Source organism: Sesamum indicum, linkage group LG8, assembly GCF_000512975.1.
Source record: "Sesamum indicum cultivar Zhongzhi No. 13 linkage group LG8, S_indicum_v1.0, whole genome shotgun sequence".
In the NCBI taxonomy this organism is placed as follows: Eukaryota; Viridiplantae; Streptophyta; class Magnoliopsida; order Lamiales; family Pedaliaceae; genus Sesamum; species Sesamum indicum.
Window position 1 is genome coordinate 7,624,539 of NC_026152.1, and position 72,089 is coordinate 7,696,627.

General features: G+C 35.1%; 7 protein-coding genes and 1 non-coding gene across 9 annotated transcripts; 4 read left to right on the forward strand and 4 right to left on the reverse strand.

Moving 5' to 3' along the window:
• On the reverse strand, positions 1,440 to 8,640 carry LOC105167833. Of its 2 annotated transcripts, XM_011087663.2 has the most exons (5): positions 8,409 to 8,640; positions 7,134 to 7,292; positions 6,827 to 7,045; positions 4,160 to 4,364; positions 1,440 to 1,922 (listed from the first exon to the last, which is right to left on the reverse strand). In XM_011087663.2, the coding sequence occupies exons 1-5, from the start codon at positions 8,568 to 8,570 to the stop codon at positions 1,825 to 1,827; spliced, it is 843 nt and encodes a 280-aa protein (XP_011085965.1). In that variant the 5' UTR covers positions 8,571 to 8,640; the 3' UTR covers positions 1,440 to 1,824. The 2 variants fall into 2 exon arrangements, with proteins under 2 accessions (XP_011085965.1, XP_011085964.1); XM_011087662.2 differs by lacking the exon at positions 1,440 to 1,922 and having other exon boundaries at positions 3,885 to 4,364.
• LOC105168572 lies at positions 14,434 to 22,650 on the forward strand. The gene is given in 6 exon segments (XM_011088706.2): positions 14,434 to 15,397; positions 15,756 to 16,288; positions 16,590 to 17,187; positions 19,690 to 20,364; positions 20,917 to 21,452; positions 21,618 to 22,650. Coding segments are annotated over 6 exon segments (3,699 nt in total). The 5' UTR covers positions 14,434 to 14,649; the 3' UTR covers positions 22,227 to 22,650.
• On the reverse strand, positions 25,133 to 26,066 carry LOC105167834 (histone H4). The gene is made up of 2 exons (XM_020696263.1): positions 25,696 to 26,066; positions 25,133 to 25,370 (listed from the first exon to the last, which is right to left on the reverse strand). Exon 1 carries the CDS (start codon positions 26,006 to 26,008, stop codon positions 25,697 to 25,699), a length of 312 nt encoding a protein of 103 aa, XP_020551922.1. The 5' UTR covers positions 26,009 to 26,066; the 3' UTR covers positions 25,133 to 25,370; position 25,696.
• On the reverse strand, positions 25,196 to 25,689 carry LOC105168573 (histone H4-like; the record flags this gene model as incomplete). The annotated part of the gene is made up of 1 exon (XM_011088707.2): positions 25,196 to 25,689. A coding segment is annotated over one exon (318 nt), but the record flags the coding sequence as incomplete, so codon positions are not given.
• LOC105167835 (putative ribosomal-protein-alanine acetyltransferase) lies at positions 34,289 to 36,873 on the forward strand. The gene is made up of 2 exons (XM_011087665.2): positions 34,289 to 34,707; positions 35,991 to 36,873. The coding sequence occupies exons 1-2, from the start codon at positions 34,458 to 34,460 to the stop codon at positions 36,218 to 36,220; spliced, it is 480 nt and encodes a 159-aa protein (XP_011085967.1). The 5' UTR covers positions 34,289 to 34,457; the 3' UTR covers positions 36,221 to 36,873.
• Positions 38,132 to 38,204, reverse strand: TRNAV-UAC. The gene has a single exon. It is a non-coding gene; the product is annotated as a tRNA-Val (tRNA).
• On the forward strand, positions 38,290 to 43,532 carry LOC105167837 (tetraspanin-19). The gene is made up of 6 exons (XM_011087666.2): positions 38,290 to 38,646; positions 38,859 to 38,958; positions 40,457 to 40,537; positions 40,626 to 40,730; positions 41,710 to 41,904; positions 43,048 to 43,532. Exons 1-6 carry the CDS (start codon positions 38,495 to 38,497, stop codon positions 43,057 to 43,059), a joined length of 645 nt encoding a protein of 214 aa, XP_011085968.1. The 5' UTR covers positions 38,290 to 38,494; the 3' UTR covers positions 43,060 to 43,532.
• LOC105167838 (expansin-B3-like) lies at positions 54,335 to 58,878 on the forward strand. The gene is made up of 3 exons (XM_011087667.2): positions 54,335 to 54,987; positions 57,157 to 57,286; positions 58,229 to 58,878. Exons 1-3 carry the CDS (start codon positions 54,542 to 54,544, stop codon positions 58,427 to 58,429), a joined length of 777 nt encoding a protein of 258 aa, XP_011085969.1. The 5' UTR covers positions 54,335 to 54,541; the 3' UTR covers positions 58,430 to 58,878.

Sequence of the window (72,089 nt, forward strand, 5' to 3'; positions counted from 1 at the left end):
CTCCACCTCCACTATGTGCTGGTAGACGCCAACTAATAGAGTATTTGGCTTCACCTTTTTAGAAATATTTTATACGTTAACACATTTTATAAAATTATATTTTATTTTAAAGTGTTTAAATGAAATAAAATTATAGTAACAATTTATAGTTATTAGATGAATTTGAGGAGTTTGTTAAAATTTTAAAAAGTTAGTTGAAAACTTCTTTTACTAAGCTAATTATTCTTACCACCTCCTATTTGCTCATTTACAAATTCACTGACTTAACATCGGAAGCTTATAATTTACGCCTTCCCAATGTTGTCTTTACATATTCTTTTCTTAAAGAGCATCACATAATCGGATTACAAAGCTTGCTATGTATTTTGGAGCTTTTTGGAAATAGATTTTAGTATCTAAACACTTTTTTAAATTCGAGCATACAACAGGTAGATTTTGAGTATTTTTTCTAATGAAAATCTTAGATCTATCTCAAATCAATCAAAATTCCTGTTACAGTATGTCTGAAATCATTTCTAACCAGTTTTAAAGACTTGCTAATCGAACAATTTTTGTCCTGAAATGTTGCCACCTTCTGGAATAACTTTTGACACATAAATTGTGTCATAAAGAGACATGGGGTATGGTTTGCTAGGGCTAAGGACATGATGGTCCTTCATTGCGTGGGGTTACTACAGCTGGGCTGGGGAAGAATAACACAGAGCCTTTTGTTTAGTTTTACCAGCCAAGCATGATGATGCTTCTTCCATCACACGGCGGCCCCATTACATGGGAGAGAGTGCTAAAACATGCAATCCAGCTTCTTGGAATAAAGTGATTTTGAGCATGCTCACTAAAGTGTTCTGTACAAGAACAAAGTATAATCTTTCTGATTAATTACATCAAGCTTTCCTGGAATTTTAGAAAATTATAAATATTGAAAAAATTTATTGATACCATAATTATACAACCCTAGGACGGTAAGATGGAAACGTGTCAGCTTTACCCTTCAAAGATTTTTTGTTCCCTTTTTTTAGAATTTTTGAAGAAATGGTTAAAAAAACTAATGCTGTGCAATGTCCCATTTGCCCCTCTATGTTTATGCCTTTTATATTGTTTAAAAAGGCATTTTAGTCTATAAAAGAATGTTTTCGACAATTCAGTCCAAAATCTTCAGTGTAACCCCAATTGAAGCTAACAAAATGCCCACTGTTGGACGGACAGTTTTAGGGGGTTATTTTTAAATTTTTCAAACACGGGTATTTACAATTGTATCAAATTTCAAGGGAGTTCAATGTAATTTTACCTAATCTTTTCTCCAACCTGTCATTGTTGAAGGTACAGAAGGAGCCTTTTTTTTCTTCCCTCACATTTCCTGCATTTTGTGCAGTTGGAAACTTCCAGGGGTTCTTCTTATGAAACAAGTAGGGCATAGGAAACAACATAAGAAATATTCCAAGAGGAAAGGGCTGTTGAAATTTGAAGCCACCAAGAGTATGTGTATTACATGCAAGCAACATGGGTGGCACACAATGCAGTGGAACTTAGTACTTTATTCTGCTTCTACAAGACCGGCCGTTAGCAGGAGCCAGGATGTACATTTGGTGTCAATAAGAAACAGAAAAAACTGTTTGAATCCGATATTACAGAATAGCATAATACAAGATGACAGCGGAATTTGGGCTTTACATGGTCATGTTTCACTAGTTTATACCAAGTTCGCGACCGATGAGAGACCTCAAAACATGACCAACATCAATAATCTGCTTCCTATTGCGTTCCCACTTCTTAGACCTTCCTAGTCTATCCAACGTTTTGCAGATACAATCAAATGTGACTGCAACACTATGTTGCTGGAAACCATCTTGTACCGGCATGGTGCATTAGTTCAGAGTCATTTTCAGTTAATAGCAATGTCGATGATGTAGAGGATGCCAAGAGTGCTAGAGAAACACCATCAACATTCAATTCAATAATTATGATATAAAGAATCTACCTATTTATTTGTAGGCATATAAAATAAGAAACCTAATCTATTTCTCAACGTTATTCATCGTGCCAGATTCAAATCAGGCTCCAAAAGATAATTCAACTACAAAACAAGTCAACCAAACAAAAGGATCTAATTAAAAGAAATTCCTGACTCGTCTAAATAACTAATGTAAATATCCTGTCTAAATATATATTATTTGATATTATTCTTTATATGCAATTATTTTCGATCCCAATTATTTCTTCCCCCTGTGGAAAAGACTTTCCCTAGAAAGCGAGTATGAAGATAATATTGATAAACATCCAAAAAGATGATATAGCGCAGTTGAGAGGTCTGCAAATCAAAATCATCTTTAGCATGAAATGAACTGCAATAAAGGATGTGGTATTCAAGATTGGCAACCAGAATTTTTTCAACAAAAGGCTCCATCGAGGGAACAAGTCCAACTATATTATCAGAGGCAAAATGTAAAAGAAACAGCAAAAGGTCTTACAAATCATTAATCCTCTATATGAAAATTGATTGAACATTCAACTCCAATGGTATGTCCATGCTCAAGGATGGATATGCTTTCCTTGGATATGGAATCAAAATAGAGATTGAAAAAAGAGTTGGTGGATTATCGCCAGGATGGATATACTCAAATTATAGAGCAGAACAATTAGCATCAAGCACTAGAACACTATTCCGCAACCAAACACACATCGCTGAAAGTGACATGTGATTCAACCAAATAGCTAAAACTCAACTTCAACAGAAGCATGTCAACGTCACAAACGGAAATGGCTCAAGTAGAACAAATGAAGAGAACGAGGGCTAGCATGGGTAGCCAATGACAGCCAAGTGAGGGTCATCAATTTGGAAGGCATGCAGATGTATTAGTAGAGAGTTCAAGTTGGTTTTCAATAGGGGGGGAATGTCAAGGGAGCAAGTGTGGTAATTAGTCTCAAATGGGATGGTTTTTGCAACACATGACTCATGCTTGCTCAAGTTTCCCCTTTCTCACCTTGATACACAAATTCCACCATAGACAAGAATATATGACTTATTTGTCTCAGTAAAAGGAAAATTGGAGGATTCATCAATTCTTTTCTCTAATAAGACGTTCACATCACTTTCTATCTGTCCTAAGAAGACATCATTCAACGTCCAAACAAGCTTGATAAAATTTCATCCAAAGAAGTAAAATAAACTTCAGGAAGGGCATAAAAGATATTCCGAGTTGACCTATAAAGATAATCAACATTGCACTCTGAGTATCCGCAAATGAGCCATAAAATGCAACAAGAGTTGCTCATTGAGCATAATACTTGGAAAAAAGTTGCGTCAAGTTGGTATATATTTGGTTGTAGAACACAATTGATCCATGTATTCTAGAGTAACATATTTACTTCAAAAGTTACTTATTTGGGATCAAGTAGGTGTGTAGTGATTCTCCATAACCACTAATATTAACTAAATGTATTAGTAATACGTATATCAAATAAACAAAAAAGTTAAGCCATATGAAAAATATATCTATTTGATATAATATATGTCTATATATGAATATCTATTACATATTCAATATAAATATAACTAAACTTACAATAATATACAATATTACATGCGCTAAACATATATATACACAAAATACCTACATATACATATAGATCTTATATATAGTGTATGTGTTATATGTATACTCTTTTGTGTATATTTAATGAATTTCATAATAATATTCTATTTGTGTGACAAATATAATAAATTTAAGATATAAAGAAAGGTTGTATTAGTATTTTAAAAAGTGGTTGTTTTAGTAAAATAAAAAATTTGGTTCAATGGGGGAGGGCGGAATTGCTAATCCCTACTTTTGGGACTTAGGAATCCGTATAAGCTATGCCAGACATATGAACGGGAATGAATCTATGAATGACAAATCTATTTGCAATTCATACTTAAACCATCCCAAAGGGTTTAAATTAATATGCTGTAAGCCTTATAACAAATGTTCTAAATAAACCACCCAACACTTGCAGAAAATCAAAATGGGTAAGAGCTCAAAAGGCACTTATGATATAAATGTAAAGAACAGGATCAGGGCATTGTACAACGAATGTATTGCTACTGAAGATCTTAGGTTTCCTGTCCAACAATAAGAGCATCCAAGTACAAGTCCAACAATGAGAAGTTGTAAGAAATTCTCACCAGAGAAGTGAGCTGCGCTGAAAACAATTGAACTGACTGTAACTGCTTGCTGCCATTTCATTTTGGAGGCAAGAGATGTTAGAAAAAAGCCTCGGTACACAACTTCTTCCAGCAATGGTGTGATAATGCAATAGACGAGAATGCAGGCTGTTATAGAGCTTGAGCCACTAGAAAGAATTTCTTTGAGAAAGGGATTGTTCACATCCTGCAATGTTAAGTAAATTGATGAAAAAATCAGACAGTGATGCTAGGCTTGGAAGACATCAATGACTCAAACCTTCATTAAAGATGTTTGCCCCACTTGCTCTAGATGAATGGAAGCAAATAAAAAAATTGACAAACAAACTTCAGAGGAAACAAATTTGAATTATATATACATCTTGGTCCGACAAAAAATTTGAAGAGAACATGGAAGATAATAGAAAAGCAATCAACAAAGAAAGCAGTAGTACAAATCAAAACTGTTATATTTTGCATAGTTGGAAAATTCTGATTGCTTTATCCTCCAATGTTAGTTAGGACCCTGCTTGGGTAGTCTATTCATTGTGCTGTCACTGCAGAACCATATTCTCTACCAGAAAACAGAGAGAAGAAATGTGTTCTGAACACTAGCTAGAGTCATACAAGAACCTAGCAAGTTGTGCCATTTGCACAGTGCAATAATTTCATACAATAAAAGAGAGAACAAGATTAGAATACATTCTGATTCAAGATAACATATGCATAATCATACAATAGAATAAAACCAGTTGTTGAGGTATGTACCTAAGCATAATTCGGACGGAAAAAATCATTTCAGCCACTTGCATAATTTAGATAATGTCCTGGCTTTAGACGTACATGAAGTACAAGAAGACAGGCATAGATGGTCACGTGTATTAGTAACTTTAGAACTTAAAAAAATGATCATAATATGCAAATCTTAGATTTATTGGGTTCTTCTTCAAAAAGATCCTCCTAGCACTTAACATCATGGGAGGCCCATGGTACATGGTACTCTAGGTTTGTTTTTGCACCATGTTAATTTAATAGTGAAGGTTAGGTTGATCTTCCTATTAGTAGAGAATACTCTAGAACTCCAAGTTTCTATCTTAGGTCAAGCTTGAAAATCAACTTGGGCTTCTGGGTGTTTTTTACAAATGTAGTGCGTTGATTTTACTTTATGTTGTTACAGTACGTTTTCCAATGGGTTTATCAATTTTTATAGAATTTTTAGAATAATTCTCTTTATGCTTATATTTCCAAATAAACTACACTTTCTAACTAATCCTGAAATATTTTAGTTACGGGGATATTTTACTAATCAGAAGATGGTTTGTTAAGATGAAAAGTTTATTACAAAATCTCATGTGTACTTAATCTTATACAATTTTTGTAAGCTTAATTGTCCAACTAAAATATTTATTTGATAGCTTTTAATTATGTATTGACGATTTTGCGCATAAGTTTCATTAAAAATTGACTTGAAGAACTAAAGTGAATTATAATTAAAATGTTAGGGACTATAAGGCAACGAATTAAACATTAGAGACTAAAGTGATACAAAACATAATTTTAGGGGCTACTAGTGATTTTGCTCGGTTGGGATTCTCAAGCTTCCATGTTAATGTACCTAAAGAGAAGTTTCATTAGCTAAATATTGTTGACATGATCTCCTACCACTTGAGTTATATGTTGTTTAGCCTATTGCATAAACATCTTCATTTTCTTATTCCTGAGATGATCAAAATTATTCGCAAGGCAAGATGCGAGGGATAGGATAAATGCATGCCCCTTTAAGACAGGAACTTCTGGTTATATAATCTTTATGGACTGTGAGGTTCTTAGTTATATTGGTTTTTACAGATGAAATTATTAAATGAAGAGGATGATAAAAGCAAATTGTTGGTGGTTAAACACAAAAAAATAAAAACCCACGTCCTTCGGCAACATCTTTTCTGTTAGTTTAAGTTAAATGATGATGGTAAGTTTTATATGAATGAAGTTATTTTTCTATCCTTACACTTTTCACCAAAGTTCACTATCTCAAGATGGGCCAATCCAAATAGGGAAATTGCATAAGGCTTTTAGAGCTCCAAAAGATTTATCTTGATTTTATTTTAACCAAAAAGATAACACCTTCAGTAGAGAGATGAGATGTACAGGACACTAAACAATCATATTGGCCTAAAGTATCATCATTACATTTACAAGATGCACCTAAAATCAACTATGCTCTGGATGTACTTCATAGAATGTATCAATCCTTGGATTACGCCTGCCTTTTGCCTGTTGGAGGATATTGTGTATGTTTTGTTTTTGAGAGTGCGGTGAATATATTTTTTCCTTATCAAAAGAGGGGATGGACTGGGAGCAAGCAAGAGAAAAGGTAAGAGCTGTCAATCTTCACTTGTCTCATCCCCAACCTCTAGGAAAAATTCATTATGTATCCGGTTTTAGTGAACATTGCAAAGCTAATGCGATATCTCACCTTGACTGATGTTTCGGACAGCCACATTAGGTTTGTCCAAGATATTCATCAAGAAAGACAGAAGCTAAAAACCATAAACAGAGATATCATGATGTCACAAGAAAACTAATTGTGGAATTTCAGTTGACCTCTTCTCCAAGTTCAATTCTTAATGCCCTGGTCCATTTTATCAATCAATAAAACATGACTAAGCTTACCTTGTGTCCCATCAGTCCGTCTGCAATATATGAAGTAATGAAAATCAACGAAAGAAGGAATCCGAAACCAAGGACTGACGCCAGCAACCAGCTCCTCTGGTTTCGCATTTCGTCATCCCGAAAGAAATCTTGGAGATCATATTGAGGCTTCCCAGGATACTGAAGAAGTAGCAGAACGATGCCAAGCTCCAAGGATTGAATCCCAAGTATTAAGAATGCCTGCGCTGGGGAAAAAAATAAAAAAGATGAGAACAGGTTGGTGCAATTTCATTCATTAAGTTTCACATAGAAAACAGGAAGAATTTACCTCCATCTGTGGATTAAGAACAGGTTGATGCAATATCCTGGCAGCTGCAGACAGGCCACCATAACTCAAAGGAATGTGGAGGCTAAACATGTAAAAACCCATAGAGCTCCATACACTTCCAGTATCAGCATGAATATCTTTTCTGAGAACTGAGAAACCCTGTTAAGAGAAGCAACAAATTACATGTTTTAAATGATAAGCTACACAAATAGAAGACCTGAAGAGAAACACAATTCTACATGCAACCTATTTTCAACGGATGGACGGCCATGTAAATTTAATTGTAAACCTAGTTAATACGATATAAAGTTGCATTCATGGAATTCCAGAACCATTAATTAGATTTTTGCTCCAATTTCTTCGTTTCGTTTCAATTTCCATTCGCCAGATTGCAGCTACTTCAAGGTTCTACTCGACAACTAGCATTAAGACAAATTCAAGGGCCAATTACAATTGAGTAACTGCACCTATACATTAAGAATAATGTGTCAACACATATTGACACTTCCACTGTATACGAGTATTAGTTTCTGTCTAAAGCACGATCATTATCTGATTGTTAACATAATGATTAGTTTGTTGGGTATTTACTTCTAGAAATAAGTAACTTTTCTTCAGCCAAATAATATAACCTCAACTTTTTCACCCAAGACATGGACGCAAAACAATTTATCAGTACAAAGTGGGAGTATCCCTACAGAAAAATCAAGAATACTAGCTTACAATTCAAACTTCTGATTAGTTTACAATCCAACTTGAATCACGCACACTCAGATACATGCATAAAAAGGTTTGCAGAGAATTCCTCTGGAAAATCAACTCTCTAACTTATAGAAACACAATTCTATTCACACGTTGGTCAATTGCACTAGGGCCATCATCCACAAAATGATAAAGGACGAGACACGTGGAAACACCACAACCCAAAAATCTAGGGTATACTCAAACTCTGGCCAGCACCAGATTCTGGAAGAAACCAGATGATTTCTCATAAGGTTTACAATACAATTTTCCTTTTGAGACTTCTACACATCACCTGATTCCAGCACTCAAATATTAACAGCACGAATCATAAACTACATGTCGCCAATTGCTCTAAATGAACAGTGCCCTCAGATTGGATAACTACATAACCGGGTAAGAATTTTCGTAGACATGTGCTTGTTATGACAAGCAAGCTTGAAACAATTCAAATAGCAAAAATTTATAAACCCAAATAGTAGCAATAACAACAGCAGCAACAACAATAATACAAAAGCGTAAAACCGAAATTACCTCTTGGGATTCTGAGGTGTTTTCATTTTTTATACAACGACACCTGAAAGAAGAAGCAGCACTGCTGAAGAAGTTGCAGTTGAGCAGCACTTTTTTGTAACTTTTGCAGAAATTTGTGGGAGAGACGCACATCAAAGGAGTATGTATAAGAGCAGTATCCATCTCGCAGTAATTTTCGACGCTTATTCAACAATTTCTTCAGTTAGCTCAAGGGTTCTTCGGCCTTTCTTTGTTTTAGATTTCTTTCATTTTCATCTATACTATTTCTATATTATATAAAAACAAAAGTTTTTTTTTTTTTTATGACACCAATACACCAATTTTTTCTTTTTTATAATATAATTCAAAATTTGATGAGTATCGAGATCATAAAAAATAATTTCTATAATACTTGTGAAAGTGGAAGTAGGGTCGATTCCACAAAAACTGGCTTTAAGTTGATTTCTTTGAGGAAAAAGAAAATAATGGGGGAGATTTGATTATAAAAGATATAATTAAAAATTAAATAAGTTAGAAAACAACTGAAATTATCTGACGAAGATACGAGAGAGAGATTTTCCGGTTAAGGTTAGGATCATGCTTAATTCTTGCAAGTTGATCATTGATGCAAGAATAACACATGTATAAACGAATAAATCAGTTATAGTGTTGGTACGGCCTAACACCCTACCTTTCTTTACTTTTCGTCTGCCAAGGTACGACCGTTGGCTAAATCCCTAATTAATAGACAACCTTGGGAACGTCCACAAGATTTAATCTATTAACAGCATTAAGAATTAGAAAGGCCTGATTCTAATCAACAAACTCCTACGAGAATAATTCATTTAAACTAGATCATGCATTCCCCATACCACAACTAATTACTATGACATAATTAATCATGCTACGTTGCTACTAAGCATTGAACTAAATAAACAATTACACGAATTTATAAAGTTCAGTTAGCTAAGCAAACCTTCTTGATAATGAACAACCGGCCGAATCATTCATACATCAGATGTTTGTAATAAAAGCACAGAGAATAGCATGAATATTCATTTAACAAGTGTAAAGAGAGCAGATAGATCTCACAACATATTACGAATCAAGCAATTACTATACCTTAACCAGAAAATAAGGAATTTAGCTGAACATATTAATTGATGAACACACTAAAAAGTGAAATTCCATTAACTCCGGTTATAAATTAAAAGTAAAAAAGAGAGTAAAATAAGCAAATGAAAATAAGGTATTTTGTTGAATTCCACCAATTAGCGAACAACCTTCAAATGAAGAGACCCCCTTATTTATAATAAAAGTCTTCTACGAATCTAAACGTAGGGGAGGATGAATACATAATTAATTCTAAAAAGGTAAATAAATCATAAATAACATGTTTTAAGGAATCATTTCCAAATCTAAGCACTTCATTCCTTTTTCTCTTGCGGAAATCACTCATTTTCCTTCTTCACCCGAGTTGATCACTCCACTGAGCGTGGGCACGCTTAGTCAATCCTGCAGAAATTGCCTTGTAATCTCCTTTTTCTTTTTTTGATACCTTCACTTCCAATTTTAGCTTGATTTTTGTCATCTTTGTCTCATATCTTTCCTTTTGGCTGAATATGCTATAAAATCACATGATTAGGAATGTTTTGGTTTAAAAAGGAAGATTAAATCGCTATAAAATTATGACAATTGCACAGTTATCAAAACATAAAATATTATTTATTATATGAACGTAGGGACGGCGTGCCACGACGGTTAGTATAAAAAAAGAACTCCATTTTCACTCACAAATAGCGGTTACTTACATCGGAACACCAATTTGTTGTATTACCAAAAATATCTTTATGTATTTTCGACCATCCCTATTCAAGTTTTTCTTCTCATCAATATGATCTATTTATACTAATATGAAATTTTTACTCATACCATATTCTTATTGTATCAATAATATTTTTAAATTAATTTAATTTTATTTATTTTTAAAATGTGATGTGTTGGTTTATATATCGTATTCTTATTTATAATATTATTTTAACAATTTTCATTAATCTTTTAATATTTCGTTCTAACCATATTCAAATCTTTGCTCCATTACTTTTAAATAACTAAAAATCTTAAGCTTCACGATTATATATATATATATATATATATATTTATATACTTATTTTAACTAATTAAACTCCTCATATTATTATATTTTCATTCTTGATAACATTTTTTACTTGAATTATCTCAAAACTCTTATATTTCTTTTGAGTAAATATAATATTTTTAAATATAACTTTTTAATATTACTCAAATATCATTTACTAATATCCCTATTCATTTTTATCACTTCCTCACTATCATAGCAACTAATTAAACACCTATCCATATAATTAAATATCCAGTTAACCAATCTGGTTAAATTGAACAAAATCAATCACTTAAATTGAACCAAATCAATCACTAATTTATAATTACTCTAAATTTATGATTAAACATTAAATCAAATAGTATAACTTATATTTAGTAAAGACACTAATTAAATAATATAATTATACTAATTAATTATTAATATTAAAATATTAAACATACCCGTTTTCGCCTTATTACTCATAAATCTATGTCTATATCTATATTATATATAAAAATACGAATATTCTAAGTGTTTGTTCGTTATTGTGAAAAGACACACATTACCCTTACTTGAATAATTTTTTAATTAGTAATAAATTATAATCATAAAGAATAAATTGTATAAAAGACAATTTAATAGTTCTAATACCTTTAAACTACTTAGACAATATGACAAATGCATCTAAGTAGTTGAAATAATTATTACTAAATATTTTTTCATATTATTATAACTTTGTCTTTTTATAACTAACTTTTATTTATTCAATTTGGATAATTTTTCTTAAGGTAACGAACAATTAGTATATTATAACTTTCGAGATATCTATAAAAGAACACCAAAAAAAAAATATAATATGTATAATTACTATTACTAAAATAAGGAAAAACTCTATAAAATTGAGAATAAACACTATTGATAACAATAAAAAGTAAATATTAGAAACAAATATATACTAACAAATTAGTCGTAGACTAAATTTCAATTGTATTCTAACGGAAGCGAAATATATATTTTTTAGAATAAATTTATGAAATAAATAAGTGTTGGTTAACAAATTAAGTAAGTATTAAGAATAAAAAGAATTATCGAAAAATAAAAGTACGATTTTTTATTAAAGTTAAAATTGTGTCTGAAAATTCAATTATTCAATATTAGATAATCAAATATGCACATATATAAATGATTAAGTGGAAGTCTGACTGAGCTTGTTAATACTTTAAAACATCTTATAAGATGTTTTAAAGCTTATAAGCTCTATAAAATTGTTTCATAATTTTTTCTTTATAAAGCTTATAAGATCTCAAAATAAAATGTTCATAATTGTAGGGTGAAAAGCCCTCAGTGATATCTTCTTTGACAAATGACCTAGCCAACTATTACAGAGGATTTGAAGTGCGAAACTCCTTAGTAATACAAACCGAAATATAAGCCAATAAAATATAACAGATATACAGAAAAATAATGAAAGAATAAGAGATAGAGAATAAGCTCAGATTTTTGCCAGATCCAAACCACAGATGCTCGAATTTCTTAGTCACAGAGACTTAGCTACCATGAACGGCCAAACCCACAGTTACACCATTGAAAACCACACCAAAGGCTCACAGAGATCTTGCCTTTAAACCGGTGACAAAGACCCACTACAAGAGCTCACTTAGAACTGATTAAAAGGAAGAAGAAGAGTGCATGTGTTATCTGTTCTTAGGAGCCGAGTGGTAGAACCCTTTTATAGGAAAAAGTAAACCGTCGAAATAGAAGTCTACGGTGGCTTTCGATAAGCCATTTAGTTGGCTATGGAAGGCCACCACCATTTCTGGTGGTCAAGTAAGGAAAGAATATAGAAGAAAGGAGAAGGAGAAGCAGATTGTCGGTGCAAGAGGAGAGGAAATGAGAGACATTAGGGTTAGGTTAGAATATATAGGTAGAGAGAGATAGGTCGGGTTACCAAGTAGTGGGTCGGGTAGGATTAGTGAGCAGCCAAGTGGGTTTGGGCCTTCGATTGGATGGGCATACCAATAATGGTCATTCGGACATATTTTCTTAACAATAATCTCATAAGCTCTTTAAGAAAAAGTAAGCCCAACCCATATTTTTCATAAAATTTTTAAAGCTATTTAATCTTAAGTTTTAATAGACAAAATCACTTTTACGATTGTATTAGTATTTCACTTTTATCATTCATATCATTGGAACTTTCTCCCCCAAAAGCAAACCTATGATTCTAAATTATAATGGTTAATTTAATGACCTTTTCTTTTTAGATATTATACAATATAAAAAGTTTATTTTACAGAACACTCTCATTACATCTTATATACTACAGTCTTTTATTTATCCAATAATTTAAAAACTTATTTCTGAAATAAAATTAAATATTTTTAAACTCGTAAAACATTTTATAAGATTTAGGAGCATATAAGATATTTCAAATAAGTTTAGCCGGACATTTTCTAAGTTTATAAGAACATAATATATTATTGAATACGAAATAAATAATACCAATTAGATTCATTATATGAATAAAATCAAGAAATCACACTGAAAATATGAAATTAAAAATTGCAAATAAAGGCAAAAATACTATTTCAAAATTTACAAGTTAATGAAGAATGTATTAATATCTTGACAAAATTAACATAATTATAGGACCTTGACATACAAATACTGCTAATTAGTATGTCTCATTAGATTAAAATTTGATTAAAAATAATTAGTTTGAAATCAATTCACATCACATCAATAATGTAAAAATGAAGGGCATCATGATATGGTAATAAAAGAAAAAATGTATCACACAGAAATAATATAATAAAAATAAATAAAACTAAAAACATAGAAAATCGCCAAAAAAAAAAGGTAGAAATAAAAAATGATCAATTTTATTAAATTAGAATTTCTCATAAAAAATTCCAAAAATAAGGGACTTTGACTAATTTTATTTTAATATTAGACTATTTTTATATGTTATATTTATTTTCACATTAATCCACTACAAGATCATTAAATATAATATCTGGTTTATACAAAATCAAAATTTTCAGTTTTAGGATTAAATTTTTTATACTATATAAAGTAAATTTACAAGAAAATTACAAATGATCGAATTAAGTGGTTTGGAACAATTATTATCATTTTTTTGTAAATATAATTGTAAATTTCAATGATAGAAATATAAATAAAATATGAATTTTAATATTTTCATAGCTAATAAATGATATGTTCATCTTTAAATATATATTTTTGTAGGTGCAACGCACAGAATACGCTCTAGTGTGTATATATATATAAAAGAGTGATAGTAGTGGTGGGCACATGTGGGCCATGCACAACTCAAGTCTCATCCCCATTTTCGAGAAACTATATCATTATTATTATTATTATTATTATTATTATTATTAACATTGATGAAAATTACAATTTTATCCTCTCTTTTCTTAATTTATATAATTTAGTCCTAAATATTTTATAAAGCTCCAATTTGCTCCAATCGAATTTAAGAATAATAAAAACTTGAATCAATAATTTATTCCTTAATTAACTAAATTTTCTAAATATTTATCAATTAATTTCATAATTATCTATTAAAAATTTGTGAATGTTACATTAACTTTCATCGAGTCCCATTTATTAGTCTCCTCTATCATCCATTTTTTGTAATAAACTTACCAAAATACCCTTATACACTGTAAGTCAATTTTTTTTTTCAATTTTGTGAAATTTTTTATGAACTAAATGAACATTTTTATTCTTACTATTCTTCAAACTTTCACTGGTGTTTTGTACATTCTTTTAAAAAAAATTAAAATAAATACAGTAAGGGCAAAATGACAATTTTATGCTCCCATTCAAGAATTTTATAATTTTATTGATTATTATGAGGGTATCAATAATTAAAAGGTATTCTTAGTTATATCAAATATAAAGAGAGTTGCTCATTGGAGTTGACTTTTATGAAAGAACAAACAAGCTTTTAGCTGTTTGAAGTCGTTTTTCTGAAGATGACTTCGAGTCAACTGGTACCTCCCATTCATTTGCTGTATCTGTTCTTTCCCATCTCAAGTTGCAGTAGCTCTTTGTCAATAACGACGGAACTGCTCTGTTAAAAGATCAGTTCTTCTCTCTCACAATCTTCCGCAGATGGGCCGGCTTGATTTGATGATTGAGTTGGAGCACGGGCCGCAATGTCAGGACGACAGACCGAAGAAGGAAGAAAGAAAGAGACCAACAAGAGGATCCCCGAGCAGAATCCACGATGATCACAACGAAAGCCAATCAAGCGATGAAGATGTAACAAATATCCAAAAGGACTATAACTTGTATCTGGCAGCCAAATATGACAACCTGGATGGCTTCTTGACCGTCCTCGATCGAGTTTCAGCAGCTGAGCACGCATCGTATGCTGACATTTTGATTCGACTGAGTCCTGCTGGAAATACATATATTCATGTAGCAGCTACACATGGAAACGAAGACATAGTAACTCACATAGCTGCAATGGTACCATCTCTTGTATTACGCAAGAATTCTGATGGAGACACTCCATTGCATCTTGCTGCCAAAGCTGGATAGGAATCAGTGGTAAGATCCCTGCTGCTAATCCGTAGGCAGGCTGAGAATCTGTTAACAGCAAAGAATGAGAGAGGAAACACAGCTTTGCATGAAGCATTAATCAATGGTCATGAATCAATTGCTCAATATTTGGTCAGAGAAGATCCTGTAGTGTCTTGTTATGAAAACAACGAACGCGAATCCGTATTATACTTGGCAGCCAAATATGGTTATACAGATTGCGTGCTTTTGATTCTTCAGCTCTCACCAGAAAGCATAGTTGAGCAGTTGAAGGAAAAATCTCCCATTCATGCAGCAATCAAGGGGAAGAATAGAGGTACATCCAACTTTTAAATATAGCTAATTAGGTGTCAGAAAATGGGGTTGATTGTATTTTAATTACCCTCTTGTAAATACGAACAGGCACAAAACCTCCCTGAGAAAGAAAAAAATGAAAATGTAATCTCTAAACTCTTGAAAAAGAAGCTCACTACCTTCAGTGTGGAGTCATATTGCCATTCTTTTTAAATATTCAGGCGGTCGCATCATGCTTTCAGAGGGATCTTTCTCTATTATTTATTTTCAAAGGGGACTCTATTGTACTTAATCCTAGAAAATATTGACAACAAGAAGAACCAGAAGAAAAAGCTCACTGTTCATATTCATGCTTCTAATGCCTGCTTTATGTGCTTCAGATGTTTTAGAAGCCATGTTGAACATGAACACAAATTTGGTTCAATTAAGAGATGCCAAAGGGAGAAATCCACTTCACTATGCAGCATCGTTAGGCTACCTTGAAGAGGTTCGTTACTTGCTAGACAAATGTGCTCCTAGTGCCACACAAAGAGACAATAGTGGTTCATTTCCCATTCATCTGGCATCCATCAACGGCAGTGTTGAGATCATCAGCCTTTTGCTTCAAGACTGCCCTTGTCCAGAGGAGCTTCTCGACAGGAACGATCTCAATATTTTACACCTAGCTGCCAAGAATGGAAGATACAACATAGTCAGATACATTCTCAGCACTCCTGCTCTCAGGAAACTCATAAATATGAAAGATAAAAATGGAAATGTGCCCCTGCATTTGGCCAGCAGGGAGGGGCACCCTAGAATTGTGAGTGCTTTGACATGGGACAAGAGGGTGGACGTTAAGATAGTCAATAACGAGGGGATGACAGCTCTAGATGTTGCTGAGTATTACATGAAGTACAATTCCCAATTTCGCCAGGTATGCACAATGAGCAACTGAACCACCTTGCAATCAGTTCATCAAACTTTGCCAGAATTTCACAATTCACAGTGTTTAAAATTGAAATCGCATAACGAGTATCTAATGCTCATCATGTGAAATGTATGGAGTTGTAAAATGCTTCTTTATAGTCTGTCCTGGAAAAAACATATATAGAAAAATCAGTGCATGCATATTTACAGATTAGGACCACAGAACCCCACTACAAGAAACAATGCACATTGTTTTATTGAATGCTGCAACAAACTAGCATCCTGATATCTACCATTCCCTCGATCAGCGTTTGACCTGGGCTGCTCTGAAAGCTGCTGGCACTCCTCGCTCTCTGTATCGAACAACTACAGGAGGACAGAACTCAAAGAAGAGTTCCAACATGGAAAATTACAAGGAAAGAGTCAACACTCTTTTGCTTGTATCAACTCTGGTTGCCACAGTAACTTTTGCAGCTGGTTTCACTGTGCCTGGTGGATATAATACCTCCGATGGAGATTTGGGAATTGCAGCCATGTTGAGAGAAAAGGGATTCCATATATTTGTTTTCTGTGACACTATAGCCATGTTTAGCTCCATTCTTGTTGCTGTCACTCTCATCTGGGCTCAATTAGGTGATCTCACCTTGGCGCTTAATGCTCTCACTTTGGCCGTGCCTGTCCTTGGCATTGCTCTTACTATGATGGCCATGGCTTTCACAGCTGGAGTATTCCTAGCAGTCAGCAAACTTAGGTGGCTTAGTACTGCTGTCTTGGTCATGGGCATCACCTTCTTCACGATTTTGTTTGTCCTCCTCCTTCCGTTATGCACTCCACTTACTTCAACTAATCGGATATTGCGCCACCTGTCCTACTATTCCTTCTACTTGCTCATACTAGCCACCAGAAGTTAGCCAAAGACTAGTTTGAGTAACAGTACAGCAATTCGTTGCATGATCTTTATGATTAGCCTTTTTGTACTTGTGTTTTATGCAAGAACTTTAAGGTTGATTTTAAGTTTTACCTGGCATGAGGTATTCCACATTATGCATTCTGCAATTCTTGCTGTTAGCGAACTTTATTTTTCCATTGCTTTGGTTTGCAGACTAAAATTTCAGCTTCTTTGACAGAGATCAGTCTTCACCATTGCCTCCCTTATTCTTTTAGAATTTTGAATCAACATTGAACGCGACCAAAAATGCTAACACAATACATGAGGTTCGATGTTGAAACTCAGGTATCAATATTAATGAATGCCACTTTTACTTACTCATACACATTAGTGGAATCACTCTATTTTCCGTATTAACTTTAATCTGCAATTCTATGAAAGTCAGGAATAAAGTCCCATAATTTGAAAGGGGGCGACAACTTTTTCTTAGCAGATTTCGGACAGTTATAAACTGCTGATCCGTAGCCCATTAATCACGAAGAAATGTATCTCAAGTCCTATGCAGAACGTCTTCTTCTCTAGAAGCCATCCTACTTCATTTATAGTAAAAGATCATAACTAGCAAGCTTATACACTCTAAGTCAGCAGTACAGAACCAGCATCTGGTTATTTCTCATGCTACCTATATTGGTCTTAGGAATTACCAACATGAGTAAAATGACACGAAAAGAAACTTTTTATGATTCAAAATAAATCTTATCTTAACAATGAACTTTCAGAGTGTTTAAATAAAATCAAATACAAGCAAAAAAAGTTATAAAATTTTTGAAAATAAGTTAAAAGCAAGGAGTATCATAAGAGCTTATAAGCTCATTTTCTAAAAATTTTATCCAATAATTTAAGGTATTTTTATAAATTCTCAGACAAGTTTGCCACATGCCCTGTAACGCCCTATATTACAAACTTCTCCAATTGATTATTTTTCATAAATTATCCTTTATTTAAGATGAAATAACTTACTAGGTACACCAGATGCTGATACACTAACAAGACCAATGCTTTAAAATTGGAGGGGACCGACTGGTTTAACCAGAAACCAACGAAAGGTCCAACCGAGTTTTATTAAAAATTTATAAAATAAAAAAATAAATGCAGATCAAGAAATGCAGCGAACCAGTGAAACGGTCAACCAGTTCACACCAAAAAATTAAAACAGAAAATTAAAAAAATATGAGAAACTCATTTTTACAATATTTTTAATCATATTTTTACAATATATGACTTTACTTGAAATTTGAGGATCACAAATTAAATTTGAGACGTAGATAAAAAATTACAGTATAAATCCATATAAAAAAATTCTAAATTCTATCTATTATTTTGAATTAAGTATTTAATATATTAAATTGAAATATTCATTCTTTAGAACTTGCACTTCGTTCAACTCTTCTAGTTTAGTCAATTTATTTATATATATATATATATATATATATATATGTAATTAATATATGTGTACCTATACCCGGATCAAGTGCTTCCTTTTAGCCAGTTCGAAAAAAGTTGGATGACTAAAATAACTCTTATTTATATATTTCAGATTAGTTATGAAATTATTGCACAGCTTCCTTTGACTTAGTACTGACATAAGCCATGACAAACACTAAGGGCCGAATTACTCCTACTTTCTTGGTGCAAAGCAAACACTTTTCTGCATCTTGAATATTCTTTTAGGACTACTTTGCCAAGAAGCTACCAACGTTAAAAAATACTAAAAACTTGACCATGGTGGTATTATAAATGCCATATACTGCAATTAATCAAATAACATATGACTAGTTGTTAGCTCAACTGAGTGGCTGTGCAAGTTACAAGTAGATTCCTACAAATTGAACTTTCCTAGATTTGTCACCAGCAAATAAGTCATCATCATCATAAGAAAATACTGCATTATGTGACTAACATTTTCCATATGCAGTACAAGGAGGTTCTGCCAAGACTATATTTCCATGAACAGATCTAATTATTATCATATGAAGAATAAGATGTTAGGAAAAAGGTTCATAATAAGAATCTTAAAAGGGCACTTGAAAAATTCCAAAAATATTACTTGTTTTTTATATATTCAGGAGATCCTTTAAGCATTGAAGAATATTCCAACTTACTAAACATAATAAAGTTCCTAATTTTACCATGTATATATTAACATGAGCTCTTACATGTTATTACTCACAATTTATTATAAGCTCTTAGCTTATTTTACCTAAACAAGTTTGGATCTCATGTGTAGTTTATAGGCTTGAAATATAATAAGACTCGTTGTTTAAGCTTTAAGCTAACACCCAACACAAACGTCTTTTACAATGACACTAGTGATTGAAAGTTGAAAGAGCACAATTCAAACAAAACAACAAACAACCAGGTTTCAGAGAAATTACCAGATAATTTCCATAAGTTGAAACGTTTGTCAATATAAAGTCCTCATAAGCGCCATTTTCCAAAAGAAGAATGCAAGTAAAGTTAATTGGCAAGCCAGTTACCTATGCCCGTGCTCAAGAATCCAGGTTTGCTGGAGGAAGAGGAGGAGGAAAGTTACGGTACTTCAGAAAATATGGATCCTGAGCTATACAGAGCAACAACTGAAGGTGACATTCTTCATTTTGTAAGAGCAATGGAAAAGGGACAACCTGACCGATATCACAGCCCACCAGCTTCTTGTGTGCAATTAGGCCCTCAAAAGAACACAGTTCTGCACATAGCAACAAGCTTTGCTCATTATGAAATTGTCAAACTTATCTGCAAGGACTTACCATTCTTTGTTGCTGAAAAGAATGCAAAAGGTGACACCGCACTGCATATTGCAGCAAGAGCTGGTGACTCGCTGTTGGTGATGCTGTTAGTTAATTCAGATTTCAAAGAGGGTGGCTTAGCTGAAAAAAATGACGAAGGAAACACTGCCCTGCATGAAGCTCTCAAATATGGGCACGAAGAAGTGGCTCGAATATTGATCAATAAAAATCTGGAGATGCCTTATTCACTTAACAAGGAAGGTAAGTCTTTGCTTTATCTGGCTGCAGAAGCAGGGTTTGTCACCATTGTGAGACTCCTCATGGACAATCCTGTCGGGAATAACAGTATGGGTGGAAAACATAAAAATAAGTCACCTGTTTATGCTGCGATTCGTGGACGCAACATTGGTAAGTTTCTTGTAAAACCATTCACGTTTGACTTTATTATAATCTCCAGGTGATGATCTCGAGTTAACACTAGGTAAGATGCACAGTGGGACAAGGACCAGATGAGAAAAATGCAAACATAGGAATCAGGTTCATTTATACTACTGTACGGATGAAAACAAATTTAATTTCCATGAACATGTATCAGCATTGACTTAGGAAGGCAAGACCCAAGTTAACCATATGAAGGGGTTCCACACTCTCAATTAATTTCACTTGAGCTAAAATCAACCGACAATGTTTCCAATGAAAAGCATCTATATGTAGGAAGAATACATGAGCACAGTTGAACAGTAAGCATTAAATTTGGAATGGCAAGATACAGAGCAACTCTAAATATGATTGTTTCTTATGTTCAAAAGGAAATTCTCTTTTCTAATCCGACTTATAACTAGAAGATGTGTTTATCTTGCAATACCTTACAACAGCTTGATAAAGTTGTTCATCCACTTCATGATATCAGCTGAAATATAATTTTTTGTTCTTTTCTTCTTTCTTTTTCTTAAAATTTAGATGTCTTAAAGTTATTGTGGGAAAGGGATCCATCATCATTTGAGCTAAGAAATGGCAAAGGAAAGAATCCTCTACATGCTGCTGTATGCATGGGATATACTGAAGCAGTCAAATTCTTACTGGATAAAGATTATGAATTTGCTTACCAAAATGATAAGTGGGGCAACTACCCAATCCATTCAGCATCCAACAAAGGCCTTCTTGATATAATCAAGTTTATGCTTCAGCAGCGTCCAGATACAAGGGATCTGCTAACTGCACACGGTCAAAATATGCTACACGTTGCAGCTAGAAGTGGAAAGTACGAAGCAGTGAAGTATATGCTTAAAATGCCAGGACTGGAGAAGCTTATTAGTGAAAGAGATGAAGACGGAAACACACCTTTACACCTGGCAACAATGTACGGGCACCTAAAGATAGTTGCCATGCTCGTAAGGGATGAAAGAGTTAATCTTAAGTTGCTAAACAACAATCGTCAAACAGCACTTGACATTGCTGAAGAACAAATGGAAATGGGATTGGCATCATTTCAGAAGGTTAGTGCTTTACTTGGCACGTTGAAATAAATTGCAATAACTATAAAACAAAGTTGAATGAAATTTGTCTAATGATGATACCTGCAACTTTTCATTTACAAGTTTAAACATATGATCCACATGTCTCTGCATAATCTCTAAGGCGATTGTCAATTTTCAATGCAGAGGCTTACCTGCATGGTCCTGAGAGTTTTTGGTGCCCCACAAGCATGTCAACCTAAGACTTCCAGAAGTGCATGTGTCAGGCTTGGAGACCAACCAGAGACAGAAAGTTGGAGAGATAAGGTAAACGTAATTCTGCTGGTGGCAACAGTAATTGCAACTGTTACATTTCAAGCAGGTTTCACCATACCTGGTGGTTATAACAACAGTAATCCTGACCAAGGTCTTGCAACCATGATAGAGAAGGTGAAATTTCAGGAGTTTGTAATTTGCGACACTATAGCATTGTATAGCTCTATTATCGTTGCTGTCACACTCATATGGGCACAATTGGGAGATCCTAGTTCCATGCAAGTTGCTTTAAAATTGGCTTTACCTCTGCTGGGAATAGCTCTTGCCATGATGTCTATAGCATTCTTGGCGGGTGTCTACCTCATAGTAAGCAAACTCTGTTGGCTTGCAAATGTCGTCATGATCATCGGCTCATTCTTTCTCGCTGTGCTCGTAGTGATATTTATTCCTCTGTGTTTCTTAGGCTCATCAAACTACCATAGATTCCGCCGCTTCTCATACCATCCATTCCGTCTGGTGTTATATACACTGGGAGCCTGAGAATTCTAAATAGCATACCAGGTTATCAGAAGATATCCTCAGTTGCAAGTATTCTGTAATAAGTCTGCGCTCTGTTGGGTTGTGGATCAATGATAATAAGTTGGTCAATATGTTGTGTGATTGAAACTGAAGAATTTCCGAAAAATTCTTCATACTAGATGGGCTTGACATGCCCAGAATTCTACTCTTCAATGTATGTGGGAAGAAATAATAGTCTGGACAGAAGTCTGCAGTTTATGATGTCCGTAAATCTGCTTATTCCTCAGAATAGTTTGCCTAAAGTGAAATGTGCGATATATATGGCATGTAAACTATATGGCCTATGAGCTCTACTCCATATCTGGCTGCAGTTTAATTAGCATAATACTCACTCCTTGAATTTGATGTTTAAAATTCTCTACTCCGATTATTCGTATTGACTTCATTAAACAGCCAGAAACAAAGATGATTAGAGAAGCACAAAAACTCATGGCAATTAGACATGAATCCTCTCAAGCATTAAGTTTTACAATGAGATGCTAGAGAAATGATAACTTCTTTCAAGTTATATCATACAACCTTTTTTTCCGTAGTGATGATCCTTATATGCTGTTCTGCTCCCTGATGAAAGTACCTACATTAGCTACCGAGCTAAATGATCCTAAAGGTAATAGCAAACAAGAAATTCATCATCTGCTGCCCAAAATCAAATACCGGGCCTCATTTGCTATGAGACCTACTTAAATTGATTATGTTGCCCAATTCATTCTGTTTGCTTTTGTTTTTGGTCTAGCTAAAAAATGGGACAATCTTGAGCACTTTCTTCTGGCTACCATACTCGGATTACCAAGCGAAGGGGCAAGCCTAAACCTCAACATGAGTGACGCATGCTTATTCAAGCGAGCACGAAAAAGGTACTAAAGAAGCATGCTTGAGGTCAAAAGACGACCTCAACACAAGGAGAGACGATGAGAACAAAGTGGGATAAAAACAGAGGGAATAGAGGATTACGAACACAGTCCTTTTGCAGTTCCATTTTTGGGGTGGGTCTAGAGCGAAGGAAAGAGATGTGTGGCAGAGCGCAGTTGAGGCGTCAAACGAACATGTTTGAGTATGGATCATAATTGAGCAAAAGATCTGCTCATCGAAACGTGGTCTTAAAGCGAAGATCTTGACCTGGAAGGATCGAAGAGAGCACTAGTAGATCGAGCTGTAGGTGCATGGACTTGGCTAGTGAAGCACAAACCAGTCATCTTTCCATAGAGAGTGCTACACACCTTAGCTACACTACACCTATGGTAGCAGCTTAACTATACTAGCTACAAAAGCGCTTAGCCCGTTCGCGCCTTCCAACTAGGAAGTCGCTCTCTGCCTTTTAAGCTGCATTCTCCTGCAACAACCCTGCATGATCCATTCTAAGGAAGGACTGGAGTCCCCGAGTATTCTCAGGTATCAGAGATGACCTTTGCTTCGATCCTTATTCCCCACATAGATCCACAACTATTCCTATTCCAGATCCTAATCTGACATGAGCCATGAGGCTATGAGAGAAACAAAACCAGCTTCAATTACCATTGAACCTTTATTTAGTTTAGTTGGGCAATCAAAAAGGGGGAGTGTGTGGTTCCTCAATCTTGGCTTGGGAAAATAAGGAAGATTCTTTTTTTGGAATAAAGACTAAAAAAGAATGTAAGTTTCTTTCTTCTATCACTCTATCTTGATCCTCTATAGTATCATCCGTTCATTACTCTAATCAGATATGTGGTAATTTATTTTCCTTGTATCTTGTTTTTTTTATATATGTATAAGAAAATTGGGTAGCTTAAATTCTAGTAACCACTACGGGTCAGAATACATCTTTGAAGTCACTTACAAGAATATTTATAATTCACCCAGAAAAACAAACATGCAACTTTTTGACAAGAAGCAGTCTGTCTTTACTCCTGACCAGACCAACATCCATTGGCATCAGTGGCAATTTATACCAACATATGTAGTAGATGAACAGCTCATATTTAGAATACATGATTATTATGTAGCATTATATGAATTATCTATTAGTACAGATAAACTCAAACATAAATACAGAGAAGAAAAGCATTCTGGAAAGGGAAACCAAGTACCACTAATTATTCATCCTAAGAGCAGCAGATGTTTATATGGTTTAAAAGTGGCAAACCTCATAGCTCATATAGTATTTAATCTGACAATGCTGCAGAGCAAGGTTGCCAACTGCATACATCAAGTTTACAAAGTCGCCTGATCCAAACAGCACAACTATGAGTTAGATACTTCATTGGTGAAACCAAACTTCCTCTTAACTAAACGAAGGAGCATCTAAATGAGTAGCAAGAATATTGATACCAAAATCCATAGAAAGAGGAGGGTAGTTGACAATTGTTGATTTGCTTTATGACTAGAAAACCAAAATACTGTCTCCAGCTAATCAAAATACTGAAGGATAAACTGAATGGCAACAGACCCTGATTTTAATATTTATTATCCTTCACACTGATATTCTAGAAAAAAATTTTGCTCTGGCACACAATAGTAAAAGATTCCTTAGGACTCCATTGTCAGACATATATGTATTGGATTTACCCAAAGTAATTGGGCAAATAGCTTCTAACATCTCTCATTTAGATCAATACTCAAAGTTATGCTAACAAGTTCAGTGGTTGAGAATCATGGATCCAAAATCATTTTCTCCCAATTCATTCAACCCATACCTTGTAGTATTCAATAGTTAACCCATCAACCCGAGTAAAAGAAAATACCAAAAAGTATGAAAAATGTAAGCAAGCAGAAACAGCATTTTTCAGCATTGAGAAACTTACAATGCTGCAATCACAACCAAGTGACAGATATTTGGAATGATAGATACACCATGTATCAGACGAAATGAACTACAACAATAAAAACAGAGATAAATATACAAATAGCAGCCATGGTAAATAACAGGAAGAAACAATAGTCAAAACCCAAAGACATCCAAAACAATTACAAAATCGTTAAGCTTTGCTACAATTAGACTAATTCTTCAAGCGAAACATCATTTCACTAAAGGAACATTGAACTCCATACATTCAATTAAAACCACAAAACCTTTAACGAAAATCAGAAAGCTACAACAAATGTACACAAAATCCTAAACCTAAAGACGACCTCAACCACCAAAGCCGTAAAGTGTACGGCCCTGCCTCTTGAGTGCATAAACCACATCCATGGCAGTAACAGTTTTGCGGCGGGCGTGTTCGGTGTAGGTAACAGCATCACGTATGACGTTTTCCAGGAAAATCTTCAGAACGCCACGCGTCTCTTCGTAGATTAATCCGCTGATTCGCTTAACGCCGCCTCGACGAGCCAACCGGCGAATGGCCGGCTTTGTTATTCCTTGAATGTTATCACGTAGGACCTTGCGGTGGCGCTTAGCTCCGCCCTTTCCCAAACCCTTGCCGCCCTTGCCCCGTCCCGTAAACCTAAAGACGACCTCAACCACCAAAGCCGTAAAGTGTACGGCCCTGCCTCTTGAGTGCATAAACCACATCCATGGCAGTAACAGTTTTGCGGCGGGCGTGTTCGGTGTAGGTAACAGCATCACGTATGACGTTTTCCAGGAAAATCTTCAGAACGCCACGCGTCTCTTCGTAGATTAATCCGCTGATTCGCTTAACGCCGCCTCGACGAGCCAACCGGCGAATGGCCGGCTTTGTTATTCCTTGAATGTTATCACGTAGGACCTTGCGGTGGCGCTTAGCTCCGCCCTTTCCCAAACCCTTGCCGCCCTTGCCCCGTCCCGACATTTTTCTGCAATTCGAAAATCTTTCCTAATCTTGTTTTGACTGTTGATGCGGTCTTCGAACTGACAATGGGAGGTTTTAAATAGAGGTGATTATCGATATAGAGTCGTTAGATTCTCAGTACTAATGGACGGTCGAAGATGGCGATCCCTGGCTTAAGTTTTAGTCGATCTGTGCCGTTGATCAAAAGAACATCGACGGTAGAAATGAGAGTATTCTGAGGACGTGATCGTGGCCTTGGTGCTGTCAGATCGTTTCGGCTTCCTAGAAGGCCTTGTTTGGTTGGAAAAACGAAATCAAGCGGAATTGGGCTGCTCCATACAAATATTTCTGGCTTAATTATTTATTTATTATTAAAAAAATTACAAAAATAATATTTTTTTTAATATGTCAACAGATCGACACCAAAAAATAAAAATTAAGTTAAAGACTGAATCGTAGATAGCATCCATGATTCGGAGGCAAATATTTTTTTTTAAAATAATGGTCGAGTCGTGGATGACCTCTTGGTTGGTATCCACGACCTTGAGCCATGGATACCAACCACAACTCAAGATCGTGAACTTAGTCCATGACTTTATCTTTTTTTTATTCTCGTAATTTATTATAAGTTTAAATAATTTAGTAATTAAAATTAATAATAACAAAAATATGTATATTACATTAAAATTATTAATTATAAATTTAAACATTATAATTACAATCAATTTATTACAAATATTGTAATAAACATACAAATATTAAAAATGTTCGCCTACTCTACAATTGCGTCTGTGGGTTGACGCGAGGTTTTCTTATTTTCTAGCCAATATTTTGTATTAGCTAATTTTGTTCATTATTATCATCATCACCAGAATTAATGTGCAATCAACTCAATGATGCTGCATAATTGGGCTCTACATTGCCACGATATGCACTAAATAATAAAAATATTATTAGTGAAATATTATATTTTGGTGCATATACTTGATTAATGTCAAGGCCAAAGTCAAGATCTACATGTGAAGAATAAGCTTCCATGGCTTGGTATATATAGAGCTTATTGAAATCAATCATCTTGTATTAGTTGAGACACATAGTAATCTTGAAACTTGGCCAGATCTACATGTGAAGAATAAGCTTCCATGGCTTGGCATATATGAAGCCGATTGAAATCAATCATCTTGTATTAGTTGAGGCACGTAGTAATCTTAAGGCGTATACGTTTTAAAAGGACCACTATATCCACCCCCATATCATCACGTTCAACTGAACCAATAGACATTCGGTTAGAACTCTCCCTTATCTATAGGATGTGGTGGGAGCATTACCGGAACATAACGTTACAATTTGTTGTGGCTGATGTGTTAGGATTTTCTTGATAATTTTTATTCCATGTGCAAATCAGTCGATACCGTTCAATATCTAGTGGTGTAGATTGACAAATTGCTCCAAGGGCATTTACCTCTACATTCTGAAGAATGTAGAGGTTGGAATCCGCTTTCTACATGTCTGTCAGTAGATGATGACATGAAATGACGTGTTATGTTGTTGTACCATTCCCAGTACCTTCATTCTGTGTCTCTTTTGTTGAAAATAAATGGCATTTGTACAATCGAAACATACTTTCTCTGTTATCTAGTGATGTATTGTATATGTTGCAGGTTCTAGACAGAGCCCGTACGATTTTTACGGTAGATTTGATGAAAGCGCATGTCCCTAGTATCTGCCGCTTTTGGAATATTTTACATCATCTCAAATTGACGAAGGACCCATTTGGGATTATGCATTTCCTCTATTGTATAGAATATTAATATTGAAGGACATGTTAATCTCCACACTTGGGGGTTAAAATCAGTTGGGTAGGCCATAATGACATCGGAGTCCATATCATACGGCTGCCAAATAAACTGTAGTAAACGAACAGATTTAATTAATGTGCATTAATATTCGTATAGACGTACGTAATGTCTTGAATACAAGACATTTAATCAGACTGCATCTCATTCAATATATTTCTTGTGACCCGGACAGTTGTTCATACTATCTGGGTGAAGTTGTGCTCACAGTTACATATCGCACCATATGGTGTTGTTGGGAGCAAGCGATTATTATCTGTGATGCGTTCAAAAAATACATGGGACCAATGGATAAGGACTATGCTCAAAGCTTGGGCCGAAGTGAATGCAAATCCTAAAGGGGGATCTGCAAAAAAGGCATTAGCACTCTAACTTCCAAGTTAATATCGGATTTAGGAGAAAAATAATCGAAAGAAATAAAATGTAATGAGAAATCATAATAAAGCAAGCAATTTTTGTGAGAGAAATCGTGCTAAGAGTGCAATTTGAATGCTAAAGCGAGAAGGAAGAGTGGTTTCTCAAATTCTAGAAGAAGTCCCCGTAGAGGGATTGAAGGTGTCTCTGTTGGAGAATTGAAGGTGTCCCTACTAGAGGGCTGAAGAAGGCGTCCATGTTGGAGAACTGAAGGGTTTCCTTGTTAAAGGACTGAATAATGCGTCCTTGTTGGAGGACTGAATGAGGCGTCCCTATTGGAGGACTAAAGGCGTCCATGTTAAAGAACTGAAAGGGGTCCCTACTGGAGGGCTGAAGAGGGTGTCCTTGTTGGGGGGTGCTGAAATGAAAATTTAAATAAAAATTAGGATTTCGTGAATAAAATATGAGAGAAGCAGGAGTTGAAAGTTGTAGTGAATAGCAAGACAATTTTCAGCTTTTTGAAGGTTTGTCTGTTAGGGGGATGTTGCCTGTATTTCTAGAAAAGGAGTCCCTCTTCGTAGGGACTGTGTTTATAGCTGCATTTCCAGAAAAGAAGGCAAAAATATGGGGATAAGGCACGATCTTATCTCCTCCTTGACTTGAGCAACACTTCTTTAGTTGGGGGAGGACTTGGCCCATATATATACGTTCCAGACCCAAATTTGCAAAACTAATATAAGCTCGTGTTATTGCTTTAATATTTTCATAAAACATATATGTCTACAAATTTAAAATTGAATGTTACTTGTAACAACTACAACGCTTCACCAATTGCAACTTTGCCTTTGGTGTTGGCATTACATAATTCACGATATAAAAATACAAGGATAGCACTGCCCCAATTGTAGTTCCTGGCTTCTACTATATCCTCTAATTTTGTAAGATATAATAATGGTATCAGGTTTCCTGATGAATCAGGACACATCACCCCACCCAGTAGGAGCAATGCAACTGCATGTGCATACTGTACGATAATTTCGTGCATTATGTTGGGAGTAATTTCAACCCGTGGTATGTGAGATATAATTGCATAAGTTTGCAATCGTGAAGCTTGAACGTTGTCGCACTTGGTCGAAAACGTAAATACGTTAGGCAGTAATCCTACCATTCAATAGTCCTTAATATTTATATTTTTATTGTAATATTTGTAATAAATTGGTTATACTATAATGTTTAAATTTATAATTAATAATTTTAATGTAATATACGTATTTTTGTTATTATTAATTCTACTTACTAAATTATTTAAACTTATAATAAATTAAGAAATAAATAAATAAATAAAGTCGTGGACTAGGTCCACGACCTCAAGTTAGCATCCACTACTCGACCATTATTTTAAAAAGAAAATATTTTGCAGCATCCACAACTTGATGCTTTAATTTTTAAAAAAAAATATATTTTTGGTTCCGACAACCACTACTTGACGCAAATTTGCTAACATATTTAAAAATATATTATTTTTATAATTTTTTTAATAAATAAGTAATTAAACCAAACGTTTCTTCAGCCCATGGAACAATCAAGTGGCTCAATAGTAACTAGGGGAGTGAGATGAGTCGAGCTGGCTCGTGAAGCGCTCGATTTTGAGCTCGACTATTCGAGCTCAAGTTGAGCCAGCTCGAGCTTGAGCTCATTTTCTTCTATTCATCCAACTCACAAGTTTTTTTATTTTTTATATATATTTTTATTTTAAAATTTTTATATGTCTAATTTCATATTCAATACTTTATCAATTTTATACTCAAAATTGACCATATATTATAATTATTAATCAATATCAAATATTTTATTTTAGGTAATAATAAATTATGGTACTTTTTTTTATCAATATCAAATTTGAGAGGGATCAGCCAGCCACTAGAGGACTCTATACTAAATCTAAGGGAGGATCAGAGTTATTGAACAACTTTGAGGCCATGATCTCCCCCAAATTCCTAACATTCTCCAACAATCTTGTTGTTGCCTATAATAGAGAGGTCCCCCACCAAGAGAAACACATTGACACGACCACATGCATACAATCACATTCACATGATCAAAAGAACATGACTAGAAAGACGTAGTCAGAGGGACAGCTTCACACATGCATATATTTTACACACTTTGAGCCCACCTACTGTACTTTTTTACCTGTTTTGCTACTATGTTAACTTAAAGGAACATTGTTATACTTAGAATTTTGATTTTTGTATCAATCTCTCTTGTGCACACAAAATCAAGCAATAACACTCTCTTCTTCACTCATTTACACGTTTTCATCATCTAGCACTTGTTTCACCACTTTCTACATTAAGTGGGCCAAGCACCATATTTTTTGCTTGCATTATTTATTCGACACTTGTGTCATTTGCACCGTCAGATTCCATCATGATGTGGTGATTAAAGTGTGACTTTTTAGGTTTATTCTCAACTAGACTTGAGTGTGATCACAATACAATTTAATTATTTTCAATTATACAATAATTGGAAATAGCCTGTTTCCACGGGTGGCTAGCAACGGTTAATCGCACTAGAGACTAGTTTAATATAATGATAAATATTTAGCCACTCGGATTCATACTAGTAAGGTCCTTCCATCGACCGTCTCCTTGCTTTAGTTTAAGGCATAGAATTCGAAGTCGATTCTCATTCTAGACTAGCCATCTACACTTAGTAACTCAAGAGCTCTTCTTTACCTTACTAAATTGTCATGGGAAAATCCTCGACTTAATAATTCAGTCGTTGGCCACAAAATTCTAGGGAAAACGGGCCTCAGAGAATATAGGATATGCTACTATTATAATACTGACAGGGAATGGATTCCTTTTTGGAACACACCATTCTCACTACACATTTTGACTGTACCAGATAAGGCTTATAATGATCGTATCTTTCAACACAGACATGTGAACTGCCATGGTTCCTCAAATTCGAGTAATAATTCTTGTACCACCAGAGTCGAAAATTTAAGTCATACCGACCAAGTTTTAAGAAGTTTTCATTTGACGACTTCCATGAGTCAGCTTAGCCAGTTAACTACATTGCCAACCAACCCACTAAGCATTGCACAGACGACACATTTCTCCTGCCGATGAAACACTGTTGCAACACTTAATGCAAGTTTTTATAGGACACTCGAGATTCTCGACTTGAAATATTTCAGACCAATCCGTTGAAGTTGGTGTCATGGCTGCCAATCAATGCACAACCCAATATCTTGTACTTATCCATTTGGTCTGTAGGCTATGTTGTGTAGTTAAGAAAGCATTAACATGATGAATTGAACACAACAAAAAATCATGTAATTGATTGAATAAAGTACAATATTACTTTATTCAAAACATAGATATTAAATTACATCCAAATTATAAAAAGTAGATTACAAATTGGCTTGCTAGTCACCTATTCTAACATATACCTATCGTACTATTTTGGGATCTCATTAGTTATGGAGGTCAGTATGATGCTGCAAACCTTGTGGTTGTTCTCTTGCCACTTTCAAAATGTCTCACGTTCTTCAAGTGTGGACCCCTTTGACAAGACTCGAGGAAGAGACTCATCCAAAATCTAAGTTTGTTTCTCGAAATTTAGGACAATATTAAGATTTCAGAGCCAAGCATTATAATTTATTATGTTGAGTTTATTATTTTCAAGAATCATAGTTAGTGAATTCTTAGACATCTACATTCAAAATGTAAATAGAAATTAGGTAGATATCGAAATATTAAATTCAAGTTAAGACTTGATCTGTTCTCATTAACCTCTCCCACTTTCAAAAGCCCACCACTCAAGTGAAATTTTTGAAAACCGTTTTCTAGTGGTCTTGGGGTCTACAAACGTAATTCTCCATGCCCCACCTCAACTGTCCCCCTCACAACTTGTGAGATCAAAAAATAGGAGGGTATTCCTTTGTTTATAACAAATAGTGCGGCTTTCTTTCATTCGAAACGTGCTACAACTCGTGAGACCACGAATGGGTGAAAGTAACTTCTTCACTACATTGCTATGAATGAAAACCATTTGATTTTTATCCTTTAATAGGCTTAATATTTTACTTCGACCATCCAGTGAGAGTTTATTTAGTTTATGAAGAAGATATCATCACATTAATGTTATACATAGATTAATATCCAATATTAATAAAGTATTAAAGAAATGCATCGCATGCAATAAAACCTAACACGCCTTTATTGGATGACCTTAAGTCCATACTTATATGATCCACTGAGCTCGCTGTGAATCAGTGGTCTAACTAGCGAGACCTTATGCTATTACAAAATTTAGATACTTATTATCACGTTAATGGGCCTTTGTAAACCTCTTTGTTTGGGCTCTCCTTCGCGGCCTCTATCTAATAGGCCTCCACTCCATGGACTTTGTGGGCTCCATCCAATAGACTTCCTCCATGGGTCTCCAACTCCAAGATTATATTTAATAAAATTAAATAACGCCTCACTCCTAACTATACTCAACATAACTTAAAATAGAAACTCCAATCAGAAGTTGGAGGAGTACAAAAGGAAGAAGATATAAAGTTTTATTATTATAAGGCTAAAAACAAGAGAGAGGGAGAGAGAGAGAGAGAGAGAGAAATTAAAATTAAAGAGGTACGCGGGCTTCACCCAACAATAAAAATAAACCATACGCATGAGTCCATTGGATTTGCGATCATCCATTGTTTATCCAATAAACAATTAACACAATTACATCAAATATAATCATGTCCATAAAAAATACATCCAATGTATTTAATAATGATATCCAATATTAAAATAATTGACATAGTAATAATACAATTAAAAATTAATATTATCTCCGTACATCCAATGTACAAATAATAAGGACTCTCTTATAATATGTAGTATAGATTTATAGTAAAGATAAATCCTAGTCATAAATTTTTTTATTAGTATATATGACACACTCAAATGTATGTTCACCATTAAGTTTAAACTTAAAAGAATTATTATTTTCAAAAAGTATATTTAATAAACAAAAAATGTATAAAAAAGGAAATAGAGAACAAAAAGGAATGTACAAGTTGACAAGAGAGAGAATAGGAAATTGAGAAAAGGGAGACAAATGAAATAAATAAAAGAATAAGATACAAGAAAAAAGTAAGACATCGAAAGGTGCTCTTATTATTAAGGAATAATTACACTCTCATTCTTTAAGATTTGATATAAATACACGTAGACTCCCTTTGGTTTGAAAAATTACATCTAACATTTTTAAGGTTTGCTTTCGCCTAATAAATAAGTCATTTCGTTAGTCAAATTTCACTGAATTTACTGATATTAATAGAAAAACTGAATGAAAATTGATATTTATTTTCGATTAACTTATTATTGACTCATTGTAGATCAAATAATTTTCTTTCGGAATAAACTACCTTTATAATGTGAAGATATACCTACTCACATATATTAAAGCGTGAAGACGTATAAGAGTAATTTAATCATAAAAAAGATTTATTTTACCTACAATAAGTCAGTAATAAGTCAATTGAGGATAAATATAGATTTTTTTTCTAATTTTTTTATTAATATCAACAAATTCGGTAAATTTTGACTAATGAAGAGACTAATTTATCAGACGAAAGCAAACCTCAATAGTGCTAGATATAATTTTTTAAATTATCATTAAAAATTACGTCTAATTACACCAAATATTAGGGCAGAGAATGTATTATCCCTATTATTAAAGTATAGAAGATAGATAGCTATAGATAATAAAGGGGGTGAAGAGTAATTTACCCCTATGATATTGAAAATAAACATATTACCCCTTTATAAAAAAATATAATAATTTACCCCCTTGTACTTTTAAAAATGAAACAATATACCTCCTTATATAAGGAGGTAAATTATTTCAGTTTAAAAATTATAGGGGGTAAATTATTATATTTTAAAAAATATAGAAAGTAAATCACTATTTTTTTTAAGGGGGTAATTTACTTATTTGTAATGTTACGTGGGAGTTGCTTGCATTTTTTTGGATAATAATTGGAGTTAATTTCCCACAGTTCATGAAAACAGGGGGAGTTTACGAAATAGAGGGGAGTTTTTAGGATTCTCGCCGTAACATAAGGGGCGAATCTGAAAGTTAATCAAACCAACACAACACCCATTTGATGAGGCAAATTGTCATTTTTGCTTCAGGGTGCAAACTGCAAAGGATCGAATTATAACGTCAGAAACCCCGGCTAGCAAGAGAAGATGAAAATGGCGGACTGGGAGATGGTAGAACTGCACAGAAATTCAGGCAACTGGGAAAAATTGGTGGAAGAAATAGTGAGAATAGAGAAAAGGGTCTTCCCAAAGCACGAGTCGCTTGCAAAATCATTCGAAGAAGAATTGAAAAAGAAGAACAATGGCTTGCTTTACTCTAAAATTGGTGGTGAAATTGCCGGATATGTCATGTATTCTTGGCCCTTCTCACTCTACGCTTCTATCACAAAACTTGCAGGTTTAATTCCTTTGAGTTGCTTTCCATTTGGAATGTGTATACCCATAGTTATTTGAATCTGTGTGCTTCATATATGTTTAGTTTTGTTTTGCTGGTCGGCTTGGTGAGATTTTTCACTTCGATTAAGCTTATATGGCTGAGAAAAGAAATTTGCAGAAATAGGGAGTGAAAATTTCTTGCTTATTTATTTTGATGATACGAAGGTGTTTGTATATTTGTCTCTTCTTAATGAGTGATGCTTCTTTTAATCGTTTTGATGGTAATAATGTCATTGGGAATTGGTAAAAGAATTTCAATTGACTGGTTGGATGCATTGGTGCTATTGCTTGTGTATAATATCTTCAACTGGTTCTGTTTGGAAATTGAATATATCTGTTCTTATGGTTTCATGGCTTCTGCGTGTTTGTTTTTGTTTTCATTTTGCAACCGAAAATATGTATTTTCAATTTTCTCTAGGTTCGTGCTAAATGAGAATATGTATTAGTTAATGATATTGTGTTTTATATTGAACTGTAGTGACATATCAATTCATTTTAAAAAAGAATACGTATAAACAAACAAGTTTTCACTTTAATTACTGTTTCAAAAACTGAAAATTGGAAATCAAAATTTGAATCTAACAAATACTACGGCCACTGGATTTGGAAAATGGGGCCGGAACTTTGTTAATTTATTCTTTAGACCAGTAGGCAGCATGCTGAAACGAGGCTACTCTTATTTAGTTAGAGGCTCTGATATATGTATTTCAGAAAAGTCAAGTTTTGTGAGTCCTGCGGCCGAGGACGTTTGACTAAACTTATGTAAAAGATTTAATAAACTCCTCATCTTACAAGATACTTTGGAACTTGCTCTAGGCTGGATCACAAGTTTAGAGATAAGCTCTTAAACTATTTGGGCAAAAAAAGATTATGAGTGTTCCAAAGGAACTTATAGATTTTTGACATCTTGTTCTGGGAGCTTATAAGCTTAAACCAAACATCTAATGATATTTGATTTAAAAATCCTATAAGATTTTTAATGAGCTTATAAACTTATCCAGACGCCCTTGGTTTTGCAAGTGAAGGTAGGACATTAGTTTAGTATCATTTGAAAATGTCGAGTTCTTTCTACTGTCAAACTTGTTCTCAACCATGGTAATTGTTTTGTTATCTTTAATACCATTCAGATTTTACCCAATATAACCAGCTGAATTTATGATATGGTGGTTTCCTTTGGCTCTCCAGTTGGTGTAACTTTTTTTAGTTTCTAATTAGTTTGTTTTTGTTCCTGAAAATGAAATATAGTGAAAGAGAACTACAGGAGGCAGGGTCATGGCGAAGCGTTGCTTAAAGCAGCTATAGAGAAATGTAAAACTAGAAACATCCACCGAATATCACTTCATGTAGATCCCTCAAGAATTGCAGCCATGAATCTGTACAAGAAACTTGGCTTCCAGGTGGATAGTTTAGTAGAATGCTACTACTCTTCAGATAGAAATGCCTACAGAATGTACTTGGATATTGACACTGATTAGCAGAACTAATGTATGCAAACATGATCAACCATCCGCTGCATTGTGGGCTATCGACGTGGAAAGGGATTCAGTTTGGACTCTGAATTACAAAATTCAGTAAAATTTCATTATGAGCTCTTTGAAGAGAATCCAAGGAATTATGCCTAGATAAAGAAATGGTGATCTACAATTGTCCAAATCTGCCCTTTTCATGGGACTTATTTATCATTGAGAACTATTGCCCTCTTGAAGAGATTTCGTTGCAGGACTTATAGCATCAGCTTACAGCGAAGCACAAGCTTCTTGTACTAAAAATGATAGGACATGCGGCTCTGATGCATCTATAGTCCCTTGAATTTGGCCCTTCATGATCAACTTTCCATGTTCACCATTAACTCTCATCTTGAATGAAAATTAGTTCTTAAATGATATTTTTGGTTTTACCTCTTTAAAGCCATGATGAAATGTATATCTCGAAATGGCAAATCTTCAATTCAAATTAGAGTACTTCCATTGCTTCTCTGTTGTTGCTTTCTGTTGCGGAATCTTGGAGGTGAAATGGCAACTATGGACTGAAAAGAACGGTGAAGTATGGTATGCTTAATGCTTTTGTCTTCCATAGATTCTGCAACAAACACGGACATTGTTTACTGCTTTCATGGCTAGCCGATGTAAACACTGTCAAGATTCTAACGACTTCGTTGTTCTGGTGTCTAAAAATTAAATTTTGTTCAGTATAAGATCAGTGGTTGGTCATGACAAAAGGGAGATAAAGTTGATACACCAGTTTTTCAACTCTTATATTATTCTGTTGTTGTTTTGTTCCTACCACCACAACCATTCCGGTCTTGGAGAAAATATATGCTACTTAAAACCTGCAGATCATGTCTCCTTTAGAAACTCAGTTGATATAAATGAATTCTTGTGCTGTCATTGTTTGATTAAAATTTACCATCAACTGTGCCATAAATGATACGGACGATTACATTTACACCCCATATTTATGATTTATTTACAGAAATTATTCATGTCTTTTGCTTAATTATAAAAAAATTTCCTCTAACAGCCAAAAAAATAGGGTAGCTTGTGCAATATTATTATTGTTTTCTAGGGGTATATGTGTTATTTTTTATAAAGTAGCGGTGGTTTGTATGAATGATGTCGATATTTTTCGTGGCTGTATATATAATTTTTTAAAAAATAGAGATAGTTTTGTGTAAATAGACCATAGGTCAGAAAATTTATATATAATTATCTCTAAATTCTATTTGGCAACACAAAGAAACTCTATAGAATTTTCTTATGGATACAAAGTAAATGAGCTTGTAAGAATTAAGAGGAAGCAACAGGTCGATACACACTCGATGCGTGTATTTAATAGCCGGAGTAAATTTGTTACATGTGTATCTATAAGATGTAGACATAAATCAAATGATTAAAAAAAAATATTGAATTTTCATTTCTAGAAATATAAATTGCAATTAAAGTTTTAAGTGAAATTGATATGAAAATAGACCGTATTAAAGCTATCGCTATCTACATGTATTTATGCAAAAATTAAATATCATTTATAATATTTTACTACTGTAAATCTATGTAATTTGAACATAATTTTACAAAAATTATGTAGTTTGAACATAATTTTACAAAAATAACCTTATAGTTTCCGTACGGTCAATGCAATTACCGAGTAAGTGAATGTTTTTCGAGAGATTTAGAAAAATATTTTTCAATTTTTGATTTTTAAAAAAGTATCTTTGAGGTATTTGAAATGTTATTTCTGCTGTAGAAACGGCTAAAAAAAGCATTTTTAAATAAACTCAACAAATATCGTTTTTGCACCATATTTGATAATGTCGTTTGAAATACTAAACCAAAATTATTAAACAACAAAAGAAATCAATTCCATTGAGAAAAGGGACGTAATTGGGATGTTGCTGCCCAGGATCGAACTGGGGACCTTTAGTGTGTAAGACTAACGTGATAACCACTACACCACAGCAACCCTTGTTTGATCGCTGCTGAAATGGTTGAAATTTGACTATGGAGGATAGGCGCAGACGAGTAAACTTCGGAGGGACAGGCGGAACCCACTGTTGTCGAAAGCATCATTGATCTCCGTTTCTTCCTTCATTTCCAATCTACACAAACCCTAACTCTGACCCTGACTCTACTTTCTGGAGTCGGGGTTTTCGTTTCCCCTATCAAGCTTCGGTTAACGTTCTTCAATCACCGGCCGATTTTCCGTGTTGGGAGCGGTCTTAGAAGATTAAAATAAAGGAATTTGCTAAAGAAATGGCTCGATTGGCGCGCAGTTGCATCCAATCGCTCCTAAAGTTGGTGAATTCTGGCTTAGGGATGGTGGGCATCGCCATGATCATCTACTCCCTTTGGATGCTTAGAGTTTGGCTTCGCCATCCTGAATCCGCGGAAGCCTCCATACCTTGGTAATTTTGTCTGTGTTTGTGCCCGTGGTGTAGAGATAGACTAGATTCAGATTCACGAGATATTTAATTTAGATTTTTATACGTGTATGTCTTGGTGACGGGATTGTCGACGTATCATGATAGGAACAGTTTCATGCTTTATACTTTTTAGTTTTTGAACATTTCTTGGTTTGCCTTGTTTTTTGTTTTTGGTAATTCCGATTGGCCTGCAGGTTCATTTACACGATTCTTGGCCTTGGGGTTACTCTGTGCGTGATCACGTGCGCAGGCCACATTGCAGCCGAGACTGCTAGTGGTTGTTGCCTGTATCTCGTATCCTATTATGGGTTTGTTTAGTTGATAATCAACATTTTATATCTCTTATTAGGACTGTAGTATGAAGATGCATTTACATAAATGTACAATTGCAGGTGGAGTTTAAGAATGACGAAATATTTATTATTTTTTCTGTCGTTTCCGTTGGTCACCCAAATTAGGTTTTTTTACTGAATTAATGAAATAGCTCACCCACATGCCTTTTCAATTTACACCAACTTTTGCGGAATTTCACATTTAGGTGAAGGACTGCTACTTCTTCATTGTCGCTCTCTTGGCAGTAGTTTATGTGAGTGAATTCATAACTATGCGGCTTTCTTGTATAATTGCCCTATTTTTCATTAGGATGACTGTTCTAATGCATGGGCTAATACCAATCTAATAATGAAAATCTTTTGTAGGCCAAATAAGAGAAGGCGCATGTAGTTTGTGATCACATGCATAATCATTGCTTCTATAGAACGTAATATATGTAATTTACTTATTGACCAGAAATTGAAATTCATTATGGTTGCAAAAAATACAGAAATCCCTCCTTTCCTCCCCCTGTCACTCAAAATAGAAATTTCATGGTCTTGGATGCCTCTCTTCAGTCCAAGTTATATTTTATTATGTTGCTATTATCTCTCTGGTGCTTTTTGAGCTTTAATTTGTTTAAAACAAGCTTCTGCATGATTAACTTAAGTAATTTTCCAGATATTTGAGTTCTGCCTGTAATTTCCTTTAGTTAGCATGATAAATCAACAAATTAAAGCTCAAAAAGCACCAGAGAATACGTGGTATATGGCATTTTGCCTTGTTGTGTACTTGACCTTGCCATCTTGTGCGCAGTGATTTTCCCTGTCTCAAGTTTGAGCTGTATTAAGATAATTTTGAGAAGAACTCCTTAGTACATGTGAAGCATAGGTCAGCGAGTAGCATTAATGCTCTGATCTTCTTTGAACGCTTCTCCTTCTAGAATAACCTTTTTGATACACATGATTTCAATATGTAAAACCATGAAATTCTTTTTGGTTAAATCAGTAGTTTGTTGTGACAGACAAATTGAGTGGAGATGTTTCAAACTTTCTGTTGACCAACCTAAATAGCATTTCACAGAAACTTATTAAGACCATTTTTTTTCGATTTTATTCTATAACTGTGCATGCCTTTGTATGTAGAGCATGATCAGCATCTCTAAGGTAGTGCCAATTAAGACTCACAAAAAAACCTAATTATGGTGGTATTTGGCTTCAAGTACATGTCTTTTGTTTTCCCCTTGATGCATTTCATCTTCTCACTTGTTGACCTAGTAGAAATCATGCTTGATGTGTAGCTTTTCTGCTGTAAAAGTTTTTGTAGTCTCTGGCATATTTTGTTATGGCAGAGTTTTGTGGTCATATTGCCTAGTGTGACTCATTCAAATTGGTATTGTAAGAGATTTATACATCCACAGTGCATTAACTCACATAGCAAATCTACACATATCACTCCTTTGTTTACTTAACCAGCACAGTATATGGCTTTTGTCTTTCTGCTTTTTGTGATGGAAGCTGCAGTCACTGCAGATGTATTCTTAAACCATGACTGGCAGGAGGTACTTTTCACTGATGTGTTCCTTTTACTCTACAATGGTACCATCTTAGTTTTTGAGAAATGGTTAAATTAACTTGATGCTGTATCAGGATTTCCCAGACGACCCAACTGGATATTTTGATCAATTAAAGAATTTTATTAAGGATAACTTTGACATATGCAAATGGATTGGCTTGGGAGTGGTGGCTTTACAGGTAGACTTATTTTGCGTGAGGATTGTCTCTATTATACCTCTCTTTACATGCACTTGCACATGTAAGTATAATGTATCCTGAAAGATAAGGAAATAAAGGGAATAAGAAGATTCCAACAATCCTCAGTTTCCATCTTCACTCTATTTGTGTAATAATATTGAGCTTCATGGAACACTGGAGATGATTAGCTGCTATTACATTTTCACAATTCTGTGGGTCTCTGTCCAAAATTTTTTCCTTGTTGCATGTTTATAAATGTTTTTACTACTCAAAGATCTGTTCAAAGTAATTCTAGTAATTGTTCGAACTCAATAGCTCTATAGCTCAGAACTGCTGGCTGCCAACTATAACATCTAACTCTTAGCTACTAGTTCAAGGAGGATAGATCAGTAGAGCTGCTATTCTATTCCTCTCTCTGTTGTTCTTTTGAAAATAAGGTTTTAGGTTTAAGAATTCTATATCAGATCAGCTCAGTAATAGGCATGGACCCTTCTGAAGAAAATAGAAATTATAAACTATACTATAGCTGCACACGGACTTTGCTGTATCAACTTCCGATTTTGTTATAGCACTGAAAAGAAATATATGCTTTAGTTGATTAGGAAATGCAAAGTAAAAGTACTACTAATATTAGATTCCATATTGCAATATGATTTGGTATAGTGGAACTGTTAGTAAATCTCATTGTCCAACTCCAATCATCAATTTGCTGTATTATGATATCACCCTACCTCAAAAAGGTGGTTTTTCTAAGATGAAAAAATGACAAACAAATAAGAGTATCAGAATTTAAAAGCAAAAATTGCAAAATACAACTCTACAAAATTGAGATGAGCAACTGGACGACCTCTATTAAGAGGTACTGTTGTGTCTCTCAAATTACCCCCTTTTTTTTTATTTATTAGTTCCTTATGAAAAACATTTTGGTTTACACCATCTTGTTAACTTCTCTTATGGTGGAAATGGTTCTTGCATGCAGGGCATAAGTATGTTATTGGCTATGATTCTGAAAGCTTTAGGTCCACATCCAGAGAGATACTATGAAAGTGATGATGATTATTTACCAGATAGGGTTCCCCTGCTGAAGAATTATGTTCCCCCACAACCTTATGTTGTTAGCGACCCAGCATATGGAGTTAAAAGCGATGCTTGGAATATAAGAATCAATAGCAAGGTTTGTGTGTCACTTATTATTTTAAAGTCGTTCATATCTCCTACATGTTCAGAATGTAAACTTGTACTTTTCTTTTAAAACATGGGGAGTGCATGTTTAATGGTTGACATCCTTGTCTTAGTTTTGGTAATGTTTGCCCACCCCATATCTGATTTTGTAAAGTATATTGGAGTTGATTGCATTTACTTTCCTGAAATAGTTAAATTACCGACTATCTCCTTTTATAATTACAAAAATCTTCCCTATGAGTTATCATATTTACCTAATTTCCTTTGCCAGTTGGGTTTTGGTGGAAAAGGATAATGTCAACAAGACTGTTAATGAACTTTCTATTTGCCTCCGGCCTAACTGTTATTGTATTTTACTAAATAAAATACCCTTGTCAAGATTTGAAGCTTTGAGTAAATGCATAATAAAGGACATACAATGAAATACTGTTCGAGAAATATAGCCTCTGAATGAAAAATTTAGCTGTTAAAAGGACAAGGACAAGCAGTTGTAGGTGGCTTGTTTTTTCTGCCATGCCCTTAATATGTGTGAAAGACTAACAACCGTACTTGTTGGGGAAAATTATATCTACACCTCCTGACCTATAGTCTATTTACATAAATCACCCTTGGCTTTTAAAAAATTACATATACACCCGCCAGAAATATCAATATCATTTACACAAACCACCTTGCATTTTGAAAAATTTCACATACATCCCCTAGAAATGTCGACAACATTTCACAAACTACTGCTTCTTTTTGGCTGCAAGGCTTGGTTTCTGTAACTACGCAAAAGACAGGGAGTATTTGTGTAAATAGACCATAGATCAGGGGTGTAAATGTAATTTTTCCCTTGTTTTCTTAAATATATAAAAAGTTGTTTGTTCAAGTACTTTCAGTATTTTATGATTAAATAATTTAGGAGGTACGCTTGAAAAATAATTAAACTAAATTATATATAGGAATAATTTGAAAGATTATGTTTCCTTTCATTCTTTCTGCTCTTGTAAAGTATGGTGATGCTTAGTTTCACGTATTTGTTAAGGTGATGGTTTCCTTTCTCGTTTCAGTAGGTTACAAGAAATTTCTTGAACCTACCAACTGCATAGCATGCATGATTGGCTCTGTTTGATGTTTTCTATTTCCGATACAGGCAAGTAGGTGAAGATGTTATCTTTGTGATGACATTGAAAAGCATTCAGACGAGCAGTGGGAAGAGGTTACTGCATCTCAGATATCAGCTCTAGAAGTGTTTGGTTGTCAAAACATTATTTATGAGCTTCAATTGGTCGACCTGTTTCTCATGAATATGTGCATATATGTAAATGCTTCATGTAATCTATACTTGCATTTATGTTAGATATATGGTACTGTAGAAGATAACGAACTGGAGATATCATATATCACAAGGAGAAAGATGATTAGAGCCTAGCCACTACTGGTTGCCATTTACATCTTTGCTTCGGTGAGCACATTCTGCAAGTCATTTACCATTTTAATTCAGTTTTCTAGTCGTCCAAGTTGGCAAAGTTGTGTCCTATGCTAGTTGAATCCCTTATCATCTCATTGTGTGGCCTGAATTATCAAATCAAGCTTAAATCTTGATACATAGATGTAATCATTATCAATTTTTCTCCATGCCATTGGCATTCTGCGTATGTTAGTATCGTAAAAAAGTCGAGACCTAATCTAGATTGATGATTCGAGTTCTGTTTTAGACAGCATGGAAGTGATAAAGTTTCCTGGTTTTGGTAATGGTTGAGTGCTGGTATTTTCTTGGGACGGTGTAAGTAGAAGAAAACATTAGCTGTAGTTTGACTAAAATGTGATATGCTCATTGTTGATGGATGCTTTAGTTTTCTCCATCTTCTGTAAGATTACATTTAGATTGATGAATTTGAAATTAGGGATTTCAAATTCTGAATGACAAATATCTGGATTTATTCTATATTACAAAGTATTCATAAATATTTCAATTCTCATTTTGAGTTATGGCTTATCATATATTGATAGATGTTAAATTCTTTTGACATCGACCAATCTGAAATACTTTGCATTAGGCCAATAATTCCTTTAGCCCTAACTTTCAGAAACAAAAGTAAAAAACTTTCCCAGTTCTGTACCACTTGTGTACCTAGATTCTCAAGTGTATAATCTAGTACTTGTAGAGATGCATATCTTCCACTCTTGTTTATTTTTGTCACTAAATATATGTAATTAGTGATAATTTTAATATTATTATTTATTTCCAATTATTAATGTTTATTATTATTATTTTTTGGTAGTATGTTAGATTGCATTAACAAAGATAAAGAAGCAGTCATAACTACATTTGCAGCAACATCAGTGCTCCCCCTCATCACCAAACTGTCACTTGGTTTTGCAGCCCAGAGTCAGAACATAACTGAAGGATCACATTATAACTCATTCTGAATAAATCTAATATTGCTATCACACAAAATCACATCCCTTCTGCAAGTAGAGTTCTTGCATTATTAACTTTAAAGTTGATGTGGCTACCTAACATATATTTCCAGTTACCGTGATGAATTTTTTAGACGGCCCGAATCCACATTTAAGCATTCTGGTCATACCGACCCGATTTAAATTCGAGCATGTATGGATTTATGTAGCCAAATGCGAATAAAATAGTAGTAATAGTCTTCATATAATTGTATAATTCGATTGTCCCTGTAACTACATGCCATCCATGATAACAGTTTTGGCTACCTAGTTGTTCTTACGATGTGTTGTTGACTTAAACATTAGAGAGCTATAATCAAAAGTTTTTTCAGTATTATTTTCACATGCTATTTCTGGATTGCTTATATCCAAAGGATTTCACCTAATTTGGACACATATCAAAAGCTCTTACTCTTTTTGTTTCTTTTCTTTATTTTGGTGGGTGTTATAAGATTATCGGGAGTTGAATATTAGACATGAGATCACATGAAGTGAGTAACAATAATTGATTAGGTGATGTTGCAACTTCCATGTTGTTCATCAAATGGTCCACTTTCACTTCACATGGATAAGGTACTTCTTTGTTAGTTATATGGGCCACAAACCATCAATATATTGAGGACCAACTCAACAACAGGACATTATAGATGTGCCATTTTGGTCAATTTTTTTATAAAGATTTTCGTATATTTTATTTGGACAATCATTCATCAATATTTTTGTAATGCAACTTGGGCATGTCAAGTCAATTTCTACTTCTTACCCAATATTTGTTATAGTTTGTTCATACAAAAAATATCTCATTTTGGTTATTAAAAACAAAGTATATAGAAGATTTCTTCCATTTTCCTTTTTTTTTAAATTATATATATGTAACTACCAAAAAATTAAATAAATAAAAGAAAATATTAACGACCAAAAAGATCAAGTAACAAGAATTTTTATTTTATTTATAATAGCGAGTTTCAAAATTTTAATAGTGACAATCCAAATTAGTTGCAATTTTCATCTCCCATATATAGGGACGCCATCCCATGAAAAGTTGATCGTTAGGAATATAATTAGTAAAATTTATTTTTGTTGTCCCACATTACTTTTAAAATAAACTCTCAATTAGTTTATATTACACCATCCTTTTACATTTGGGTTGAAACATGTGGGTAGGTGAATTTTGAAAGAAATATCATACACGAGGCGCGTCTGTCTCGGTTTGAGCTGTTTGGGTTGCTTGATTATATATATATTTTTTGTTGGAATACTTTTAAATCCTACACTTATCCAACTCTTTTATACAAAGTTGACCAAGTTTCCAGTTGTCGAGGAAAATTTATTTTTTTTAGACGTTTTATCATATTTTATCCTGCTAACTCTTAACAAATCGAGGCCTTCCCTTGTATAAAAGGCCTCAGCCTTTTCACTTTAGAGATACATATTCGAAGCTCACTTCTCCTCTCCTCTCTACAACTTTCTTCTTCTTCTTCTTCGTGATTTAGCCCGTGATTCCAACTCTATACTATAAGTGTACGTGTTAGAGAGTGTTGTGCTGATGCTGGAGAGCAAACGGCTATAACGATCCACTACAATCGTATCGAAATTTTGCTTTCAAGAAAGTGGTTATTCCACAAAACAATGATATCATTTTCTACTATTTCTTACATTGACTTGACAATTTAGTCCAGCAAAAAAAAAGTTCCCAATTCCCAAAAAGTAATAAACAAATAGAGTAAATTATCAAATCAACTTTTCATGTGGTTGAAATTGCTAAAATACTATATACACAGGATAGAAATTGATTAACCCGTAATAAAATAATTATTGTTACTATAAATGTGTCTCTAATTATTCATATTGTTAACTTATGCACAATACCTATACATATCTTTAGCAACAAGTCTAAAATTATCACTTAATATTAGGGAAAAATACAAGCGATCCCCTTACAATATCGCAAATAAACAAATTACCCCCTTATGAAAAAAATAAATAGTGATTTACCTTCCTGTATTTTTTAAAATACAACAAGTTATCACCCTATGATTTTTAAAATGAAGCAATTTACCTCTATTACTTCATTTTAAAAAGTTCAGAGGGATAAATTGCTATATTTTTTTCATAGGGGAGTAATGTACTCATTTTCAATATCACATGGGGGTGAATTACTATCCACCTCTTAATATTATATCACTGTAGTATTATATTTATCGTAATATATATATATATATAGATATAAAATCAGGGCAAAATTTTCACTTATAGACTGCTTATACATTTATAATATAGCCTATATGAAACTAGCTAGTTTAAAATTAATTTCACAAAAAAAAAAAAAAAATCGATCCAACTTTTGAAAATTATATGACTTATAATTTGCATATTTCCGAATATACCCTCACAGAGCATGTAATAAATTAATGCCATAAAGTCTGTAATTGTTTAGCAGACCAAATTAAAATACATTGAGCGTGCGAGAGAAGACGTGCATGCATGCACTCTCTTGCACGTTGAGAGAAAATAGGAACACAATCATGATTTTGGAATATTCAATAGAAATAGTGGTGATTATAAGATTATGAATTTGAATCTTACGTGATGAATTCAAAAGTGAAAATTTGAGTCTATTTCACAAGAGCTCGGATCGAAATTGATATATCCGAGCTCTTTTATTGAATTGCTCGTTCGGCGAGCATTCTCAATATTATACCTTAAATAGGACTCGAACTCCACATTCTTTAGCATGAGGTTTGAAATCTCGAGTGTACATCGTTTCACCATCAAGACATCTTGAAAGTGCATTCCTATTCCGTGAATATGATATCTATCTAATGTGATGTACGGAACATATGACAAAGGTGCATGAAGTATTTTGTTCGCCGATCATATAGTGAGTTGGACATTCGATTGCTTCGATTCAAGTTATTCGGGGCTGAAAAATTATACTTATACATTAAGCAATTAAAATAATTGAGGGGCAATATATTAAAAAAAATAAAATTTATGAATAATTTCAAAAAATAAATTAGAAGACTTGGAGGGCAAATATTTATGTATAATGTTTTAAAAAAATTGAAAACCCCTATCCCAGACTCCGTCCTTGTGTATAGATTGTTATTGTATATAATGACAGTTGTTGATAAGATATAAATATTCGATATAAACGAATAGTATATTAATTGTTATAGTTGATAGGAATTGAGATCATAACGTAAATGTAAATAATTTATTTTAAAAAAATATATAAATATTAATAAAAATCATGTAGTGGGGTTTAGATAATTATCTTATATAATTGCACTCTATCAACATTAATGTGTTTAAGAGTTGGCTATCACATGAACCCCTTATGCAATCTTTTAGATGAGGTCAATATATAGACCATGAATGTGCTGTCTATTTTAAGTCAAAGGAGCCTTATATATGTATATATATAAATGTATAAACCAGTACATTATATCAATAGAAAAAGAAAAAGAAATAATTAATTAATAAAATTTTTAAAAAGTTAAATAAATTAGTTATTTTATCATGAAGGGTATTTTACTTTATAAAAAATTAATGCGAACTTCTGTTTGTGAGTGTGGAGGAGACTTTATTTTGTATATATTACTATATGTATATATAGTAATATTAAATGAATTATTTATGTTTTTCCGTAATTATAGAAACATGGAGTAGTTTGTGTAAAAATATTGACATTGTTGGAGGGTGTATGTATAATTTTTTAAAAATAAGGGTGATTTATATAAATAATTCTGATGGATGTATGAATAGTTTTACTTTTTTATAATTAAAGTTAATCTTAGAGAGTATCAATGTAGTTTACCTAAGAATATTAGTATTTTGTAATCAGGGCTAATTTTAAAAGGTATCGATATAATTTACCTATTTACAACAGATTTTCCTGTAAAAAATAATAATACATGAAAAATTTATCCTAATAAAAAAATTTATCCCAATAAAATTTATTTTTATTGGGACGTAAAATGCAATTAATCTTTTATTATCTATTCATTTTTTTTATATGGTGAATAAATCTCCAATATTTCAATAATTCCTTAATAAGAAATTGCTTGTTTCTTAGTATAATTGTTCATATAGATGAGTTTTTTTTTCCCCTTTTCCGAACATAAAAAATAAGAAAAAAAGCAGAGCTTCTTTTTACCATATATATTCATCATATATGAAAAAACACCAATTAAATGACCACTAAAAATTATTTGTTTAGTCCTTTAAGTTTGTCTGCTATTGATTTTAGTCCTTTAAATTTATCCATTTTAATTTTAGTCGATAACTTTCAAAGTTGCTTAATTTTAATTATTTGGCCCAATTTCGGACAATTTTACCCCTGCACAACTTTTCAAGAGCAATATTAGTCCATATATATCCATTCATTTTGCATCTCATAGCTAATGCTTGCCTAGAATGATATAAAAGTTCATGTTTATTGAAAAAATATTTATTTATATTATACTTAGAGCATTATGATAGACTATTAGTTTTTATCATCAAAAAGGCAAAAGAGTCATGAATTATGCTAGACGACCAAATCCACACAAAATCGATAAATAAAGAATTGAATCTAATATTATCAAAAATAAAGAACCAAAATAAATTCAAATCAAAATTATAAAATAAATTTTTTTAAATTATTTATTATATGTACTTACGACCAAAATATCAAGAGGACTGGTATGAGAAAAAAACACACATGCACACAGAGTGTGAACAATACTCTCATGGACTGTCCCAAGGCCAGAAGTCATTGGTGAAGACTTTGGGGGGAGGGCGGCCGTTGTTGTAGCGTCACTTTCAATGTTAATTTGTGGCACAGTTCATATTACTACTATATTAATGAACCACTTCCGTATTCACTTTTGATTTTATAAGTTTTTTTTTTTTTTTTTTTTTAACGCGGCTTGTAATTTAATTGGTATCCCGTTGTGAAAAGTATTGTCCATTTTGACTCATATGAATCTCATGAGTTTGTCTTTAAAAGATGCACTGTTAGGGAGATGAGGTTTTAGAGCTTACAAGCACTCAAGTTCCTGATCTGCAATTAATATACGACGCTTGCCTATATCATGCGTATTGATCCAAATTAAATCGCAGATTTCACTTCTAATGGTTTCCTTTAGCCAATTCTTTTAAGTTTTGACCTTGTAACTGTACTCCTCCTCAAAACTCGAAATTCTGGATTTCTCGTAAGGTGCCGACTGCGTCCTAAAAGCAACATCCATAGTAATGATATGTGGTAGATTATATTGATATTTATTGATATTAGGTATAATTCTACAAATATTTACTGTTATTTGTAAAATTATAAATACACCATTTGAAGTTGTAGTTGTGATTTTAAGTATATCTCGTATTTAATAACAAATTTTACGCAAACAAGAAATAACAAATATTAAAATTACGTATTAAGTTAAAACACTTTTGGCTTCGTCGTAATCGTAAAGTTGTCACTATAAATAACTAATGACACGTCTATACTGACAACTTAGTAACAATACAAATATAATGACAACAAATAAGTGTTATCACTGTGTATTTGTGAGTACCGGATTAGATCCTCTTAACTGAAAATAGTCGCAATGAATTTATTTTGAACTAACAAGCTTTTTTTTTTTTTTTAAATTTGAAGAGTTGAATTATTATTAATTGAAGTAATTCAATTACAATCATCCCTGTTAAATATTAGTACTTAAAAAAAGACAAAATCTGATATAAATGAGGTCTAAACAGCTCCTACTATTGCAGTATACAATACCTACGATACAGTAAAACAACATCCCACACATATAATAGGGTTTCAATTCATAATTTTAAAAGTTATGAGACCTCAACTTCACCAATTGAACTCGACCGATCGACAACACCTTATCATAAGAGGAACAAAAGTGTGCTCCATGCAAACATTATTTTATTTTTATCTTTATGTACTTTATAAAGTGATATTAAAGGTTTAAAGCAAAGTAGAATACTTCTTTATGGTAGAGCGTCCGAGATTGACGCCCACTAATTGATTTTATGCCACAATTTCTAATCTAGATTCGATACGTCATTTATATCTATATAAATAGAAAATAGCAAATTATTTTTTTTTATTAACAAACAATAATTTGTGATATTGCAACATTAATATTTTTGTTGTATCTATAAAATCTCTTAATTTTTTTTTTTGAAAATTTTAATGTGTTGGTTTATATATTTTATGGAAAAAAAATTGCAAGCAATCTCTTGTGATATTCCAAATGAGCAAATTACCGCCTATGCAATAGAAAATAACGATTTGCCTCCTTATATTTTTTATAATACAAAATTTTACCCCCCTGTGTATGAAGCAATTTAACCTTCTTAGATAGGGAGGTAAATTATTTTATTTTAAAAGGCACAGTGGGTAAATTGCTATTTTTTTTATTATAAGGGAATAATTTGCTCATTTTCAGTATTATAGGGGGTAAATTACATTAAGCCCTACATTTTATTTCTATTAGCGATATATTTTAAATTGTGAAAAGATTATTTGAAATATTCACGGAGGAACAATGTGCCACACCGACTAATGCTAATATAAGAGAAATAAATGTACATATTTGATTATAATTATAAATTATAGAAAAAAAAAGGGGTGTTTGGGTGAGTTTACAAATTCTTTAAAACATCTTATAAAGGGATAATTACAGTTTTGGTCCTCATATATTGTCATTAATTCGTTTTCAATTCTTAAATATATTGAAGTTTTGTTTTAGTCCTTCAAGTTTTAAAATATTAATAGTTTAGTCCTTAAGCCTAATTAATGACTTTGATCGGATAAATTAATATTTTTTTTCTTGAAAAGAAAAAGGACAAATTATTGATAGAAGAGTGAGAGAAGAGAAAGAAACTCAAAAGTTGAAAAAATAAAGAGAGAGAGAGAAAAGTGAAAGTTTGTGAAATAATATAAAAAATTAAGAAAAATAAGAGATTAAAAAGATCGAAAACATGGCGAATAAGGCCTATATAGTTTCGTTTATGAAATTGATACCTCATAACTTTAAATGTTAAAAATCATGGGTCCGAACTCTGTCAATGTGTATGTTATTATATTACATAGTAGATGCTGTTTAAATATAATTTATCTGATATTATTGATCAGGATATAATTATTGTAGTTATCTTGTTAGATATAGATATTCGATATGAATGATTCTAATCGATTTATTTTTAAATAATAATATTTCATCGATTTCACCTTAAAAAAAAATTGAGAGCACTAAAATAGTACCCCTCAATTAAAACTGTATAGATATTAAATGGTTTTACTACAGACAACAAAACAACACACTAGTGGTGTTTTGTCTAATGGTAATTTGACGTGCCATGAATAAATTTGATGTCATGAATTTGAATTCTAATGTAAGGGAGTACTACTCCTCGTTTATGCTTTAGACGAATATTTATAAAGGAGTAGTACTCCTGCTTTTACAACTTTTTTAGAAATGATAAGGAGTCAGCACTCCCCGCTATAAATTTGCTTACCTTTTAATCTTAATAAAGAAGGGCTGGGACTCCGAAAAGCTCCCCCACCCCCGGGTGGTTTCAATTAAAAAAACAAAAAAATACGCCCTCGTGATAGTACATTATTAGAGGATATTTATTAGACGACTGTTAATTCTAAAAAGTATTTATAATTTTTTAAATAATAAAATATATTTATAAAAGTAGTTTATAATTATAAATGACGTCAATTAGTTGAAGTATTAAGCATATCAGGTAGGGGTCACTTGCTCGATTTTTTTTATGAATATTAATAACTATTTAAAATTATGTGCAAGTATTTTAATAATTTGATGAATATATATTTTCTATACTTTTACTTATTATATTACTACTTAATTAAGTTGTCGTTTATGTTTATAATAATAAATCAAAATATTATACCATATGTTTAATATTTTTTTATAGTTAATATAATAATATTTAATATTATTTATTTATATTATTAAAAAAATATTGAAAATAAACTCGAGTTCGAGTTGAACTTATTATGGTACGAGTTCAAACTGGAGCTTGAACCATAAGAGCTTGAACTCATTATATATGGTACGAGCTTGAGCTGAAACTTGAACTATAAGAGCTCATTGGGCTCGAGCTTGAGCAATATAAAAAATTTTGAGCTCGACTCAAACTTGACTCGTTTACGCTCCTAATATCATGGATTTGGGGGTGGGGAAAGGGGGAGGGGGGGTGGGTGGGTGGGGGGCACTTCACCCTATACGTTTGGAGTATTAAGTATTTACCCGTTCATTTCTAGTTTAGCCCCCTCATTGTATAATAGATAATGAGTGAATTAATTTTGAAATAAATTAATGATAAAAAAATGATTATTGGAGTATGAATTCACAATTGTATAATCTATTATCCAAATACAAATATAGTTAAATTCCAAATTTAGCCCCATTTTAAGGATAGTGAAGAAAGAATAAGAAAATTATTTGATGAACATAATGGGTAATTAGGTAAAATATAATTATGATGCGATTAAAAGATACAAATTGTTTCTTTATAAAAACGTGTAATACAGTCGAAACTTAATCCCAAAAAATAATTACTAGAAAAGTGGCCGAATTATACAAAAATTGTATTTAGGGATGATCAAGTGACTCAATAGTGACACTTTATTCCCGTGAAAGATATATTAAAAGTTCGAGTTTTAAAAAATGAGTTGTAGAACCAATTTTAATCGTTCTGAAAAAATAATTTTAGTATAAAAATAAATATTTATATATTTACAAACAATATTTATACATATCTAGAATGATCTCAAGGGATGAGTAAACACATAAAGTGTTTGTTGGGTAAAATAAAACTCCCACTCAATAACAAACTCCACATAAGATAGCGACTTACTTCACCAAGTTGGTCCCCACAGAAACACGCTTTCTTCACATGTTCACAACATCCCAATATACTAAAAACAAAACCAACCTAACGGTAGAATGTTGAGAGATCGTCTTTTTCTTAAATGACCAAACTGCCCCTGCATCATTCACACTTACAATCAGACACGTGGTTCCTGTCGTGCGGATTTAACGCCTTAACTGTCGCTGGGTCCCACCCCAAAAGCCTGTGGGCAGTGGCACCATCGTCAATAAAACTAATCTCAATGGCCCACATCGGCGTACAAAGTTAGCACCTTTGTCTAATTAAGAGTATAATTTCTCTATTTAAAAAAAAAATAGTGTAGTGATGTCATAAATCGTAGTTTATCAGTATTAAGATTTTTTTTTAATATTATTTATCGTGGCACGTCATGACAAATATGAAATAATTTTTTTTAAACTTAAAATATATTAAAAATAAAAATAAAATATAAACAGACGTGTGGGTATTATTGAGACTTGACACGGCAAAAAGATTGGTGCAGTGGCATAAAAAATTACCTTTTGTGATTAAAAAATATTGTTGATTTATATTAGTATAAATATTATTCACACGTATATTGTATACTGCTCCAATTTAAAAATTAAAATATATTTTTTAATTTAAAGTTATATATATATACACTAACACTTGACTGTAATAGAAAATTCATACTGTCAAGCTCAAAGATTTACTATTACGTATTAGTATCACATTTATACGTGTATTATGTACGAGCCCACTTTAGAATTAGAGTTTAATTTAGTTATAATTTTTATTTTAAAAATATATATCACTTATTTATTAATATTTATACTTTATAATAATTGAAGAGCACCTTATTGGTGTTTTCAATTTATTGGTATATTAACTTTTTTATTTTATTAAATTAAATAATTATTTTTAATTTTTTCACTCATCATAATTTTTCATAATTATCTTATATATATTTTAAGTAATTTTTACAATATAATTTAAAAAACTATTTCATAAAATTATGCATATACATAAAGTGTGATATCACGACGTGAAAGTGTGACAAAAGATTTGCGATACCAACGGCCTTGCGGCCTTATATAATATCATTGTAACAAACAAACCATATCAGAGTTTTTTCAGTACACTTCTCAGTGCCAACTGCACTGTGCTTCTACAGTGCTTGTTAAGAAAGAAAAAAGAAAAAAAACTGTCGGCAGGCCGGGTTTTTTTACGTCGATTACCACGCGCCGCCGTGAAGTGGTGGTCTAGAGGTGGCGACGGCGCCCCCAGAGTTCACTCGCATTATGGAGGGTCTGTGCTATACTATTGTTTTCTGCGTGCTGGTGGGCTCTGCCGCCGCTGCAGCTGCTGCTGTGGCTGACCCACATTGGTATCCAGCCACCGCTACGTGGTACGGGAGCCCGGAGGGCGACGGAAGCGACGGTGGCGCGTGCGGTTACGGGTCACTAGTGGATGTGAAGCCGTTCAGAGCTCGAGTTGGGGCGGTGAGCCCGGTGCTGTTCAAGGGCGGAGAGGGCTGTGGCGCGTGCTACAAAGTGAAGTGCTTGGACCAGTCGATATGCTCGAGGAGGGCGGTGACGGTGATTATAACGGACGAGTGCCCCGGTGGGTACTGCTCTAACGGGCGGACGCATTTCGACCTCAGCGGCGCGGCCTTCGGCCGGATGGCGGTTGCCGGGGGCGGAGGGCAGCTGCGCAACCGTGGAGAACTTCCGGTCATCTACCGGAGGTAATATCTGTCGCTCTTGCAGTACTAATGCTTGCAGTGTGTGTTGTGTGTGTAATTCTTGATTCACTCCACTGGTTTCTAACGGTCCGGTTCTATTTTGTCATTTTGCGATTATATCTTACTTAATTAAATTAATGGATAATTACACCCCTCCCCTCTTGTGTTGATATAATTACATTTAAACTCTTGTGGTTTGAAAAATTATATTTAACACTCCTGAATTTTATTTCAGTATAACAAATAAGTTTCTCAATTAGTCAAAATTCACAAAATTTGCTAATACTTATAGAAAAAATTGAATGAAAATTGATAGTTACACTCGATTGATTTATTACTGACTTGTTGTAGGTTAAATAATTTTTTCGGCTAAACTACTCTTATATAGGTGAAATATGTCTCCTAACATGCATTAATGTGTGGAGACCTATGAGGATAATTTGAACATAAAAAAAATTATTATAAAAAAAATTATTTGACCTACAATAAGTCAGTAATAAATCAATCGGGAGAAATATAATTTTTTTTGTTAATATTAGCAAATTCGCTGAATTTTGACTAATAGAGGGACTTATTTGTTAGATGAAAATAAACATCAGAAGTATTATATGTAATTTTCCAAACCATATGAGTGTATGTGTAGTACATCAACTCTCAGGGAAAGGGAGCATAATTATCCCTTAAATTAATTACAAACTTAAATTCGCTTAGTCTTACTTTTAACTATTAACTAACATTTCTTTTAATTATATTTTAATTATAGAAATAATAGCAATAAATATGAATTTGGAAGTATTTTTTATATCAATCTTTATTATTTGATAATATAATTTTTTATAAAAATATAAATAAACTATAAAATTTGATTTTACATTTATTTACCAGGTAAGTAAAAAGTAGATTGTGAATATTCAATGATGGGTCCCAAAGTGTATTTTGAAGTAATTATTAATAGTCATCTTCCAAGTGACCCACACTATCATAAATGATACTACCATAAGAAATTTTTACCTTGCATCCGCAATTTTCAATTCAAATTCAGTTCCATTTTACCCCAATCAATTACACGACAAATATAATATATTTAAAAGTATGATTAATATATAATTAAGGAGAAATAATCAATTACGCGGTAAATGTATCACACATATTTTGTGATCAATTTGGTTCAGCCTAACATGGTTTGGGTAAAAAAATCTCCTCGCGTATGGTAATTGTTCTTATATACAGTAACTATTAATAATGTTTGTGGGTTCGATTCTCTCAATCGATTTAACATTCAGTATATGGGTTATTTGTAGTCTATATTTTTCGGAGTATGCTTTAGTCTATGCCAATAATTGAAGCCGAACCCGTCCGAACTTCTTTTTATTACATTGATACTCACTGTGGTCAGATTTCATTTGATGTTATAGTTGTAATTACAATTATACTTCTAATTCAGTAATAAAAATTTGGGTTAAATGCAATTTATTCCCTCGTGAAGGAAAGTACTCCCTATCAATAGTTCATATAGAGTACTATTTGCTTCATTTTTCACAATATAGGGGATAATTTACTATTTATTTTTATATAATTTTTTTTGCTCATTTCTCATGTCACATGAGTAAATTTATTTTTACACTAACATCCTTTTAGTTTTACACATTTGGATCTAATTTTGAGGTTGTGAAATGCTTTTATTTGTTTATTTGTGAGTTAAAAGTGTGCTGCAGATTCGCAGCACATGAGAGGAACAGGCACACATGTCTTTACCTTTTTGGTCAAACTTTTACGGCACCAAATGAGGTTCAGATATTTTAAATAATTCAGACAATATTCTGCGTCCATTTTACCGGAGACAAATATTTATGGACTATAATTGACGCCATTTGCATTGTTTTCTGTATATATATTTTATATTTGTACTTATGTAAAAATTACATTATTATTTTAGAATTAAAAAATAAATTAATACGTAATGCGTATGTGCTGAATGGAGTAGAAGATGTATTATAATTTAAAAAAGGAAAATTCAGGTCTGTTTGTTCCGTGCGTAATATTACTGTGCGGGAGATTATATACGTTAAATAGAAAAAAAATGAATTATTTGTGGATCTCGTACATTAAATTTGTACATTTGAAACGACTTTTGGATAATGTGCGTGGTAAAATTTGATTATGACCGTGCAGGACTCCATGCAAGTACCCGGGGAAAAACATCGCGTTCCATGTTAACGAAGGATCGACTGATTATTGGCTATCGTTGTTGGTCGAATTTGAGGATGGAGACGGCGACGTTGGATCGATGCACATACGAGAGGTATTTTGATTTCGATTTATTTTGATATGGTTTTTCGTTTCGGATCTTATATACACAGACGCCACACGTGTAGAGGACTTCCTTTAGATAAAATAAATGACTTAATTTTGGTGTATCAGTTAAAAGGAAGTAAAACTGCAATAGAATTAAAAATAAATAGTGAGATTGGGAGCATAAAACTATTCCTTTCTTGTAGATGAATTTTGGCATAGTCAAAAGAAGAAGCTTTTTCAGGGCTCTTTTGCTTTAGAAGAATGAATCACATGAAATGGAGAGGAAATGTTTGTTTGTTTTTGTAAAGGGATTTGATTGAGGGGGTGATGTTTTTCTCCTCTCCAAACTGTTTTCCCACTTGCATTTGTGGTTGAAAAAGCCTCCACTTTCCCCTTCTCTAATGCCCAATGTCTCCTACTCTTAAGTGCACAATACACAAATCCCACCACTTCATTTTATGAGTGCTTAAAGTTTCCCGTACAATAACACCTCATTCCACCTCTCTATTGTGTTGGTGAAAATATCATACCCTTGAATTAAATATATAGTGTATATATATTAGGATAAATTACATCGATATTTTTTTTGAAATTAAGTGAATTATATATATTTATTGTTATTTGTAAAATTACAATTATACCCTTGATCGAGGTTGTAATTGTATTTTACGTCAACACTCCTTCAGTGGTAAACAACTTATATCGGCACTCTTTGAGATAATTATGCAGATATGTACCAGTTTAGAGGTTGTACTTGTAATTTTACAAAATATATAGAGTGTTAGTGTACGTCAATCTGACCTGAAGGCTGTTGATATAATTCACCTTGTATTTTAGAATCCACTATTGAAATAACCAATTAGTATTTTCATATTAATTTAATTTTGGAGTTCAATACTAATAACTCCAACGAATGGCTTCTGACAACCCACATCTATCCTTTTACCAGGCTAACTCGAACGAATGGCTGGAAATGACGCACATATGGGGCGCGAATTGGTGCATTATCGCCGGACCCCTACAAGGGCCATTCTCCGTGAAGCTTACGACCCTTTCGACCGGAAAAACCCTCTCGGCAAGGGACGTGATTCCCAGGAACTGGACTCCCAAAGCCACTTACACCTCGCGTCTCAACTTCAGACCCACGTAGTAAAGTTTATATGACAATTAAAAGCAGAGTCTTACTTTTATTAATTCCCATTGATACCTAAAGTTCAGCTCCTGGTCGGTCCTCTTTTTTCTTTTTAGATTAAAACAAAAGGGAAAAGATAGCCAAGAAAATGGCTAACTTCTTTCTCTTCTCACCCAATGGTTTCCCCTACACTATGTGTAGTGTGTGAAGTCCTTGTAAGTGTTTGCTAAAATTGTAGTGTCATTGTAGCCCTCTCCAAAGGAGAGAGTGCGCTTTAAAAGTGGGAAAATGTAATAGTATTATAGTAGTATGTCTGTTTTTGTGGGAATTAGGTATAGTTGGTTTGTGGGTGCTCTTGTTTTTTCATATTGAGTTATGGTATTGTAAACTTTGTATGTTGTTTGCTTGCTTTCTAGGAAAAAAGTGGATGGTGTGGGACCTTTCAACCATCCTTGTCTTGCTCACTCTCTCTTGCTTTTTGTTTATCACTAGTAATTGTGGCACACACTACGTACCTGTAATGTAATAATTATTAATTATATTTTCTTAAAAAAATAATAATAAAAATTAAGAAATACTGATAATTATCTGAAATAAAGCAATTTTGAAAAAATAGTTCTTCTTGTAAAAAACCAGCTGATAAAAAATGAAAGACAGTTGAAATGATTATTTTTGTGGGGATTATTTAATTAAGATCAAAAGAAGAAAACAATTATTACACTTGTGAACTTCTAAGTCATACATAATCATACCCATGTAAGCACACATGTTTGTCAGTTATCTTCAAGACATAATAAATAGGGTTATCTTATATAAAAGAGGGTTAAACCAATCAAAATTTCAATATAATAATCACGGGAAGAAATATATATATATTATAATTAATTTCTATGATTAAAAATTTTAAAAATTTTGTTGCAAAAATTAATTAAAAATAGCTGCATAACGGCTAGCTATTTGTTGTTGGTTTCTCAAGAAGAGCGATAACTAACACTAAAAGAAATATGATTTTTTGTTGTGGTTAATTGTCATAATTAAAAAGTAATAAATTATGGCGAATATTAATTACCCACTGCGTTGCAACGGGTACTAACCATTGTTTCCGCCAGCAAGGTTGAAACTTTAGTTACAATAAAAAATCATGATAAATATTTTGGCCATATGTAAAATTATGATAAATGTTGATTAGCTGTAACCAAATTTAAATCTCCGCATCAGTTTTATTTGACTGTTGTTGATGATATTAATTTGTCATGATTTCTAAGGCGTAGTGATATATAGTATAGGTAATAATTTATTTTTCTTGTAGTGTAAATATCACGACTAATGTTTTCACTATAGCTAAAATCATATTGATCAATATTGATTAATTGCAGTAATAAATTAAGTTGTTTGATTGATTTTGTATGATTACGGTAGATAATATTAATTTCTCATAATATCTAAATTATAATTGTTTATAATATAAGAAATAATATTTTATTTATTTAATTTTTAATCATGCCCTTAACTGGTTGTTATGGTTAGCTTGAACAGCAAAATGCCATTTACTTATCTCTATAGTTTAAATTTCCATCAAATTAATTTGTGAGCATGATGACAAAATTCTTTGCATTATAAAATATTTAATTAAATTATATTTATTACTACTTAAAAAGCGACTTTATCACTATATGTACCCACCGATCACGATTTATACTCCATAAGTTAGTTAGATGAATGCCCCATTATATAATTATGGGCTATAACTAAATATTAAAATCTAAACTCACACACACACACAAACATACACTACTCAACAAATGATGGATCTTTTCCCATAATTGTTAATGTTCCCTTGTCCTTTCTCCGACAATCGACATGCCTATAATTCGTATTGCTGTTTTCCCGCAGGTGTGCAGGTTGTTGAACGCAATTAGATTGATAGGAGTTGGTGGGCATCTCCACTCAAATAATTTTGAGATGTGGTGATCGTTATTGTCTCGTTGTATGAGATGTTGTTCATTTTGATTTTGTATGAATATTATGATTTTTTTTTTAAAAAAAAGACGTTTTACTAGAGAATGAGGCTCGGAGTATACAAGTCTTGTAAACTTTTATTTGCAATCGATGTGGGGCCCATGTTGGATCATCATCAATCCCTACAGATTAGGGACATGATATGGGAACATGGTTTCGCTTTCACAGATAACACAAAATGTTGCGGCTGGCCCGTTCTGATGTATCATATGAGCCTCACGATTTGTGCTGTGAAAAGGTACTTGGGGAGGCCTTCAGGCTAATAAGTTGTTCAAATTTTTCTTTTGCAATAGATGTAGACTATGCGATAACATCATTAGCTCCTCTAGACGAGGGACTTGTGATGAACTCATGGCCTCACTTGCACAAATGACACCAAATGATGCAGTATGCAAGTGTCGGTGCTCCATTGCACAAGATATTATCTGTTTTAACTTCACATTTACATCATAATTTTGTTCTGAAAAAGAACCTCATCGGGAAGAGAAAATCTAAATGCTTATAAGTTATTCAAGTTCCTTGTCACAAGAAATGTGAGATACGTGCTGCCATCAAAATTACAAAAAAAAGGAAAAAGGTAGATGTTAGATACTCTTAATCTATTATAAGAAAGTTTATTTACACCAATTTGGTAATTTAATCATTTCATAATAAAAGCTAAATGACCTATGTAGTAGGGTTAAATACACTTTACTCCTCTCAAGGGCCTCAATTATACCTTACCTTGCATTAACCCCCTGGCCTAATAAAATATAGAATAAAATACACTTTGTCCTCCTAAACTGTTCGTCGTGTATTCTTTATCCTCTTAATTAATAAATGTAACACTTACCCTCTTTGTTGGATAAAAATGCCCCTATTGCCTTAAACAATTATATTATTTTTAATATATTTTAGTATTTTGCTCATTAAATCATCACCAAATTATTTTTTAATTAATTTTTTGATATGTGAAGAATTTAAGTTAAAAGTGGAATATAAATTAATTTATATATATATAGTATATACACAATAAATATAATATAACATCAACTCATACATGTTTCTTAAAAGTCAGATATATATATACGCTTAACCAAAAGTTAAATATTTTTAGAAAAAATAAATAAATATATTTTATCAAAAGAATAGATAGTTAATAACTTAATTTTATCACTAAATTAATAAAAAAAATTCATGATTTTTTTTTTTTTTTATATTTATTGTACTCTTATTATAGATTTTATAAGGGTTAAGGCTTTAGTACACAACTTTGTAACCAATCTACCTGATTCAAATGAACTATCTTCCCTAACCAAATCAGTTGTAAAAGACGAAACTTCTTTGTAATAAAACCTCAGCTTAACGGAAGTGAAATTAGTCAAGCGAAGATTCACCAATATTTTGTTAAAGCAAGACTCGGTAATAAACTGATTGATTTCATGTGGTGCTGCAATTTTTATTCCAAGCAAGATTGGCCAGATTTTAGCTTTGTTGTTCATACCAACTCCAATATTCTCAGTAGAGCTGGAAATATGTGTCATTCCCCATACGAATAATACCTTCTATTTCTATATGATGTCGAAAAAAACAAGATCGACTAAGTTTATATAATAGGAGCGCCAGTTTGATACAAGTGATTTATTTCTCTCTCAGATGAGAAAATGTGGGGTGTTTATACTAATACGACTGTATGCTATTTAAGATAGATATGAGTAAAGTACTATTTTAACCCTCACATACCTCTTATTATATGGCTACGATTTATTGGCAGGTTATTCTAGTAATTAATTATACCACATCAATTTGGTAAGTTTGATTTGAACTTTTCTTTTCGAGAATATCAATCTTGCCTTATTTGGTTGGATTTCTTTCGTCCATCAATACCCCCACCCAATTTCTGGATATCATAAGGGTGTTTAGGAATTAAACTATGATCTCGAGCTCTTCCTCGAGTCTGGCCTGTATTAGGATATCGCTTGGGTTGTGACTCTCCTTTATGATCTTCTTCGTAATATCCTGCCATGGCTAGGAGAGGTATTTTTAGCTTATAAACAATTCTCTTTTCCTCGTCCTTCCATATTATTATTGTTGCATTTCTTTTTTGCGGGTTTTTGTTAATTAGCTTCAAGAGTCGACAAAGCACTTGGGGAACAATTAGGTACCCGTCAGGGGTTAGATTGCAATTTATTTGTCTTGAAAATTATGCATGATGAGGATCCGTCCTAGTTGAGGCAGAGGTGTCGTCCTTGGTCGAGGGTGACTCCTTTGCCGGTTGAGGCGAGGCAAGAATCTGCTCGAGGCTTGCCTTGGCCAGACTTCTTCGGTTGAGCAATGCGCTTCAGCCCGAGCTTGGTTGAGGCTTGACTCGACCATTCTTACCTGGTTGAGGTCATCTGCTTCCATAAAGACAAGGAGGGCCTAGCAAATCATATGGTCACATGGCGTCGCATTGCGTTGTGTCATCTAGCATTACGTTGAGTTTCGTCATGCATACTGTCACGCACACTATGTCATGCTGCACCGTGTAGCATCTCTCATTGCGTCCCACTGTTGCAGTGTGTCATGCCCCATGGCGTTGCGTTACATTATGCCATCTCGCATTGCGACGAGATGCTATGTACTATGTTGCATTGCGTTGTGTTTTGTCGCACTTTGTCTTGTCGGGTAGCACTGTCATATTGCGTCGCATCGCACTATGTTGAGTTGCATAGCACTACGTCGCACTTTGTCGTGTCGCATTCCGCTGTGATGTGTGATTAATGAAGATTGCTTAAGGGCATTTCCATCATTTAAGCTAGGATCCGCGTCTTTTCTATCGGTCGGGTCGAATTGACCCGACCCGGATCCACCCGCCTTCGAAGACCCGGACAATGATCACCATCCGATCGCGGACGCAACTCAGCAGGATTCGGCCACGTGGCCGGTCAACTCTGACCTGCTGAGCCCTATATATAGACCCGAAACGCCGACATTAAAGGTACCTTTTACGCATTTATTGAGATCGAACTTTGAGATAGAACACTTCTCTCTCGATCAATCTAACTTGAGCGTCGGAGGGTCATTGTCGGGGACATGCCTGACGAGCTCACGATTCTTGTTTCATTCTCAGGGGATCCAAAATCTGGTCTTGGACGAATCAGCACTCTTAGTAGAGATCGCATAATTCGACCGGGATCAGTTGGCGCCGTCTGTGGGAACGTCTGAGAATTATCGTTATGGAAGGTTCGTCGAGGAGAAATGTTGGCGAGGATGAAACACCAAGGAAGGGAGGAACGACCATCCATATCAGAAAGGAGGAGCTACAAAAGATGATAGAGGAGGCAAGCAAGAACGCCATCGTGGAATACGAGAGGAGGACAGCGACTCCTATTGCCAAAGAAACTGCTAGAAAACAGTTATTCGACAATGTCAAACCCCAGAGGGAGTCGCGAGTGCAAGGTGAGCCTGATCGCAGAACTAGAAGGCTGGCCTCATTGGACGCCGGCCTCATCGGATGCCGGCTCCAGCAGTCACGGTCGCACGAAGAGAAGGGAACCAGTAATTTCGCATGCAGAAGTGGAGAGCGTTGGGAAGCAGATAGAAAGCCTCAATAAACAGATAGACGAACTAAAAAAGCGAGGTGAGATAGTCGCGCACAATAAAAATTCACCCTTCTGCAATGACATCCTGGTCCAAGTGGTAGAACCCGGGTTTAGGGTACCCGATTTGCCGAGGTATGATGGAACTAAGGATCCGTATGAGCACGTGGCGGCCTTCGACATGGTGATGAACCTATACGGGCAGCCAGGCCCCATCATGGCCAAGTTATTTGCTACTACGCTGACGGGAAAAGCGCAAGAGTGGTTTACCAACCTACCTCGAGGGAGTATTGATTCGCATGAACAGCTGGTCCAAAAATTCTCTTTCCACTTTGCAAGCCGAAGAAAGCAAAAGAGATCTACCACCCACCTCTTCACTATACGACAGAGAGATGACGAGACATTAAAAAGTTTCGTGGGAAGATTCAACAACAAAATGATAGAAATCCAGGATCTACGCATTGATATGATGGTTAGTATCCTGATCCACGGGTTGAAGAAGGGCCCATTCACATCCGCGCTCGCACGCGACCCGCCAGGAGATGCCGAACAGCTGATGGCTCTAGCTAAAAAATACATCGATGAGGAGGAGATGAATGCGATGAAGGATTATGAGCGGAGGGAGCGTGAACAATTGTACAGAAGGTCGAATGATGCGAGAGAGGCTGGAGGAAGTAAGCAGAAGCAGGAAAAGCCAAAAGAACCCAAGTACATTCCCAAATACCACAATTACACCCCTTTGCCGATGTCGCGGGAAAAAGCTTTGATGATGGTCGAGAATGCTGATGTTCTCAAATGGCCGAGGCACACTAGGTATACCCCCTCCAAAAAATTCTCTAACAAATACTGCAGGTTCCATCGGGAGAGGGGACACAATACGGAAGAGTGCTTCCAGCTAAAAGATGAAATTGAAAGACTAGTGAGGCAAGGGTACTTCAGAGACCGAGTCCCCCAGAATTGCAAGACTGGCAGGGAGGAGACCAGGAGGAGGAGGTCGAGAAGCCGAGATCGAAACCCTGGATCCTCGAGATCGGCACAAGTCCAACCCGCTGGAAATAACGCACCCACCAAGGGGGTGATATACACGATCGCAGGAGGCTCTAGCTCAGGTAATTCGAACAGAGACAGAAAGAGGTGCGCACGGACCATGAATTTGAGCAGAGGGAGGGAATTCGTGCTGAAGGTTGAGAAAGAGGAGGCCATCTCTTTCAATAGTTCCGACAAGCCAGAAGAGATTGGAGAGATGAACGACCCGATCATCATCAAACTGGATATAGCAAATTTCACAGTTCATAAAGTCTTGATAGACAGTGGGAGTTCCGCAGATATCATCTTCAAAAGTATGATTGACAAAATGGGCTTGGAAAATATTCGGTTAGAGCCGGTCAGAACACCGCTGGTCGGATTCGGTGGAAGCGAAGTGGCATCCTTAGGTATGATCGAATTGCCGGTGTCCATGGGGGACGAACCGAAACGAAAGACCACAATGGTGAAATTTTTGGTGGTAGACACACCATTCGCATACAATGTGATATTGGGCAGGCCAGGATTGAATTCATTCAGGGCAGTCATCTCCACCTACCACATAAGGTGAAATTCCCAACGGATCGCGGAGTCGGAGATGTGGCATGCGATCAGAAAGAAGCTCGAAAATGCTACAACTTATCGTTGAAGGGAGAACCCGAAACGAAAAAGAGAAGGGTCAAGGAAGATGCTGAACCCCGACCCTATGAAGCCGAACATTTGAAACCAAGCGAGGAGTATAAGGTCGTGCAGCTCACACCTAACGAGCCGGACAAGACCACCAGAATAGGTGCGAGCATGAAGGAGAGAGAGATGGCGATGATCAGTTTCCTAAGGGAGAATATGGACGTGTTCGCATGGGGTCCATCCGACTTCACGGGAATCGACCCAGAGGTGATCGTGCACAGGCTAAATGTAGATCCAACCATGCGACCCGTGCAATAGAAGAAGAGGTCATTTGGGAGCGACAAGAATGAAATCATCCGAAAGGAAGTTGACAAGCTACTCCAAGCTGGGTATGTATCGGAAATTCAATACACTGATTGGCTGTCTAACGTGGTGCTTGTCCCCAAATCCTCCGGGAAATGGCGAATGTGCGTAGATTTCACAGATCTAAACAAAGCATGCCCAAAAGATCCCTACCCGCTCCCCAGGATCGATGTTATGGTGGACTCCACAGCGGGATACGAGATGTTCTCGATGATGGATGCTTACCAAGGGTATCACCAAATCCATATGGCGGAGGAAGACAGAGATAAGACCTCTTTCATTACGGAGAAAGGAATTTATTGTTATAACATGATGCCTTTTGGCTTAAAGAATGCAGGAGCAACGTACCAGCGCCTGGTTAATAGGATGTTCGGTGACCTGCTTGGAAAAACGATGGAGGTGTATGTGGATGATATGCTCGTGAAGAGCAAGAGGTCGCAGGATCACCTCGCAGATCTCGCTCAAGCATTTGCTATCATGAGATTGTACGGGATGAAGCTCAATCCAGATAAATGCACATTCGGAGTAGGAGGAGGAAAGTTTTTAGGATATATGGTCAGCGAGCGTGGGATCGAAGCTAACCCGGAAAAAATTCAAGCCATCATGAATCTGAGATCACCGACCACGATCAAAGAGGTTCAGAAGTTGACAGGAAAAATCACCTCCCTGGGCAGGTTTATTTCGTGATCAGCAGACAGAAGTCTTCCATTTTTCAAGGTTTTGAGGAAACCCAAAAACTTTGAATGGAGTGAGAAGTGCGAGAAGGCCTTGCAAGAACTGAAGGAATACCTGACAACACCTCCCCTACTAGCAAACCCAAAAGATGGAGAAGAACTGTTCCTTTACCTGGGCGTGTCGGAAAATGCGGTCAGTTTGGTACTAGTGAGAGAAGATGGAGGTCAATAGAATCCCATTTATTATGTGAGTAAGATGCTCCAAGGTGCCGAGTTAAGATACACGGAGATGGAGAAGTTAGCGCTCGCGTTGGTGGTCACCGCCCGAAAGTTGCGACCATACTTCCAGTCGCATAAAGTGATTGTGCTGACGAATTACCCCCTGAAACACATAATGTCGCGACCAGAGGCGTCAGACCGACTGATTAAGTGGACGGTAGAGCTAGGGCAATATGACATAGAGTATCAACCTAGAGCGGCACAAAAAGCACAAATACTAGCAGATTTTGTGATAGAACTCGTAAGTGATCCCAAGTCACCTATAGTTGCCCAGGAGCAAACTCCTAAATGGATGCTACACGTGGATGGAGCCTCAAACGCCAACAATGGGGGAGCAGGAATACTGATTCAAGGGCCAAAGGGGGTCGAGATTGAGGTAGCAACTCGTCTGTCATTCCCTGTAACCAATAATGAAGCCGAATACGAAGCACTCGTACTGGGGCTGGAGCTCGCATTCGATGCAGGCGCAAGAGATTTGAAAGTGTTCACGGACTCCCAGCTAATCGCACTACAGATTGAAGGGACATACGAAACGAGGGAGAAAACGATGACATCCTACAAAGAACTCGCCCAACAGTGGATGAAAAAATTTAACAAGTGTTCAATTTTGCAGGTTCCTAGAGCAGAAAATGACAAGGCGGACGCCTTATCCAAATTTGGGGCGGGATGGATGGGATTGGAGATCGTAAGATCATCGCCCTGGTTCGAGAGCAATCCTGCATCGCAAGCAGAGCAGAGGTTCAATCGATCGCAGAGTCCGAGTCATGGAAAGATGAGATCATCAAATATCTCGCGGAGGGCACCTTGCCGGCCGATCCCATAGCTGCAAAAAGAGTTAAGTTCCGGGCCACCCGGTTCACCATGCTGTCAGGACAGCTCTACAAACGAACAGTTGATGGACCTCTCCTGAAATGCTTGGATGAAGAGAGAGCCCTATACGTGATGCGAGAAATCCACGAAGGGAGCTGTGGTAACCATTCGGGAGCGAGGTCGCTGGCTCAGAAGATAATACGACAGGGATTCTACTGGCCCACGATGGCAAAAGATTCCAAAGAGCTGGTGAAGAAATGTGAGAGCTGTTAGAAATATGCATCCCTGATACACCAACCTGCGACCCCGATGGAACCGATCAAGATAGCCTACCCCTTCGACCAATGGGGGATCGATATTGTCGGACCTTTTCCCCCAGCGCAGGCCTAGAAAAAGTTTATCATCGTGGCAGTGGAGTACTTCACTAAGTGGGTCGAAGCAGAGGCGGTAGCAAGGATATCCGAGAAAGAAGTGATCAACTTCATTTGGAAGAACATCATCTGCAGGTTCGGTCTGCCCCGTGTATTAATTTCTGACAATGGTACACAATTTCAGGGAAGAAAAATCACGGAATGGTGCAAGGAGCTTAAGATCGCACAACATTTCACAGCAGTTGCGAACCCGCAAGCCAATGGACAAACAGAGGTGACCAACCGAACGATCCTCCAACACTTGAAAACGCGACTGGAGAATAAAGGATCGTGGGTCGATGAACTACCAGGGGTCCTATGGGCTTATAGAACAACACCGCGAACAGCAACAGGGGAGACTCCATTCTGCTTAGTGTACGGGACGGAAGCTATCATCCCAGCAAAGATCGGGGAAGAGTCCCAAAGGGTCGCAATGTATGACCCTGAAACTAACCAGCAGGAACGAAGCTTCGACCTCACCATGATCGAAGAAAGAAGGGACGCAACGTACACGAAGATTCTACACCACAAGGGATTGATGATGAGAAGCCATGATCGAAGAATTCGACTACGACAACTCCAGGTAGGGGATCTCATGCTCAAAAAGGTCGAAGCCTCAAAGCATGTGGGCAAACTAGAACCACCGTGGGAAGGGCCGTACAAAGTAGTGGAGATAAAAAAGAAGGGGACATATAGGCTGCAAGACATGCAGGGTCGAAATTTGCCGCGCCCGTGGAACATCCAGAACTTGAAAAAGTTTTATGCTTGAGTCAGATAGTTCGAACAGGGAGCCTGTGAAAAGCCGTCAACTGCGATCAGATCGCACAAAAGGAGCCTGTGAAAGGCCATCAACGGCAACGAGATCGCACACGAGGGAGCCTGTGAAAGGCCACAAAGGTTGTGAAGATCGAATTTTTTATATCCAGAGACGTTCGTTAAATTTTGTACAAACTGTAAATTCCTTAGAGCAATATATAAAGCTGCTTACATTTTTGTCGCTTATCTTACTATGCGGATGTCTTCATGTCTTTATCATTATCTACTAAGCATAGCAGCTCGAAACGTGCGATTTGAAAATGACGCACTTCACACGCCAACTGAAAAAGAGGCGTTCAACCAAACGCGATCTGAAAAAGACGCACTTCACACGCTAACTGAAAAAGAGGTTTAACCAAACGCGAACTGAAAAAGACGCGTCCAAATTATGCGATCTGAAAAAGACGCACTTCAAATGCGAACTGAAAAAGATGCGTCCAAATATACGATTTGAAAAAGACGCACTTCAAATGTGAATTGAAAAAGACACGTCCAAATTATGTGATCTGAAAAAGACGCATTTGAAACGCGAACTGAAGAAGACGCGTCCAAATATGCGATCTGAAAAAGACGCACTTCAAACGCGAACTGAAAAGACGCGTCCAAATATGCGATCTGAAAAAGACGCACTCCAAACGCGAACTGGAAAAGACGCGTCCAAATATGCGATCTGAAAAAAAGATGCACTCCAAACGCGAACTGAAAAAGACGCGTCGAATTATGCGATCTGAAAAAGACGCATCCAAACGCGAACTGAAAAAGACACGCCCAATTACACGGTCTGAAAAAGACGTGATTAACGATATGAAAAAGACGTGATTAATAAGTGGGGACTGCAGAAGATCGATCATTGCGATCAGGAAAGCATTCAACAGATTTGCGAACTGCCAAAAGATGTGCTATCCATTGATGAAATGTTTACAAAGGCGATCAAAAACCTACGCCCCAATGATTCAGTCTCCAAAAGAAGATTTACATATCATAAAGAATTTCAGTTCCAGGGCTAACAAAACCAAAAAATTCTATTACAAAAGTACTATCAGAAGGTCTCATGCATCTGCCTCAGCTTCCATCTCCTCCCTAAGAGCCATGAATTCGTCGTCTTTAAGGTTGGGGTCATCAGGTGGATGTTGGAGGTCGCCGTCGAGTGTGATGTCTAGTTTGTCGCGGTCAAAGGACTCCACAAATCCGCCAAGTTTCTCGATTTGGCCCTGACAAGTCTGATAGCCCCTGGCGTAGGAGTCTGCGGAGTTGATCTCAACAGTGGTCGTGAAAGTGTCGGTCTTCAGGAAATCACGAACAACAGCCATTCTAGAGTCAGCCAAGATTCGATGGTGTTCCTCGACAGTTATGCGACCCGCTTGGCCTTTCTCTAACCCTTGTTTATGGCCCTCGATGAGACCAACTTCTCTCCCCGCGTCAAACCCTTCTTTCCTCGCCTCAGTGACCGCGACCTCTCTTGCTTCGGCAACAGCGACCTCCTTGGCCTTGTCGGCTTCTTCCAAGCGACCCTCTAACTCTTTGATCCTTTCGGCCAGGACCAGAATTTCATCCGCGAACTTAAGGTCCTTCACATCTCTCTTATCAATCTCGGCCGAAAGCTCCCTCACATTCCTCTCTGTATGATTCCAGCGATAGTTCATGCACCTTATCGAGAGGCCGCGGCGGAAGTTACCCGCCTGCAAAAACAGGTGAAGCGAGAGAATCTCGAAAGAATTAGAGCAGCAAAAAATTCGGACAGAGGAACAGTACCTGCATCAGGGAATGAGCAGCATATTCCTCCAGACAGGCGGGAGTGTTGGTAATCATTGAAGCTTGGTCGCGTGGAAGAATGCTCGCCTCGTACAGCTCCCAAGAATCCTCCCCAGGCTGCGATTGGAGGATAGAGCTCCAAGCCGAGATGTTCCACCGAGGCACTATTCTATCTCGCTTGAGTTCGGAGGGCTGGGCTGGTTGAGCTCGATCCCCCTTGAGATCAGCACGCATCTCTTCCCAGCAAGCAGAGAGACGCTCTAGCTTTTGGAATCGTTCGCGATCGTCCGGCACGGCGGCCTTCTCCACTGCATCTCGAGCCATCCTGCTCAAACTTTTGGCCCATCTGCTCTGGCCGGCGGGCACGTTAGTGGGAGAGGACTTAGAGGGCATGGGAGGCCCCGCCGGACCTTTCCCTTTATCCCTCCCCATCTCCTCCTCCTCTTCCTCTCCTCTGCCTCCTTCCGCGAAGACCTTTTCCTCTTCTTGGATCTCTTGTCGCTGTCACGATCGGGTCTTTCGGCAGCTTCCTCACCTTGACCCTCGCTTAGGTCGTCCAGGTTCAGGTCGAGATCAGAAGAATTGTAGCCGTACAGGGGCAAGGAGGAGTTTCCTCGTTGTCGACCTGGATAGGATGACGGTCGGCAGGGCTCGCAGATTCAGGGGCGCGAGAGGGGGCCGGTACGGGTGCGACCGAGGAGAGCTCGGCTGAGGTGGAAGCAGCGACCCCTTTTCCCTTCTTCAATTTGTTCTGGGCCGCCCTCACCCGCATCGCATTCCTCGTACTCATGATTAAACTACCTGTAGAGAAGAAGTGTCAGTAAACTCGAACTAGGTAAAGAAAAGCAGGCGACGACAAGAAAAAGAGATCACCTAAAGACTCATCGATGTGGAGGGGTGCTGGAGACAGCCCGGACAGTCGCAAAACCTTCTCAGTGAGAAGCCTCTTGGGGTCGTATTTATGTACAGTTAGGCTATTTATTTGATCGCCCTCTAACCCCCCTCCACTCGTTCTGGGAACCGGTTTATACTTTGTCTATTTTGTGGAAAAAGGCCAAGATCGAGGAGGTCGAACAAAAATGTAGCGATCTAGCCAAGTCCCTACGTTCGATTTCAGAGGTTCTAAATACCCGCAGTGGGGTCTGGCAGAAAGATAAAAGAAACCCCTCTCGCCCGATCGTCTGGAGGTCGTGAAAGAATACAATCTCCAAAAATTATCAAAACTGGGCTCTAGATCTAGGTATTGCATTATTATGATAAAAAGAATGATATGAGAAAGGGAGTTTGGAGAAAGCTGCATAGGGCACAACTCAAGTTTTTTCAATATTGTAGCCAAGGGAAACCT

Coding starts and splice junctions, on each gene's coding strand:
- LOC105167835 (XM_011087665.2), top strand. CDS start 34,458: ATGAAAATGGCGGACTGGGAGATGGTAGAACTGCACAGAAATTCAGGC. Junction 34,708..35,990: donor TTCTATCACAAAACTTGCAG/GTTTAATTCCTT, acceptor AATGAAATATAG/TGAAAGAGAACTACAGGAGG.
- LOC105167833 (XM_011087662.2), bottom strand. CDS start 8,570: ATGGATACTGCTCTTATACATACTCCTTTGATGTGCGTCTCTCCCACA. Junction 7,046..7,133: donor TTCTTAATCCACAGATGGAG/GTAAATTCTTCC, acceptor TCCCCAGCGCAG/GCATTCTTAATACTTGGGAT. Junction 4,365..6,826: donor ACGGACTGATGGGACACAAG/GTAAGCTTAGTC, acceptor TTAACATTGCAG/GATGTGAACAATCCCTTTCT.
- LOC105167834 (XM_020696263.1), bottom strand. CDS start 26,008: ATGTCGGGACGGGGCAAGGGCGGCAAGGGTTTGGGAAAGGGCGGAGCT.
- LOC105167838 (XM_011087667.2), top strand. CDS start 54,542: ATGGAGGGTCTGTGCTATACTATTGTTTTCTGCGTGCTGGTGGGCTCT. Junction 54,988..57,156: donor CTTCCGGTCATCTACCGGAG/GTAATATCTGTC, acceptor ATGACCGTGCAG/GACTCCATGCAAGTACCCGG. Junction 57,287..58,228: donor GATCGATGCACATACGAGAG/GTATTTTGATTT, acceptor TCCTTTTACCAG/GCTAACTCGAACGAATGGCT.
- LOC105167837 (XM_011087666.2), top strand. CDS start 38,495: ATGGCTCGATTGGCGCGCAGTTGCATCCAATCGCTCCTAAAGTTGGTG. Junction 38,647..38,858: donor GCGGAAGCCTCCATACCTTG/GTAATTTTGTCT, acceptor ATTGGCCTGCAG/GTTCATTTACACGATTCTTG. Junction 40,731..41,709: donor TGGGAGTGGTGGCTTTACAG/GTAGACTTATTT, acceptor TCTTGCATGCAG/GGCATAAGTATGTTATTGGC.